Source organism: Piliocolobus tephrosceles, chromosome 3, assembly GCF_002776525.5.
Source record: "Piliocolobus tephrosceles isolate RC106 chromosome 3, ASM277652v3, whole genome shotgun sequence".
NCBI lineage: Eukaryota > Metazoa > Chordata > Mammalia > Primates > Cercopithecidae > Piliocolobus > Piliocolobus tephrosceles.
The window spans coordinates 174,422,135-174,494,223 of NC_045436.1; the positions used below are offsets into that span (position 1 = coordinate 174,422,135).

Genomic DNA, 72,089 nt, shown 5'->3' on the forward strand with positions numbered 1-72,089 from the left:
GGGGGTCATGGGGAGTACCTTACAGTCAGTCTGTATATCACACATAGAGTTTCTTGTTGGTGTGTGCTATTGATGCTGCTCTTCTGTTCTCCTTGAGAAACCAAAGACTAGAGATGAGCTACCTCTCATAGTGAAGTATAGGCTGCCAAACCTGAAAATGGAGCTCTCTAGTCATACCAGGGTTAATGAGACACAGTTGTTTCTCCTTTCTGTGGACTACCTGCTGCATTTCCTTTCCCAGAAACCAAAGCCTTCATTTCCCCAAACACTGTAGACAGAAATCACTAACTAGATTAAATGAGGGGAGTAAGCAAACAGGGAAAAGTATAAAGATCTACATTTGGGTTCCCTAAACCACCTGCACAAGTTGCAGCAGGGCTTGGCAATAAAGCCTCGTGGACAAGACAAGGGATTTGGTTGACTCAACATGTGTCAGCAGCATGATGCGACTGCCAAGACCAGTGAAGGCAACTGGAGGCTGTGTTAGACTCAGTATAATTGGTCTAGACAGAGAGAGGAGACACGCCTTCCTCACTCTGTGCTACCCTGACCACACATGGAGAATGATGCTAATGGCAGATCTCATGTGCTAAGAGAGACATGCATCAAGAGCACCTGCAAAGAGGACCCCCAGGAAACCAAGGACATTAAAACCATGGGAGATAATAAAATGGATAACGACTGGGAATACCTATTCTGCAAAGACAAAATCCTAAGCTGAATAGTAGCACGGCTGTCAGGCACTAGAGGGCTGTCATATGGATGAGATATTGGATGGTTTTATATGAGCCTAAGGGATATAACAAAAACCTATAGTGGAAATACGGGAGGATTCAATTTCTGCTCAGCGGAAGAAACATTCTCCAGTCAGCACAATTGCCATAGCAGATAATATATGCTTCTTATTGGAGGTCTTCACTGAGTCATTCACTTATTCCACAAACATTTATTAGCTCCCAGACTGCCAAGCTCCAAACTATGCAGACACCCAACAGAGAAGATGCATTTCCTGAATGCACCTTGAATAAGACAAGCAAACAATTTCAATACAAGACTAAAAATGCTAAATGCTGAAGTAACCAACAACCCCCAAACCTCAGATATTTCTTTCTTGCTCATGTCACACGTAGGAGGCCACAGCTCAGGTCCCATGGTTCTACGTGCCTTCTCATTCTGGGGACCAAACAGCAGAAAATTGGCACAGGAAAAGAGCAATGAAGCTGGTGAAAACTTATAATGCCTTTGGAAACGTCCTCTCAGAAGGGGCTAATCTGCTCACCCTCCATTGACTGAAGAATGTCACTTGGCCAAGCCTGGCACCAGTGACAGAAAAGCACAGGGGGCCACTGAAAGTCATACAGCAAGATGCAGGTATGTCTCCTCCTCTATGGAGACGCGGGAGCAGATGATCAGGAAAAAATGAACTAATCAACTATAATGCCCTTGGAGACACGCTGGGGGAGGTGAAAGAGAAAACTAGTCCTTTTACCCAGAAGAAATCAGAGATTGTGTGGAAAAGATAACACTTCAGAAGGATCTTCGAAGATGGTGGCCATTCTTCACAGGCTAGGACTATCACTGTCGCTTTCTAAAGTCACTATATTCACACATATATGCATTATACAGAGTCATACATTTTAATGTGAATGTTTATAAATGAGTTAGCACTGGTCTAAGCAGGATAGTTTTATTGGCTGGAGAGAAAGGTGAAAGAGTGAACAATCGAACTTTCCACTTGGGGAGAGAAATCTACAGAAATTTAAATGAGGCAAATGAAATTTAACAGTTGAGAAATTATAGCTATGAAGATCTAGGTTAATCTGGGAACGAAAGTGGGTGAATCAAAAGAAAAATATAAGAAGCTGAATTTAATTAAGAAACCTAGAAGGAAGATATTAAGAGCTGTTGTCCATGAGGAATAATACATCAAAGATTTTTCTGTCATTTTTGGTTTCAAAGGCCTAAATTATGGTTTTTCCATCCTCCCCACAAAATTGTATCTGTGAAAGTTCCGAAGATAGAAGAAAAACCATGCTGATTAAATATAGGAAATTTTTATTGTCTGGATACTGGGAGCAAAATAATTTTCACTAGGGTGGAAGATAAAAATTGTACCATTTTTCTTAACTGTGGCCAGTGAACCAAGGGACTTTGGATGAGACAAGAATGGGCACTTGGCCTAAAACACTTAATTGCTCACATTGTGCACCCTTTAATTTTTAATATATTTTATTTCTGCATTCAGGGAGTAGTTTTTACTTTTGTTGTTGTTGTTGTTGTTGTCGTCGTCTTCCTCTTTCTCCTGCTGCAAAGCTATTCTTTTAAAACTTTTACAATGAACACGCTGAATGCCAACTGTACCATGCAGTGCCTGTGAGAATAAGTGCTTCCCTATTCATTTTCAGCTTGAAAACTGCCTTCTTCTTCTCCAAGGAAAAATACAATTTTAAAAATTAGTGTTGGGATCATAACAAAATTATCACAGTATTTCCCACTAAGGCTAGTACTGGGGCACAATTAGGGGCCAGCATAGTGAGTTTCAGCACTTGTGGATTGGTAAAGTTGTTGTGCAAGGCAAAATATGTTGAATGGAAGTTAGAAGGCCTCTTTGGATTTCTGTGTCCACAGTTGCTAGCAACGTACTTTCGGCTAATCACAATAACGCTGAGCACTTACTCTGTGCCACATTTGGCTTGCAGCTTTTCTGGGTACTAACTCATACACTCCTCATAACAATATCCTATGTGGGGAGCATTGTTGTTTCTATTTTATACATTAAAAAATTGAGTCACAGCCACCTATCCCAAATATACAGAGACTTTTTAGAAATCAGTAATAAAAATACAAACAAGTCAATAGGAAACAATAGGCGAAAGACAAGAATAGGCACATCATGAAAGAAGAGATCTGAATAGCCATTAAACACTGTAACTAATTAAAAGTAAACTAAACTAAAAGTATAGCTAAGTAAAAGTGTTCAACTTCATTTGTCATCACAAAATCCAGTGAAAACCAAAATGACACACGACTACCCACTCAACAAAAATGGCTAATATTGCAAGGACTGATACTACCAAAACCTTTGAGAAAAAGCAGAGAAACATGACTGGTAGGGTATGAGTTGGCCTCACTTCTTTGGAAAGCAGTTCAACATTAACCACTTAAGTTGGGCATGTGAAAGTCCTGTGATGTGATAATCTTACTCTTAGGTTTACACCAAACATATGCTAGAAATCGTGTACCAAAGAGCATATATATGAGTGTATTAGTCAGGGTTCTCTGGAGGAACAGAACTAATGGTATATATGTATAGATGAAAGAGAGTTTATTAGGAAGAATTGGCTCACACGATCACAAGGTAAAGTCCATGATATGACTTCTGCAAGCTGAGGAAGAAAGAAGCCAGTAGTGGCTCAGTCTGAGTCCAAAAGCCTCAAAACCAAAGAAGTTGACAGTGCAGTTTTCAATCTGAGGCCAAAGGTCCAAAAGCCACCAGCAAAATCATTGCTGTAAGTCCAAGACTCCAGTGGCAGAAGAACTTGGAGTCTGATGTCCAAGGGCAAAAACCATCCAGCACAGGAGAAAGATGAAAGCCAGAAGACTCAGCAAGCCAGCTAATCCCACCTTCCTCCACCTACTTTGTTTTTGTCTGAGAGAGGACTGCTGGCAGTGGATTGGATTGTTCCCACCCACATTGAGGAACATGAGGTCTTCCTCTCTCAGTCCACTGACTCAAATGTCAATCTCCTCTGGCAACACCTTCATAGACATACCCAGAAACAATGACCAGCCATCTAGGCAGCCCGCAATCTAATCAAGTTGACACCTAATATTAACCATCACAAAGAATGCGCATGAAACGATGATTTGTGAAAGTCCTAACTGGAAACAGCACAAATACCCTCAACAGAAGGATGACTAAGAATATTTAGTATATTCATACAATATGACATTATTCAGCAATACAAATGAGCCTTAGCCCATGCAACAACATGGATGAACTTCATAACAACGTCAGAAAAAGGACTGAGACACAGAAGGATGCTATATGACGGTAGTGAAATAAAGTGTCAAAGATTGAAAAAGTAAGCTCTAGTTTTAAAATTCAGGATAGTGGTGACTTTGGGGAAAGAGGAGTATTATTTCTAATTTTTGTAAATTTCCCGATTAGCTATAGTGAACAGGTAGTAATATACAATAAAACAAATGCAAAAGTAAATTTTAAAAATTCAGCTTCATCCTTGAGTGCTGACATGTGGAGGTTGAAAAGCAATGCAGAGTCCTCTCGGGTATCATCTGGGCCTGCAAATGCTTCTTTCTCCCGTCGTGCTTTCAGCAAGTTCAGTGGAGAATTCTGCTATTCGAAACTTCTCCATTGAAACTAAACCTGTGCTTCCTGGATGCGTGTACAGATCCCATTTCCCTTCTGAAGCTTCCCCTTTTCTGATCAGCCAGCTAGAAGCAGAACTCCCTTAAGCCCTTCCATTAAAGCCATGTTATTTCCATAAGTATGTCAAACATTTTGAGAGTTGGTACCCATTTCTAGAACACAGTAGTATCCATTTCCTGACTGTTTAAATGATTTAATAATTGGTAAGTGCTCAAAATTTGATTTGGAGTTATTTTACTTTCTTTATTCCCTATTATAATGTATAATATAAAAGATAATATAAAAGTCACACAAAAAATGATGAGAAAATGTTCTAAAACATGACTTCAGGATGCTGTTTCAAATGTTAAAAAATAACATTTTTTCTTTACTTTAAAATGAATTTTAACATTTTAATATTCATGAAATGAAGATTATCTCAAGATTGATGGCGTTTTAGCACTGTTGTTGGTCAAGCAGTCTACATGATGTTGATGTCACTGCCTGACATTGATGGCCTTGCTCCTATTGGTAGGCAGACTCTAAGCTGGCCGCCAGTGATCCTAACCTCCTGGTATTTATGCTCTTGAGTAAACTCTTCCCTCGAGTATGAGATGAACCTAGTAACTTGGTTTTTTGTTTGTTTGTTTTTTGAGACAGAGTCTCACTCTGTCGCCCAGGCTGGAGTGCAGTGGTGCAATCTCGGCTCACGGCAACCTCTGCCACCCAGGTATAAGTGCTTCTCCTGCCTTAGCCTCTCTAGTAGCTGGGATTACAGGCCTGCGCCACCCACTCGGCTTTGTATTTTTAGTAGAGACAAACTACTAAACATGTGACATGTTGGCCAAACTGGGCTCGAACTCCTGACCTCAAGTGATCTGCCTATCTCGGCCTCCCAAAATGCTGGGATTACAGACGTGAGCCACCACACCCGGCCTTAGAAACTTGTTTCTAACAAACAGAATATAGCAAATATAACAGGCTATCACTTCTAAGATTAGATTACAAAAAGACTATGGCTTCTATCTTGGGCATTCTCTTTTGCTATCTTACCTGCTCACTTTGATGAAGCCCGTATGAACAGAGGCCACACGACGAGATGCTAAGGGAACCTCTGGAATAGCCAGCAAGAAACTCAGTCCAACAACCTGCATAGAAATACATTCTATCAAAAGCCACACTAGTTAGCTTGGAGGCAGATCCTTCCCTGGCGAGCCCAGACATGACTGTAGTCCTGGCTACTACCTTGGTTACAGCCTGGGACTCCAGGAGCCAGAGGACTCAGCTAAGCTATGGCAAGACTCCTGACCCAAAGAAGCTGTGAAAGAATGAATATGTGTTGCTTGAAGGCATGAACTTTGGAGGTAATTTGTTATTCAGAAAAAGTTAACTAACACACTCATGCTACCATTACTTCAATTGAGAAATCAGTGTTATTCGAAGTATGTATGGTGAGTATAATTGCTCTTTAAAACATCATTTAAAATGCACTATGGTTTCACCTTGGAATGAAAAGGTAGCATATATGAAAGTAAGCAAAAACCAGAAACAGAATACTGGGGTATACTTGTAGCTTTATAAAGTCAATGCCCTTATTTCCAGGAATAACCAGGAATTATATATTCTCTTGCAAAGCAACAACCAAATCTTTGTGGGACTGTATTAGTCTGCTAGGGCTACCATAAACACAGTGTCACAGATCGGATGACTTAAGCAACAGAAATACATTATCTCTCAGTTCTGGAGACTAGAAGTCCAAGAGCAAAGTGTCAGTGGGGTTGGTTCCATCTGAGGACTGTGAGGGTGAATCTGTTCCATGTCTCTCCCTGTGGCTTGTAGATGGCTGACTTCTGCCCATCTTCACATCGTCTTTCCTTTGTCCTTATCTCTGTGTCAAAAATTTTCCTTTTTATGAGAACACAAGTTATATTAAATTAGTGTCTACCCTAACAACCTCATCTTAACTTGATTACCTCTGAAAACACCTATCTCCAAAGTTAGTCACATTTTGTGGTATTTTGGGCCACAACTTCAACATATTAATTTTGGCAGCATACAGATCAATCCATAAAACCATGTAAAGTAACATTTTGTAGGTTCTGGGGATCCAGATGTGTATGTCTTTGTGGGGGCCATTATTCTGCCGACATCAAAAGTGAATGATGAAAGAGAAACCATGGGGACTTTCTACTGCTGCATTATGAATGGCATGTCACCCCTGTGAATGGGATATAGCTATCAAAAACAGAAATAAAATAATGTGCTCTGCACAAGGAACACCTCCCAGCCTTGATCATTTAAACAAAAATGGACCAATTGTTTGGTTTTCCATTGAGGGCCTCTTCCTCTTGCTCTGCTTGTTCAAGGTCACTTGCTTTGCAGGTAAATACAAGTCAACTCAGGAAACATCCATAGCTCTGGGTAATGGCACTATTTGAAACCAGTGGCAGAAGGAATATTCTCTGGATTCAGTTATTCAACATATATTGAGGTACAATGTGAATACATATTGAATAATGAATAATGAACAATATTGAATACAACATATATTGATATACAATATAATATATTGATGTACAATATGCCATATGCCATATACTATTAGTGACTTTCGACTGCACATTTAACCTAAATCTCAAAATATTCTATTATATGTAAATATCATTGTATTATTTTATTTAAAAAATGAGGTTCAGGGAGGATATGTAAGTGGATTTGAAGGAAAGAGATTCAAACATAGCAATATCTGACCCCAAAATCTTGTTCTTTGAGAACATTCTTCTTTCACTATGATTTTCAAGCATCAGTGACCTCTGGAGCAGATGTTGTTTGTTCTCAAGAACTGTTCCCTTAAAGCAGGTGTTCCCAACCCCCAGGTTGTGGACCAATACTGGTCTGTGGCCTGTCAGGATCTGGGCAGAACAGCAGGAGGTAAGGCAAGCCAGCACTGTTGTCCTGAGTTCTGTTTCCTGTCAGGTCAGCGGCGGCATTAGATTCTCATAGGAGCCAGAACCCAACTGTGAACCATGCATGCGAGAGACCTAGGTTGTGCGCTCATTTATGAGAATATAATGGTAAATGTAATCAGCTTGAATAATCCCCAAACCATCCTCCACCCCACCCAGGTCTGTGGAAAAATTGTCTTCCTCGAAACCAGTCTCTGGTGCTAACAAGGTTGGAGACTGCTGCCTTACAGAGTCTGCAATACAGAGGTCATTCATTCAGAGTACAACTTAGAGAGTTGAGGAGCTTTTTTTTTCTGTATTAATTCTTTTTTTATTTATTTTTATTATACTTTAAGTTCTAGGGTACATGTGCATAACGTGCAGGTTTGTTACATATGTATATATATGCCATGTTGGTGTGCTGCACCCATCAACTCGTCAGCACCCATCAATTCATCATTTATATCAGGTATAACTCCCCAATGCAATCCTTCCCCCCTCCCCCCCTCCCCATGATAGGCCCCATTGTGTGATGTTCCCCTTCCCGAGTCCAAGTGAGCTCATTGTTCAGTTCCCACCTATGAGTGAGAACATGCGGTGTTTGGTTTTCTCTTCTTGTGATAGTTTGCTAAGAATGATGGTTTCCAGCTGCATCCATGTCCCTACAAAGGACGCAAACTCATCCTTTTTCATGGCTGCATAGTATTCCATGTATTAATTCTCTTTCTAAGGTAGGTAGAACCATCTGTTTTAATTCCTTTTTGTAATACAGCACACATACATTCAGTGTGTACTCTGTGTCAGGAACTTGATGTGTGATAATACGAGAAGGGTATCATTATTTTCCCCATTTTCCAGAGGAAGAAACTGAGGTTAAGTAATGTGGGTGAAGTTATAGAGCTAATGTTGCAAAGCTAGAATCTGCTGGTTCCAGAACCTGCCCTCTTGGGGTTTGTGATGTTGACTGCGTGTCTATTTTTGGGGAGGTCACTTCCTGTTCTTTTTCTACTTATAAGTAGGACCTAAAAGACATAGGCTATAAACACGATAGACTCACAAAAACATCAAGAAAAAGCCATAGCCATGGTAACAATTAAAGAACAGGACAGTGCATAATGAGTGCTAATTATGGGCAAAGGATAAGTGAATTAGGAGCCAGACAAGAAAGGGATACAGAAAGCTCAACGGTTTTGCAGCTTTAAATCAGCCACAATGAATAACACCCCTCTTCCCTGCTAATGCAACAAAGACTGAGACAGATGAGAACCAAGCATCTCCTTTATTACCAATAGAGGCTGTGATGGAGGGTATAACCGTGACAGAGCCAAGATACCCACTAGCTGAACCCCAGAACTAGGCATACTGACCCAGGGAGGAAGAGGCCACCCCAGACCCAGGTAGATCTCTCTCCTACAGGGAAGCATCCCTGAGGAGCAACAGAGAAGCCTCGCAGGCTAAATGCTCCCTGATGCATCTCATTCCCAAGAGGAAGGACAGAGCTGATGGAAGCATTTATAGCCATTCTTCCCCAATTTATCAATAAATAAGTCCCGCTATCTCCTGAGGCAGACAGAGTGTTTCTGCCAACTCAAAGTGGCTTCCAGGAAGAGGTGAATCCATAAAGACAAGCAGACTCCATAGCCGGAAAGGGCATTATATACTCCAAAGAATACACCAATACTTCTCTAGTGTTTAGCTCCATGAGAATAAGGATACTGTCTCTAGCTTGCTTATGCATCTCCAGGGTCTACCCTAGTGCTGGACGGAGACTAAGAGCTAAAGAGTTAAGTGATGCTGGAATGAATGTGTGACCCTTGACAAAAAAGCTGATCTGAAGCACCACATAAAATCAAGGGCCTCAACGTGAGATCAAGTTTGCTGGAAACTGAATCTCTATAACAGCTTTTATATTTAAAGGATGATTATATGTGGGGAGAGAAAAATAATTACACTGAGAACTGAGCTTTTAAGCATAGCATTTTCCTTTGTCAATTAGTTGACTCAGGGCAATTATAACAATATCATGAATACAGGATTTAAATACCTTATGGATAGTTAAATTCCTGGAATGTAAGTACATATTGAAGGCATGAAGAACTCAGATCTCTTCTTCATTTGAAGAAATGACGTAAAATATAGTGGAGTCCTCTTTCTAGTTTTATGAAGTATATATGTGCAGGTAGAGAATGGAAGGAGAGAATTCTATCATGAGACAGGAAGAAAGCATAGAACTTGACTCTGACCTGTTTCTAAATCCAACACTGTTAGTTGCAAGCTGGAACATAAAACCTTTAAGAAGTTACTTCTCTGTACGTAAAACTAGGGGAAAGGAAAGGAGAGTATTCAAATCTCTCAGCATACAGCTACTCAATAAATGTCATGTTTTTATTTGCCTCTTCATTTCTCTTTCTTGTTTCTCATACCATCTAATAGATTTTTCTAAGATTGCACAAAATAGTTATTTTTCATTAGTTTACAGAATTACTTTACAATAATCATTATGGTGCATATATTGAAATATCCTAACTTCATTATTTTAAATATGAAAGCTTTTTTTTTAAATTTAAGAACTAACTGCTGGTACATATACACCATGGAATACTATGCAGCCATAAAAAGGAACCTGATAGTGTCCTCTGCAGAGACATGGTTGGAGCTGGAAGCCATTATCCTCAACAAACTAACACAGGAACAGAAAGCCAAACGTCACATGTTCTCCCTCATAAGCGGGAGCTGAACAATGTGTGCACATGGGCACAGGGAGGGGAACAACACACACTGCGGCCTGTCAAGGGGGTGGAGGGAGGGAGAACATCAGGAAAAATAGCTAATGCACATGGGGCTTAATATCTAGGTGATGGGTCGATCGGTGCAGCAAACCACCATGGCACATGTTTACCTATGTGACAAACTTGCACGTCACATCCTGCACATGTATCCTGGAACTTAAAAGAAAATTAATTTTTTTTTTTAAAAAAAGAACTAATTGCCTAAGCTTCAAAGCATTCTACAAAATATTTATTTCCACCACAAAGCAGGTTTATATATGTATATAAACTATATATGAACTATATATATGAACTATATATATGAACTATATATATAAACTATATACCTATATCTATATGTATATCTATATCTATATAGCCAGCTCTTATAAGTGTCATTGTAAACATTTCCAAAAGAACAGTGTTCCAAAGTCTATGGAAAGAGAACTCTGCTATTGTCTAAGAGACTTCTTGTGGCATTAGTGCTATTTTAAATCTAGAATTAAAACAAGGCTTTGAAAGGAAAAGCCAGCACCAATGGTTTTCAGGGACAATAGGGACATACTCTAGAGGACTTCAGTGGGGACTCCAAGACAGAAGGCAGCTGCTAGAAACAGCATGTGCTGACTGAAGCTGAGAGTTCAGAGTAGGAGGTAAAGGTCTGAGAGTCACAGTTCAAATGCTCCTTGGACCTTCCTATTACAAATAGAACTAGGAACTCATGAGAATGATTAGACTGAATTGTAATTTTTCTGTTCATGCACATCTGTGAGCTCCTAAGTAAGGGACTGAATTTCATTCTTCTTCATAAATCTCTACCCACGTACCTAGCACAGAGGCTGCTATTTGGGAGGTACCTAATACATATAGATTCAACTGAACTGATGGGCCTGCCAGGAGAGAAAACATTTTTTTTCTTCCTGAAGAGTGTGAGGTTCCCAGTATCCTTGAATAAGGCCTAAAAGAGCAAATCATCAAGACCTACTCATCAAAAGATCAGCCAGCTTTGGTCCTAAAACCTAAAATCAAAGAGAGTACCACAATTTGCCATTGCTCTGAAGGTATTCCAGCACTCAGCAGGGACTAGTAATTTGAACAAGGGGACCGCTTCAAGCCTGCAATACTGCAATTTTTGTAGCACTGATGTGTGTAATTTTGGCCACAGTTTAACACAGGATAACAAATAAAAGTAGTATTTTATTTGTCTATAGTTGTTTATGTAACACAATAGACTATAAGCTTTTTTCTGAAATTGTATTTACTGTGATACTTTACCTAAATTAACTAAGTAGTCCTCCTCTACAGTATCATCTGCACAGGGCCAAAGTCTCCATTAGGTCTTAGGCACATTACCCAGAGCTTATGGTGCCTTGAAGGCTTCCCAAAAATGATTTAATTTCTTTTAAAAATCAGAAAAATATAAACTTTTAGGTTAAAGAAGATATTTAAATAAAGAAGAAAATGTATTCACCTGTATGCAATCATAAAATATAATTTTAACTTGGCAAGGCAGGGAGCGGGATTCATAAAGGAAAATATCATAAAAGTCATAACCGGACCTTGTAACCACATATGCCAAGATGTGTCAAAGTTGGTGTTATAAAGTAGATAATCTTGAAAATCCTGTTTTTGGGGAAAAAAAAAAGTCAGTCCATTTGTCATAGATGGATGGACTGTTGTTACATACACAGAGACAAAATTGGGAGCTGGGATGGGGTGGTGGGGGAGGCAGGAGATGGGTGAGCTGAGTTGGAAGGAACAATGATCCTCCGTGTTTTATGACTGTGACCCTCATTTCCTCTCTCACTAGCAGACTGCTCTAGCTAATTAGCAAATCAAAAGAAATAGAAACAATTCTAGACCTCAGCACAATCAAATTAGTGGAGTTATTTGAGGATATCATTTTCACACAGTGCAATCATGCTTTCTTTGTTTTGGTCAAACGAGTGAAAATTATCTTTCAAACCCGACGCCTTTCCCTCTACCCAACTGGCTCTGTGGATAGTGGCATTTCCTATCTGCTCTCATAAGTTTTACAGATGATCTTTTTCTATTAAGACAGGAATGTACAATTAAACAATACCCAACAAGCTTCCCTTTTAAAAATACATTTGACTTTTAAGGTGATTCAGCAGTAAGAGCCATTAGTACATCATCTAAATCAGGACTTGGAAAGTTTATTAAAATTGGATTTTTAACCTGATCCCAATTTCCTTTGCAGATAAAGAATCCCACTGGAGTCTTTAATATTCATGCTATTAACCTGAAAGATTTGAAAAACCATGATGGGAAGAGAGGCTATACAGGGCTGCCCACTAGACTAAGGTTACAAATAAAACCCCATTGAGTCTGGGCAGGTAGACTACTGTGGATTCTGGGCATCTTCAAAAGGAGCAAATTTTCTCTTTTTCTCCTCTCCCCTTTACCTGACCTCCCCTCTCCTATTACATATTTTGGAGGAAAGAGAAAAACTACAAAAATAGCAAACATAGGCATATTACTCAATTACATAGAGCACTGGACTAGGAGTCTAGTTTTTACCGGAAGGGTAGTTTCCTCCTCTAGTGCTCTAATGAACTCCCTCAATTATAAAATAGGGAAGTCTGGGCTAATAATCTCTAAGATTGGTTGAGAAGATGCACTTTTGTGGGGAAAAGAAAGAGATCAGCTTGTTACCGTGTCTATATAGAAGGAAGTAGACGTAAGAGACTCCATTTAGTTCTGTATTTGAGATGCTGTTAATCTGTGACCCTACCCCCAACTTTGTCCTTGCAAGAGACATGTGCGAAGGTGATTTAAGGTTAAAAGGATATTGGGCTGTGCAGGATGTGTCTTTGTTAAACAAGTACCTGAAAGAAGCTTGATGGTTAAAAATCCTGCCCCTCCCTGAGATTGGAACATCTCCGGGTAATACCCATTGTGTGTCTTGTTTACTGAGTAAGGAGAAAACACATTTAGGAATAAGGTGGGACTTGCTGGAGCAATACTGCTAAAAGGTTTATGGAGATGTCGCATATACATCTCAAGGCACAGCATTTTCCTTTAAACTTATTCATGTTACAAGGATTTGTTCATATGTCTTACTGCCGATTTCCTCCCTACAATAATCCTATTGTCCAGCCACTCCCTTATCCTTTTAATGATAAAGATAATTCTCAATAAATACTAAGGGAACTCAGAGGCCGGTGCCAGTGTGGGTCCTCTGAAAACACAGCACTGGTCCCCTGGGTCCCGCTTTTCTTTCTCTATACTTTGTCTCTGTGTATTATTTCCTTTTCTCAAGTCTCTCGTCCCACCTAACGAGAAGCACCCACAGGTGTGGAGGGGCAGGCCACCCCTTCACACTTTGGAGTCAGGTGAGAACTATTTGAATATCAATCCTACCACTTATTAGTATGTCACCTTGAATGAATCACTAAACTCTTCTAAAGCTCCGTTTCCCCATTTATAAAATGAACAAAAGGTGCAGCTCATATGATTCATTTTGCATAGAACCTGGCACTGAAAGCCTTAGATACACGTTAGCAGGTGTTATTACTCATCATTGCCCAAGCACATAGGTCAGTTGCTTTTGTTTCTATTTCATGCCTTTTCACTCCTTGAGCCTTTATCTTCTTCAGAACAATTTACAACTGTGTTAACTGATGCCTGTGAGTTTCTGTAAAGATAGGCTATGAATGTTAGTCTTGTTTTTCCTTGAGATAAGATTTTATAGGCCGGGAGCGGTCGCTCAAGCCTGTAATCCCAGCACTTTGGGAGGCCGAGACGGGCGGATCACGAGGTCAGGAGATCGAGACCATCCTGGCTAACCCGGTGAAACCCTGTCTCTACTAAAAAATACAAAAAACTAGCCGGGCGAGGTGGCGTGCGCCTGTAGTCCCAGCTACTTGGGAGGCTGAGGCAGGAGAATGGCATGAACCCGGGAGGCGGAGCTTGCAGTGAGCTGAGATCCGGCCACTGCACTCCAGCCTGGGGGACAGAGCGAGACTCCGTCTCAAAAAAAAAAAAAGATTTTATGCTCTCTTAGGGCAATGGAGATGTCTTAATTTTTCATCTCTCCGTTGGTAACTGGCATAGTGTTATACACATACCAGGTGCTCAGTAAAGACTTGGAGATCGTAAAATATCAGCAGTACGTGATCTTCCATGAAAACTCTCTCATTTTTCAGTTGTTGGCACAGAGAAGAAGAATCTTGGGCCACACATCTATGACTGACAGCCACTTCGCCAGTCCACTACCACCGTGTCTTCCAGGAGCCTCTTTTCTCATGCCTCTGGCTTTGAAAGAGAAATGTGTTTGACTTAAACCCTGACTCCTCGAGGGAAGTTCCATTTACAAACTTTTTTTTTTTTTTTTTTTTTTGGAGAGCATAGTATATTTCAGATACCGTACAGGATTCTGGGATTCAGATACCATGCAGGATTCATCATTAAATCATGATACCCAAGCTCAAGGCATTTATAATCTATCAGGGAAGACAGATCCCTAAATAGATGTTTCAATAATGTGCTCGTGTTGTTACAGGAGAGCTAAGCTCTGGTACTATATGAACTTCTGGATAGGAAACCTAACTCATGACCAGAAGACTTCAGGAAGAGCTATTTAGGAGCAGTGGCAAATGCCTGGACTCACACATAAAGCTAAGTAAGAACAAAATAGCCAGTTGATATTTTTATTTATCTGAATGTAAGAACATTGATTATTGAACAATGAACAATTGCTCTGATTTTAAAAGAAATGAGGAAAAGTAAAATGCTAGTCCTCAAATTCCTGTCACTTCACATATGTGCCCTGCAGTCATTTCCTGCAAATGGAAACTTCTAACAAAAACTCTGGGCTGGAGACCTGGGGTTCCAGTTTCTTTCAAGGTCTTGTGGTAGGGAACTAAGTAGGTCAGTAACCTGCCTTTGGCTTCCAGGGTGCAAACAGAATCATTGCTAACCCCCTTTGTGTCTCACAATGGGTAATGAAATTCATACTATGGCACCAAAGCACTTTGAACTCTTTAGAAAAAGTAATCATGTCAACTTAGAGCATCAAAACCGCTCTGCATTTTGAAGGACTCATGATCTGCACTGTGCTTGGCTGCTGGTGGAAGCTTAAAGACACCAGTAATTGGCAGAGCTTTATCTTAGACTTCCATTTGACCCTCACAACCTCATACATAATGGGGGAGAAAAGCACTTCTTTTAAATCTAATGTTAGTTGAAATGCTAAGGCTTTCAAAGTGGGGCTTTAAAGTCACTTTTTAGAAATTGTATTTTTTTTTAACCTAAAATAGACATGCCAACATTATTCTGACTGAAAGAAGTAGACAAGGTCATTCAACTCCTAAAAGCTTATTTTCCAAAAGCACAGTTAGGTCTCAGCTTTCGGGGTGTTTCTGGCTATATCAAAAAGACAGAAAATACTGGTCACTGTGTTGTTTTCTCAGAGTGCTGAGGGTAATCTGTGTATGAGTTAAGGGGCCAATTTCCTATAGGAACCTTCTCTTAGATGGGAGAACATTTTTAAATTAAACAATGTTGGTGAAATATATTTAAAGGTAAATCACAAATTCCAAGTCTTCCAAATATTTATTTACTAATATGTAAGACACAGAAACTATAGAAATCTCATTTAAAGGAAGTTACTTTGATGTACATTTGCTTTTTGTGGGGTATGATTGTTGTTTGCCCTTGAGGGCAATTTGCTTTGGCTCAGGTAAGCAGGCAAGCCCGTTTCTCCAAGGCGATTCCAACTCCATGCCCCTCAAAACCTTAAATCTTAAATTGAGTTATTGGGTGCAGGTCGGTTCTCCCACAGAACCTCCCAGCTTCCGGAACAGAGAGGCGGGGCAGAAAGACTCTGCTTTTTATTTCAGAGCTGACGTTTGCAATCCTAGTGCACTAGCAAAAAAAAAAAAAGAAAAAAAGCTGAATTTTCCGCGCTCTCCTGGCAAATTGGCGTCCGCTCTCTGACGCGGAACCAAAGGAGGAGTGTTCAATGGCGACAGGGCGCTCTTTGAAGCCGGCTCCTCGCGCGGATTCCGGCCCAGGCCGCCGCCGCGGTCCCAGTCCGGCTGCAGAGCGAATTGGAGAGGATGGAACCTCCTGCTTCCCGCGGGGCGGAAGGAGCGCCAGCGCCTAAGGTGGGTCACCTGCCGGGAAGGGAACACTGGTGGTGCAGACGCACGTGGGAGGAACACAGGTCCCGGGTACAAGTGCCGAGCTGGCGACTTAGGGAAGACGTAGACTCGGTCTCAGACCAAGCAGGCGTGAGGGAGTAGACCGGACGTCCCAGGTTTGCAGTGACGGCGGAATCACCTACCCTAGCCGCCTCACCTTCCTGGAGCGCTGGTCCTTTCCCTTGGACTGAAACCCGAGGGGCAGCCGCACCGGGTGGGCGGGACCGACTACTCCGGGACCCGCCGCTGGAGCTGCGTGCCAGGCGGGGCTGTGCGGAGCAGCTGAGCACAGAGCGGTGCACCAAGCACCTAGCGGGCCGGACTCGGGGTGGCACCCAAGCGGGCCGGACAGCAGTGGGCGCTCGCGATCCTCCTCTGCCCAACGCGCTCTCCCTCCGGGCCCGGCCTCCTCAGTCCCCTCCTTCTGCTCCTGCTCCTCCTCCTCCTGCTCCTCCCCTCCTCGGGATTGAGCACCAAAACGCCCGCCTGCAAGGTCCTAGGCGCGCTGGCAGCCAGGAGTCGCCGCCACCACCACCGGGTCTCTGTGGGTGCCTGCGCCTTCTCCCCGCCCTCCTGCCCCGGGTCTTTCAGAAACTTGCTCCACCCGCCGCGGGTGCTCGGCAGTACTGCTCATGGCCCAGCCCAGGAGCCTATTTAGGGCGCCGGACGGGCTGGACAGAGGCGCGGCTCAGGTGAGTGCGGCGCGCGCGGGGTGGGAGAGTGGCAGGACGCAGGTGTGAGGTGCTCCGAGGTGCCCTAGTCTGGCGTTCTGGACTTCGGGCAAGTGCAGAACCCAAGAAGAATCGGGGCTGGAGCAGGTGGAGTGGATGCAGAGGGAACCAGGAAGAAGAGGCTGGGGATTTTCCCATCCTCCTCACCTCTTGCCCTAGCACCTCCGCTCTGGAAGTCCCGAGGGACCGGTTGATCTGTAAGGACAGGGATCCAGATTTCTGACTCTTACTGGGTTAGGTGTTTTTCCCCCCAGCAGAGTCGGGAGGTTCGCTCCTGCCAGCTGCTTGGCGACCGCAGGTTCAACATAGGACCCTGTGGGGCAGCGACAGCGCAGCACTAAACGGAGCCTGGGTACCACCTGGGGCCAGAAACTGGGGCGATGACACAGCCCGCAAAAGTAACTCGGTCGAGGGAGCCTTTGGGGGTGGAGAAGGCTTGGTCAGGTTTGCCTTTGCTTTTGGTTGGAGGTAGGCATCTCCCAAGGGAGAAATTGAGGCGACAGCCCTGACAATAAGTAAACCTGTCATCCCCAATGCTAATTACGTGAGGGTCTTTTTTTCTTGTTACTTTTTACTGATATTTTTCCCCCTCGTGGGTTTCTATTTCCGGGCCCTTGGGCAGCGGATGGAGGTGATGGATGGCGGGGCGCGAACCTGCGGTTGGAGCGCCTAGCCCCCAGATCCCAAGAAGCGTTTTATTTGCGGAACTTGACCTCGCGAGGTGCGCTCTACCAGCCAGGGGGCGGACGCGCGCTGCTCCTCCTTCTGGCCCCAGCCCGTCCCGGGAAGCGGAGGACAGACCCAGAACGTAGGCGGATGATGGGAAGAAGAAGCTAGAGCCAAAGCCGGGTGCCGGCGCGGGATGGGGTGTGCTGGACTCTTGCAGTTATTTGCCGGCGCTATAGGTCTTCCGTCTCTTTCCCTCCCCTGGGAGCCAGCGATTCATCGCACACTCAGGGCGCTCTCTTGGGCTGGGGGTTGCATCCTTCTCTCTTCCTCCTCCTTTGCAGAGCCAGTGGTACCCTTGCCTCGCCTTGCGCGAGTCTCGCTCCTCCCTTCCCCACAACGTTATCATGAGCTATTTTTATCTACAACTTATGCCAAGATTCTTTTGGGGGGATTCTAGGGAGGCCACTCCAAATCCACTGTCTTTGCGCTGCGCTCCGAGAAGCAGTCTCTTCCTAGCATGGAGCAGCCTCAAGGAGTGGCGGGGAGGGGTCCGAGAACGAAGGAGCCAGTCCGCCCTCTTCTCCTCCCTCAGCCCTAGCCCCAGAGGGAAACCCCGCCACCACCAGCTCGGTTGCGCCTTCCGCCACTAGCCCAGGAAGAGGGTCCCCAGACGAGTCCCCACGCTCTCGCTCTCAGGCACTGGGTGCTCGGGGACTGCTGAGGCAGCAGCCTGGCACAGGCAGGATCCTTCATTTCCACCCGTGCGTTCTCGCTTTGCAGGCAAATCTCATTTTATGTTGTTGAAGTGCTTCCACCCAAGGGTTAATTCCAGGAATTCCATCTTTAAAAAAAAAAAAGGAGGGAGAAATAACCCAACTTCTTCTGCCTCCCTGCATTTCTAAAGCAAAGCGCATCCTTTGGCGTTCGGATTTTTTTCTTGCTTTCTGCATTCCTGGTAATATTGGGTAACACTGGCTGCAATTAGAATAAGACTTACCTACTAAAATTCCAAGAAATGCGCGCTTGGCTGCAAATCCCTGCCTTACCCTTCCCTTTGTGTATCCAGCGCTTAGATTTTCCCCCACAGGATTGCAGAAATAACATGTTGAAATGGACCATTGTGTTACATAAGGTTTTCTCCAGCGTTAAGCGGAGAAAGAACAGCTTCTAAAAGAGTCTCTCCAGGTTTTGGTTAGCGCAACTAACTCTTTCAGCTGAGTTTGACAGGGATGGACACTTCATGACTAAGCACTCTTAAGTGGAAGCGGTTAATTACAACAGCAGCATAGATGAAGATTCCTTAGTGAGGTTTATTAAGCTGTGCTTCTAGACTGTGGATCCTCTGTGAAGCCACAGGGTATACAATGCTCTGTAGTTTTAAGATGGGAGATTTTTGTTCTGAGAAGCTGGTGAGAAAGTGGCACCTTGAGATGGCATGGGAAAAAGCAAAGGGTTCTTTACTTTCCTGTCATTGTGCCTAGGATGAAGCCTCAAGTCCTCCCAGGGTTCCCCCAAAAGTTGGAGCATGTACTTTTCTTATTAAAATAAGAAATTATTTTACTGGAAAAATCCGGGGGACAGTGTCTCTGAAGGGAAAAGCCACATGGAAGCTTTTCTTGCCTTGAATTGAAACTTGATGTTGACTAGGAAGGGGCTGGAAAGATGGCCTGGGTGGTGTAAATTGTGTCATCCATGCACAGTGCCTTTTGAGACCATGGCATCTACCCATGATGGCATATCCCCACCGTGGTTGCTAAATCGTGTCTGTCTATGGGAGCTAAGGTTTGGAGGAAGGAACGGTAAGATGTATTGGGTGTCCTGATGAAATTGAGCCTGTCCCCTGGATCAGTGCTCAGGCACCAGGTTTCGGGGCCTGCATCTAAGCCTGTGTCCCTGTGTTAGAGACAGTTGTTGCAGGAGGAGTGGTAGCATTTTAGCAGCTTCCAGGGAAATGCAGTAACTTTCCAGCTAGTGTTGGAAAAAATCAGGGCTAGTCCCCATTTTTTCCCCTCAATCTGACTACTTGACCTAGTGCTTTCAATTGAGGCTGCTCTTTTCTTACGGCAGAAGGCAAGAGAGTGCTAGCTGGATTTAAAGTCAACTTCTTGCCCCATGACCTTGGGCAACAATTTCTCCCTCCCCGAGCCTAAGTTTCTTCCTCTGCAAAATAGTGATGAAAAGATTATTATAAGAAAGTGAGAAAATGTATACGAAATGCATCTTGCCTATTATAGGACACTTGTGCAATTGTAAAGGGTAAAAAATACAAAAGAAAAGTTTTATCGTAGATCTATTTTAATGTTCATTTTAATTGTAGTTTGCATATGTCTGAGTAAATTACATATGCTAAACATTAAGTGGGAGAGATTTCATATAATTGGCCAGTCTCTTCTTGTGATCACTCCACCTGAATGCTACAAGCAGCGGGCCTCACTGCTTCTCAGAATGATTCCTTTCTTATTTACAGGATCACAGTCAATTTTTAGAGTTTTTTTTCCTTTTAACGCAATACACGTTACATGTCTTAAGAAAATCTATTTGAAGAGAAGGCCCTGATGTTAATTAATCAAAAAAAGGAGAAAAGTCACAAATGGGGAGTGACTCCATTGGGGAAAAGTAAAACACGACCAGTGTCACCAGATGACCTGGGCTCCCGTCGTCTGAATCTTTCATCAGTATAATGCACTGAGTCCCCATCGCATTTTAGGTGTTGTTCCAAACTGTCTCCAGAACCTAACTCAGTGCCTGCCTGGCACTTAGACATTCAATAAGTATGTTTGGAATAATTGAATGAATGATTGGACTGAATCTTCACAGCAACCCTGGAGAGCAGATGGCATCATTTCTATTTTAAGGATTTGGAATCTGCTGATCGGAAAACTTAATTAATTTTCTAAAGGTACAAAGGATTCCAGACTAGAATTCAGGCCTGTCTGTTCTTATTCCACTCTGCAGTCGTGCCTGTAGTGTCCCCTCTCTTCAGACTCACTTAAAATCCTTCTAAGCAGTGGGAACCAAACATCCCATTTAGGAGACACAACATTCCCTTCATAGAAGGATTTTTTTGGTGGGAGATGGGCCTCTTTCTCCTTGTCCACATCTCCCAGCCCTGAGCTAGGTCGTAGTTGAATGATCCCACCTGGGGCCTGGAATCTTGAAAGACGAGCTAAAGGACACAGGGACACTGGAGTGTTTGTTTACCACCTTGGGTCATGGATCAAGTGGTGTCGGCAGCAGTAGGCGTGTCCCAAGCTGTGGTCCCAGAGGTGCCTTTTCTGCAATACCATCTTGACGTGCCCCTGGTACCCGGGTTCCTTTCGTTCCTTGTCATTTTCCAATCCTGGCTTTTCAGCTTCTCGGCAATTCCTGGAGGCAACCCACAGTCTTCAACTGAATTCCCTTTCTCCCTGACTTAGCCAGAATTGCAACCTGCTGATGTACAGCTTCTCCCCATTCATCTTCAGGCCTGTCTCCAGCATGAAGCATCTTTAGCTTCCTCTACCCTTGGGGAATGAAGTCTATAGCTTTTTCGGATCGTTAGAATAATATCTACTGGGCCGTAGTTTGTCAATAGTTAAGTGCTACTACAAGAGGTCTAGAAAAATGAATACATTATTCTTCCAAGCAATAGCCTGAACATAACAGAAATAGATCCCAGTGGGCATCTTTCTTTTTCTCTAATACATGCTTTTTGGTACTTTTCCAGCAGGGGTCGCAAACTCTAATGCCTTCAGCCAGGCAAGTAACAGCTTGAGTGGAACAGGACTTGGGCCCTGTGCCTGGGTAAATGGAGGTTGTATCCCAGATCCAGCACAGGGGTTGCAGGCGGGACTTCAGGTCTGCTCTTGCCAGATCTGGTTATGTTTTTTTTTTTTTTTTTTTTTTTTCAAGAGACTGTCAATTCACAGTTTTATGTGAAATCTACTCACTTTCAAGTGCCAGCAGCTAATTCAATATTCCTCAATAACACCATGTGGGCCAAACCAAACATTTCTGTGTGTAAGCCTTGTATCTGTCACACAGGCCTCCAATGTATGGCCTCCCAGTTTCCAGGGATATAAGGGAAATTTGGAATATGAAATTCAGGAAAGTATGTTATTCAGAATATCGAGGCAAGAGTGTAGGGACGTGGAGTGCAGACGGTGCTCTGGTTAGTTACTGTTTACATTTACAGAGTGAACCTCTGTTCGGGATGTTCCTTCTTCCTATCTCTGTGACCGGTTACAGCAATCGCATTTACTCCTTTAACACATGTTTATTGAGTTCCAGCCATGTACCGCGTATTGTTCTGCTCACTGGTGACACAGTAAGGAACAAAACAGATGGAAGTCCTAGCCCTTGTGCTTATCTTCCAGCGGAGGAGACAGACAAAAAGCAAGACAGATAAGCAGAATCTCTCCTAGTTAGATAGTGATGTGCTAAGGATTAAAAAATAAATAAAAACTCGGGGAAAGTGATAGGAAATATCAGGATACTGGGGAGGAAACTTAGGCTGTTAGCCAGGGAGCTTGCAGTTCAGTTTCTGGCTCAACATAACCCAAAGTTAAGTTTCATTATTCAACATAAATATTTTCTATGTGGGAGTTTGATTGTATCCTGGGACTATCATCTGGTGCGTAGTTTTGGATATTAGGCTATACTCTCAATTTTAATAAAATTGACTATTGAGCACGTTTATTGTCTGCCATGTACCTGGCATTGCATTACGTATTAGAGTACATTGATGAACAAAACTAATCAAAGAGTACTCTGCAAGGAAATTACAAAACAGCATGAAATACATTAAACATGATCTCAAATGATTAGGCAACTAAAGTGATTGAGGACTGTGGTAAGGATGCCTTAACTGTTGAGTTTGCATACTCAGAACTCTGACGTTCAGCAACCTTTTTGTTTTTTGATGGCGTCTCACTCTTGTCGCCTAGGCTAGAGTGCAGTGGCGTGATCCCAGCTCACTGCAACCTCTGCCTCCTGGGTTCAAGGGATTCTCCTCCCTCAGCCTCCCGAGCACCTTTTTAATTGATCTTTTATTTTGTTTCAGGAACAGTTTATGTCTGTGCTTCTCAAACTTACTTTAAGCCTGCTCCTATCGTCCATGGAAATTTTTTTGAGGCTTCAATTTCTTTATCTGGCAATGATATTTTTATTATAAAATTTCATTTTGCATTATGAAAAGTATTTACTTTTTAAAATGTGTTCCAAGTGTAAAATGTGTTTGTGCCCTTTGAGACTCTGGTACACCTTCTCCCAAATCTGCCCCCACCTTTGCTATTGATTGTTGTTCATAAGGCAGTTGTGCAGGAGATTAAAAAAAAGTTCTTGTCATTGATGAATCTGCCATTGAGTATGGGAGTCGGATAAATAACCGAGTCTCTGCCTGTCTCATGAGATGGACCATCTCAAGAATATTTCCCTTTCATCACCCTATTTCTTTCTTTCATAGCGATAATTTCTTCAGTAACATAATTGGGTAGCAAGTATGTTTATCTGGAGTCACCTTGTTACTTGATTAGCTTATTTGCTTACTTTCTCACACTCTCCCACCAGAACATGTGCTCCAGGAGAGCAGGGGCCTGGAAGTATATGTTTGCTCCAGCTTCTGGAACAGTATATTGCTCAGAAAAGAAGAAACAGGCAGCATTTCTGTCTGGGGGAGTTAAGGAAACGCTTCATGGTGGAAGAAATATTTAAGAAACGAGAGAGACATGGTGAGAACAGCCAAAGACGAATGATAAAACCTAGCCAAAATTGCATAGCCCTCAAGCCTTTGTTGAAAAGTCGTTTGTCTATTTTAGGGATTCCCAATACGGTCAGTCCAGCTGAATAACTGGCATATTAATACAAGCCCTTTGCTGAATAGATCCTGGTCTACTTGTGCAAAAGCACTCTGGCATGAAAAGAATGTGGTAGATAATTCCTTACTTTCACATAATGTGACAATACCCACCGCCTACTTTATCTCTCGTACCTAGTCCTGCGAGGGCCACAGGGGAGCTCTTACCATCTTCATTTGCTATTGAAGGAAACTGAGGTCCAGGAATGAAGAAACTTTTCTTAGAGATGCCCGGAGTAAAGGGGGCAGACTCTCGATCCAGGGATAAGAGTCTCTACGTGCTATGAGCAGTTGGCTCAAGGTGGAGATTCGTTAAATCCCTGGAGAACTGAGTAGCCCACATTTTCTATAAGCAAAGAAATACATTTAGATGTGAAATATTCACATCTCCTTTCATCCCTCAAGAACTTCTATTTCAGCATTTTAGGTCTTGTTGAATTTCCCCTAGAATTCCAGCAGATGAAGTACTTGTACACCCTGCAGTAGGTTGTTTTATGTAAATGTCTTCATTCTTTGGTTTAGGAGGGTAAATCAAAGTTCTGTATCAGCAGTTAAAATACAGTGAGAGAAAGGTGATTTCAGATGCAGCTGAAATGAAAAGACATGCTTGCCTAGCTGTGCTCCACAAAACACATACTTGTATGCAGGGAATGAGAGTGGGCTGGGAGCCTCCTCTGGAAAACTGGCTTGCACTTTACTTGAATTACTTCTAAAACCAGATCTTTCCCAGTGTCCTGGGTAGGAAGGAGGGGGAGGGTGTTGGTTACAGATTTCTGAGATTAGATTTTGGAGCTATTTTTGTGGTTGAAAGAGCATGACTTTGGAAGTCATCTATGTTTGAATTTCTGGCCTTGTTCTTACTGGTTGTGTCACTCTGAGTAATAGACAATTTTTCTGGGCCTCAGTTTTTTTCCATAATCCCATGAGGATTGAGGGAGATGGCCAATATATAGTGCCTAGCACCATGCTCAATGTGTTTTGTCTTGTGTAGATTTGCCAGATTTAGCAAATACAAATACGGAACACCTAATTCAATTTGAATTTCAGACAGACAACAAATAATGTTTTAGTATAGTATGTCTCAGATACTAAAAAGTAAAAATGTGTCATGTTTATCTAAAATTTCAATTTAACTGGACATCCTGTATTTTATTAGCATCCCTATTCTCCTAGTAGAAGTTCTAAAAGATTCTTTTCTGAAAGTTCTTGTGCCATAGGAAGATAAAGAAAGCAGTGTAGTCTTCAAGGTGAAATGACTGGTCCAGGGAGTACGGTCCAAGGCAAAAGAGAAGGGCTGTTTTCCTTGGTGAGCCAAGCAACAGAACAATCAAACCAAAGCAAGCTTATTTCTTTGCTTAAAAGGACCAAAAGAAGTGTAGACCAAAACAGAACTCTGGGCATTGAAGAAGTGAGCCCAATTCTTGCCTATGTCACCAAAGCACAAGCCAGATTATTCTCAACACCCTTCAAGAAGAAGGTATTTCAACCCTGTGAGGCCACCAGGGTAGTGTTCATCCCGCTAAGATAGAACCTGATTAAATACTAACATTGCTCCAAGCTCGTTACTGTAGGGCTGGAATTAGAAACACTAGCCTCACACAGGGTTCCACTGAGTACACTGAAGGGATCCTTTGTGCTTTGAAAACTCACACCTGAAATTGCTCCTGCAATAAAAGCTAATAAAACTGTTAGAGAGCTTTTCAGACTCGCTCCCCAGAAATAGATGAACACAGATTATAAATTGAGTCTGAGATCTCTCCTGACTCCATGCTGTTCTGAGGAGGGCAGTGAAAATGTTGCACTTCCGTTTCAGGCGATAGTCTAATGGGGAACTAAAGTAACAAGAGTTTTGTTGCATGTGGACTTTCCAAAGCAGAGTTTCATGCTTTCTTTAATAGTGAGGTATTGCTTATGCGTGTAATATCAGTGACTCCTCGTTTAACCTGAACTTCTTACTAGGAGGGTGTTTACGTGAAACATGGGCCAGAAAGAAGGTAGAACAGCGTTGTGATTAGTGTGAAGGTTTAACCAGCCAGAGAGATCTGGTTAGAATCTGCTATGCTACTTTGCAGCCATGCTGTAAGAGGCGAGCTACTTTGCAGCTGAACGTCTCAGGCTCCACCTCTGCAAAATAGGCTTGATTAAAATTATAGCACAGATTTTATTTCATGTGCATTAAATTAATAAGTTATGTCATGCACTTATACAATGTCTCGTTCACAGTCAGAATATGTTTTTTTAACGATGCCATTAATGATGAGGGAAAGCAAGGAAGGCCTCTGGATTGCAAACTCAATGTTCTATCACAAAGACCACAGACTAATCTGTTTTTTCAAATTATATTTTTAATGGGTTAAACGTGCCCCTACCATATATGTTTTCTTACTAGAAGGCCCCTACTTTTTCTTTTTTAAAAATTTGATTGTATTTTATTTTACTTTAAGTTCCAGGATACAAGTGCAGAACATGTAGGTTTGTTACATAGGTAAATGCGTGCCATGGTGTTTTGCTCCACCCATCAACCCCTCATCTAGGTTTCAAGCCCTGCATGCGTTAGCTATTTGTCCTAATGCTCTTCCCCCCATCTCCTGCACCCCAACTGGCCCCAGTGTGTGTTGTTCCCCTCCCTACGTCCGTGTGTTCCCCTTGTTCAACTCCCACTTACGAGTGAGAACATGCGGCGTCACAAACTAAATTTTATGCGTCATATTCATGGGAGAGCGTCTCAGTCTTTTGCCCCCCTTTATTTCTTTAGTCTTAATTTATATCATGCAAGTAAGCACTATTATTCATTTTCTAGGCCAACACATGAGATGCAGCAATGTAGCAAAATATGGAAGCAACAGTGAGAGGAAGATGCAGGAAAAGTACAGGGAGAGGAAGAGAATTGGGGAGATGAGATGGACGGAGGGTCAGAGAAAGGAAGAGATACAAGACAAGAGAACAGAAAAATCGTGAAAAGCAGAAAAAAGGATTTGAAGAGCATAGAAGTCCAATGACGTTTTGTGACAGGGTGGTCTTCAGCAGCCCCTGAGTAAACCCCAGTGCAGCCAGGCCACTGAGAGTGGCACATGCCACTCCCTCTCCCTGCCTCAGCAGAGCTGCTCAGAGCCCCAACACAATGCCTCATGACCTTGAGGAAAAGACATAGAAACTGTAGGGTTCCAACCAGAAAGCATATGGAGCGTGATAGGAACAGTGAGCCATGTACCTTCTACCCAGTCTGTTTCTGTGACAGCCGAGCATCACAGATGAAAACTGAAGACAAGGGACCTGAGTGCCATCTTGTGGAGGGACAAGCCATGGTGCCCCTGTTGGTCCTCTCACTGTGTGTGGGTTTGGTTTGGTTTTAATGGTTTGCATGGTGTATCCTGGCCTTCCTCCTGTCCCTAAGTCCCACCTCCTGCATCGTGGGAACTGAGCCTTTCTGGGGTGATGAGTACATTGACACCAGTCATTCTGTGATGCAGGATCATTCTTGGGGCCACAGCTCCATCCGCAGTTTGAAATTCATGGTGGCTCTGGGCACAAGGGACTCTTCCCTGATCCAGAAGGTAGTATTTGAAGCATTTGACGATGGGGAAGTGACTTGGCATCATTGAACTTTGGTCGCCTTATCTGTCAAATGGAATTATATTTCCTTATGGACTTTTGTTGTGGGAACTACATTTCATGATGTATGCAAAGCATTAGAGAGCTTGATATGTAGTTAAGTGTCTATAATGTGGCACTTAATAGTAATGATTATTTTTCTTGCTGGTAAGCCTGATTTTGATTGAAAAGCAGATTACAAATGTCATCATAGATCTAGCTGCTTATTGCCTTCCAGTCCACCTCTGCCTTCTGGCCGATCCTCCCCTCCAGGTGGCTAAAGTGCCACAGTGTCCCAAAGCAGCCGATCTCATCACTCTGCTCTAAAGTAGGAGGAGAGCAAGGTGCAGGGGGGCTGTGAGGAGGGGGGGGCTCTCTTTTAATCACAGAGGAAAATCTTTCTCAAATGACAGAATATTTTCCCCTTGTGTCCTCTTGACCAAAAGCTAAGTCACAGGCTCATAGGTAAAATAATTACAGCATAGGAAACTGAGGCAGGAAGACATTTGAAGCAATGAAAAAGGAAAATGAATCGACTATGGTAACTCTGAATTGATCCTTCTTGCCTTCGGGCAACAATGACACTTCTGTTCGTATATTACAATTGGAGATTGATCTGGCTTAGCTTCATCACTTCTCTTTTACTGCGGTCTTCAGCTGAAACACAAATCTTATATCTTTCTGGCTTCTGTTTTGTTTTTCCTTCCCAGCTGTGTCATTTTTACAGCCATTTGCAATCTGCAATATTTCTCTATGTTAATCTCTCTCACTAACCTGAGAAATCTTTGTAAAACACAAATATAATCAGGTTATTGCCCAGTCCTGTAATTCAGAAAGTTCCATGGATTTCCATTATTCATAATATTAACGTTTAACTGCAGGACTTTTAGATGCAAGAAGAGGTCAAGTCCCAGCCACATCGCTTCATCACAATATCATCTTGGGCAGGTGAATAATCTCTAAACTTCAGGTATTCTTCCATGATTATTATGAATTTTTCATACACTCATTATTAACATTTAATTTGTTCTAATAGATAAAATTGTAGGAGGATGGGGACTTTGTCTAGAGCTCCCCACTCCAAAAATCTGTCTCTAATCTGAACCAATGCCTGGCAGACAGTGGTCACCCAGGAAATAATTGTGGAGCGAAAAACCATGCAACCTAATGCCCTCCATTTCGTAGAATAGCCAGGATTAAATACGATAATGCATTTACTTATTATTTTCATTATAATGCATTTGATTAACTTAGAATATTTAATACACATAGTGGGTGCTTGAAAGCTAGCTCTCCTTTTAGGTTTCTTTTTTTTTTTTTTAAGTAATAAAAGTATTGCTGAAATTCCAGTTCTGCAGGATGGTTCTCACATTCTATTTTATTAAGCCTCATCCTTAGCCACTCTCTGTTCTGTACACATACCTCATCATCTGACCTCAGGACCACCCTTTGTTCCCAGATACATCAGGAATGGGAGCATTCACAGCCCTGCACATGCTGTTTCCTATGCCTGGAACTTCTGTACGTTCTCCCTTTTCGTACCAGGTTCAGACTGTATCATTCTTTACGGGCTGTCTAGCTCTGTCCCAATCCACTGCTCCTTCTCCATGGTAAATCACGGCCTGTGTGCCTTTTGCCTTGGATCTCTCCCTTCCAGGTACCTGATGGAACGTGCTTTCCTTCCTAGTTGGAGTTCAACAGGGCCATGCAAAAGCAAGGGGAACTGATATGTGGTCACCTGGCCTGAAGCTTTAAAAGCCAGCCCATGCTTTGTGCCAGATCTCCTCCCCGCCGGCCTGGTGACTGGCACTACTCCAGAGAGTACCTGCTCCGTCTTTCTGCCTCCCTGAGAGACAGAGCGGTGTCCTGCCACCAACCCTTGTGGGACAAACAGCCAAAGGGAGGAGGGACAGAGATGCAAGTGCTGATCTCAGGCTAACCTGGCATACATACCCTGAACGAGGCACCACCTCTCCAGTCCTGGAGCTCTCCGACTTGTGCAGGTGGCATTGTTGTCATTGCTGATTGACTTGGCTGCATCTCTCAGGAGACAGCTCCCAGACAGCAGGACAGAACTCCGGTCATGCCCCTTCATGCCCCTTCACACCTCTTGTCCAGAGTATAAGTCCTCGATCCCTGAGTGAAATATGGATTTATGTATAGATTTACGTGGTGACAGGGGATGAAAGGAGAGGTCTTTGGTCATGGTTGTTAGGAAGTGAAAGCACCATTATGATAAACAGAGTTATCAGTCTTTGAGGGGAGGCAGATCTTTTCGCTCAGATTGCCTGAGTTCAGATTGGCAGCTGTCTTTTGTCATCTCATGAAGGGTTTAAAGTGACCTGAAAAAATGTCACCTGGGTAAGGTCAATGCTACCTGCACTGTGCCCTTCCCTGGACTCTCTCATAGGAGTTCTTATGTGCATCAGCCCTTCCCCAACCAGGAAAGCACCTGTTCTAGGAATGTTTTACACTTTCAGTCGTACTGGAGCAGCCTGCTCCTGCTGGCTTCTCACCCCCAGACAAGTCTCCTTAGCTGCACATATTTCCGCAGAAGCACTCTCTCTGCAGTGTCATTGGGTCATTTGGTGACATAGACCACAGGCCCTATTCATTTAGCCAAACCCGTGTTTGGTTTAAGATTGTCATCACCTGCTACTTTTTCTTACTTTAATTCTTAAGGTTCTCTGCTAAAGGTAGTGCAAAGGCTAATTACCTTATAATAGTTGTCCTTTAAAAACACTAGATTAAGAGCCACTTTATGCTTTTTATTCTGCTTTTCCTTTGTCATCTGTCTCTGCATAGCTATCAATAGAGCAGAGTTTTTGTGCTTTCACTGGAGAATGTTTCTTTCTTACTCATCAATTTTCAGAATGTTGTTTCTTTCTTTACTTATGACAATTATTTAAGCAGACAAAAATAATTGTCGTTAAACCTAAATTATTACTAATATTTTTCTTTCTCTTTTCTCTTCAAGTTAGTATCATTGAACTATTATTGATTGAGTGAATACTATTAAGCAATTATTTACTGTGAGTCTATCACGTGTCAGGTGGGCTAAAATGTTTTTTCTGTAATATTTTACTTAATTCCACCTAAGAAAACAGGCAAGACAGGGAAATTAGGCCCAGAGTGAAAAATAGCTTCTTCAAGGGCATGTAACTAACCCAGAATGTAAACCCAAGATAATTTAAACATGATTGCTTTGATCTTTCTGCCCCATCCATTTGTTTCTCTATTTCCCTATTTACATACTTTAGCATGGATATTAGTTCAAAGTGTTGAACTTTGTTTTTGTCCTCACCAGATGCCTGAGCTTTCCTCAGGTGCCTTCTCCCAATATGCTCCGAATATTAGCATATTCCAAATTTCCTAATCCCAACCTCCTTAACGTTGATGAAATAGTGTCTATTCCACAGTTTCCTTCATCTCCTTGGAATGGTAGTGTTTGCTTCCATATCCATCTTTCCCCCTTACACAGTGGGTTCCCTGGGATGGGACCTAATTTCCTTCCTGTATTTCTGGGCTTGGTTACCTATGACCCGAGCCAATAATATCGAACCCTCGGCAGCGTCTGAATGTGCTAATCTTACATTGTGAGAGTGAAGAAAGGGGATAATAACAGTAGAAAGAAATCCTGGATCCTAACTTAGTGACTCACAGTATTAAAATTCTCTCTCTCTATGAATCTAAGCATTGGAAGAAAAACTGTGAAAAACCAATCCAGAGATTTCAACACAATTTCCAAGACTTTATTTAACATGAACTACTGTTCTTTGGCCAAGCCTACTCATCTTCCTTGGCAGGTTGGACACTAATGAATCTGTTGGTTTAGATTTGATATCAATCTGCAATACAAAGCCAGGCCTGAGTGTTCACACTAGCTAGTGGGGGAAGTAAATATGGTTGTTAAAGTAGAAAAGCAATGGGACTGATTTGACCAAGGCAGCCGCAATCAGTTTTATTCTTTAGATGCCTCTGAAAACTCATCTTTATGGTAGCATGCTATGGGCTAGAACATTTCAGGACCTCTAGGCATTGCTTCCCTCATTAATGTACTGATGACCTTGAGAAGGTTGTGAGAAGCAGGAAGTCTTGAAAACTTAGTTCATCATTGGCACAATCACACACAGAGAAAGACACAGCAATTATATGCCACAGGCCCCTCTTGAAAGGAGATGGAACCAGGACTTGATGAGTGAACCTTGCTGAGGTCCCGTCAAATGTAATGAACATGACAGAATAAAGATCCACATAGCCAAGGCTCTCTTGCCTGCAGCTATACCGCTCTGCAAGTGCCTGACTGCAGAAGCTAAGCATGGTCAGGCCTGGTTAGTACTTGGGATGGGAGACGGCTCAGGAAGATCCATGGTTTTATGCTTTAAAAAAAAAGAAAGGAAAGAAGCCTATCTCATGCAGCCTCCTGCTTGTCCTTCATTTCTCCTCCCAATATCTTTGCTTTTCCTTCTTTCTCATTAAGAGTTAGAGGAAGAAATGCAGTTATTAACAGATGATAACTCATGTTCACGTGGTTTTTGTTTTTATTTTGAAACACAAAGCAATCTGTTTCTAATTGTAGCTCTGCTATCATTCTTATCTCATAACACATGAATAAGACCAAAATGGTTTTCATGTATATCTCTCAGTCCATTGTCTATGAGTCTCTGTGTTCTTCCCACAAGCATCCTGTCCTTAGCTGTCTCACAGCCCTAACCCTAATGTGATCATGGCTGTTTGTGTTTTGTTTTGTACCTTCTCTCTCTATTGTTCCCTCTCCACACCCTATACCCTGCATGGTCCCAAGCTGTTTGAGGGAAGAGACAGGGTGGGTGTCAACTGTGTCTCTAATTTCTTAGTGCCTGATGCACCGTACACTTATTTAGGCCTTGACTCTGAATTGCGGACACTCTCACACCCTGATACTTTACAAAGTTTGCTTCTCCATTTGCTGAGGAAGAGGCTGAGTGTCATATGTGGCACAAACCAGGGAACTAGACCCCTGTGGCAGCTCTCAGTCCTCGGCTCTTGTCCTAAGCAATTCTACTTACTCCCAATCGTCCATACCTCATTTAAGCCAGCAGAAGCCTTAGGGCAAACTGCCTCCCTCCAGCCTAAAAGGTGATTAAGCTGCCTGTTTGGTGTGGGGATAAGGGAAATCTTATCCCACCACATGCCCCAGGTTGGAAGGATCCACTTCTAATGGTTATTGTCACTGATAAACTTTTTATAGAATACTTATCTTAGTTAATTAGGGCTACTATGACCAAGCACCATAGGCTGGATGGCTTATGAACAACAGAAACAGACTTCTTACGGTACTGCAGGCTGGAAGTCTGAGGCCAGGATGTCAGCATGCTTGGGTTCTGGTGAGAGCCCTCTTCTGGGTCGCAGCCCCTGCTGAATTCTCCTTGTATCCCCACATGGCTGAAAGAAAATGAGCCCGATTTCTGGCCTCTTATAAGGGCGCTAATCCCATTCATGAAGTCTTCACCCTCATGACCAAATTACCTCCCAAGGGCCTCACCTCCAATACCATCACGATGGGGATTTGATTTTAACATATTAATTTTGTAAGGACACAAACATTCAGTCCACATGAGTACAATGCTTTCTTATTTGCCTTGTTTCATTCTAGTAATGGTTAAGCATTCTTCATAGATTATTTCTCAGTCTAACTGATCCACCTCTCAATCAGGTCCTAGGTTCAATGAATATTCATCGAATGAGTGCTAAGTATGATCTGAGTAGAATCAGAGCAGCAAGTGCATTTCAAGAGGACTTACCCGAGGAAACAGCCTCTTTTCCACTAAAGGCTGTATTCTTCCCCCTCCCCATCAAAAAGACCTCAGCAGCTTAGAAGTTTGATATATGGTGCTACCTTTAACCTATAAAATGTTAGACTGATGCCCACACTGGTGACAAAACTTTGTGGTTAGCTTTTAACAATAATCACTGTGGCTAGGAATTTTGGATTCCATAGCCCTTGGAAAATTCTCTTGAAATTTTGGATTCCAAGAGAAATAAGCTCTCTTGGGGTGATCAACCCATATGTTTCTCAGTCCTCTAAAGCATTCATGTTTTAGATTGATCTTATATGATCTTAGAATTTACGACCCAATCGTTTTACTCTGTAAACAAGGCTTAGAGTATCCTTGTGTCTTGCTCACCGTCACATGGAAGTCAAGACAGAACCAGGGACTAGACCCCAGCTCCTATTTGCCAGTTCAGCACCCTCTTTACCCTGGTGCTTTGGCCCTTTCAAGCAAAGAAGACTTCATGGATATGCATATTATGTGTCTGAATTATTGATGACCTGAATTGAAGCTTTAGCATCTACTGGGATATGGAAGTCTGACAGTGACAAAAACGGAAATTTGGTGGGAGTTTTCTACACCAGTCCTGCTCTTTAACAGTTTACACAGTCATATCTCCTTTGATCCCCATGACAATCCCACGAGGTTGGTGCTGTGACTATCCCCACATTTCAGATGGGAAGAGGCATATAGAGGTCCCATGGCTTGATCATGGTCATATGGAGTCAGTATGGGTGCAGCCAGGACTCCAACCCAGGCCCTTAATCACCAGCCTCCCCACTCTGAACTCCTGTGATTCATCTTGATGATTCCTGAACTTCTCCTTCTGGCATTACTTTATTTAAGTAACCATAAATAACATTTTAAAAGTATAAAATGTAAATCATTTTGCATCAACATTCAGAAAGAACGAATAACCAGGCCACTGATGGTTTAACTTGACATACACCATGGCATTTAATCTGAAGATAGTGTAATTATAATACGAGATAACAAGAAATTACAGAGAGGGCTGTGTGGAGTACACGATCTAGGTGTTGTTTCTCTGGATAGATTACATGGCGTTTAAATATTTCAAGATTAGCAAGATGATAAAACAGGCGTCTCCTGTTTAAAGTAAAGCTTGAGTCAGAAGCAAATGAGATACTAATTTATTTGTAGAACCTGAAGCATCAATATAATGAAATATTCAACTTGAATGACACTTTAAAAAAATTTCAAGCAAGGGACAATGGAAATCACAGTGGTGTGTATATGTAGGTGGGCCAGAGGAAATAACCATGTACTATTGCTTTATTCAGTGCTATCATATGAACTGCAACAGTTTTTTCAGAAAAGGAAAAATGTGGCCAATATAAAATCAAAACCCACTAGGGAATACTACTTGTATTATTTCTATGCCAGTTTTTCCTTTGAGCTCTTTCAGGCATGGATGCCGCTTTGTCATTGCTCTACCCCTGGTGTTTTTCATGTTGCCTGGCAATACGAAGCACTCTCTTAAATGTTTTGTTTTTAAATGATCATGATAAACCAAGACCACACATATCTAAAAAGAAAGATAATAAAAAGCTCCTGGGCCAAAACTGACCAAAAGTTTCCAAGTTACGCCATTAACTTTTCTCAAGTCAGAGCCTGTACATAGTGAAGTGACATTGCTGAGATTTAAGTTCAGGACTGTATGCTTCGTCCTAATGCCAGGGCTATTTTTCCTCTCCTCTTTTTTTATTTTTTATTTTTCATTTTATTTTTTTCTGGAGATGGAGTCTCACTCTGTCGCCCAGACTGGAGTGCAATGGCGTGATCTTGGCTCACTGCAACCTCTGCCTCCCTGGTTCAAGCAATTCTCCTGCCTCAGCCTCCTGAGTAGCTGGGATTACAGGTGTGCACCACCACGCCTGGCTAATTTTTGTATTTTTAGTAGAGACGGGGTTTCACCATGTTGGTCAGGCTGACCTTAAACTCCTGACCTCATGATCCACCCGCCTCAGCCTCCCAAAAGTGCTGGGATTACAAGCATGAGACACCACTCGCGGCCTCCACTACCCTCTTTCTAAATTTCTAGGTAGAGGACTGAAGCTTCTCAAGCTGTGGGTCCTGTAGCCTCATCCACACCAGCACCTGCCATGGCCCATGCTCCCCATAGCAAATCTTAGCATAGGCTAAGGTTTTCCTTGTACCCCATTTAGCTTTGTCTCCTACTGCCCTGAATGAATGCTCCCATGGGACTTTCTTCTGAGCATGGCCAAGTTTTCTCCAAGATTGTGTTCGAACATGGCCTTTGCTGTGAGGTCCTTCCAGGCCCTCCCTGACCCTCTGCCAGCTCCCATCTCTCTTCTCTGGGCTCTTGAGTTTCCACGGATGGATCTATATCTACTCTGAAGTCTAGTCATTCATTCTTTCCACGTGCATCTTCCACATTATAAGGTGCTCCTTGAAGACAGGGACAGGATTATTTTGGTGTCCTCAGGAACTCAGTACAGTTTTAGAAACATCGTAGATGCCTTGTAAGAGTTTGAGTGATCACCTATGGGCAAAGCATAGACTTTAGGCATTGCTCTCTGCAGACTTGCCATTCAGTCTTTTTTATTTTTATTTTTTTCCTTTTCTTCACTTTACTTGGCAAGTTATATCCATTTATGAGATTCCTAAAAATCAGCACTTTTCACATAAACATCCATAGTTGAGTTTTGAAAAATGTGAAGATCAGACCACTCTGGTCCCTGGTCTCTGACAATATCTGCCAGAGTTGGCAGCACCTGCTTCTTTAGCCAAACCACACACACAGCTGCTTGCCACCATCTCCCACCAGCCAGCTGGCTTCACACATAGATGTCACCTGCCTAAACCTGGAAGCATTTGAGTGCCGCCCCTGGAAGGACACACAGTGGAGGAAGTCCCAGCCAAACTGTTTTGCTTTACTAATTCTTCTGAGGACCATGTACTAATCAGCTAGGGCTGCTATCATCAAATATCATGCAATGGATGGTCTAAACAATAGACATTTATTTCCCACAGCTTTGGAAGCTGGAAGCTCAAGATCAAGGTGTCAGCAGAAGTGGTTCTTCATGAAACCCCGTTCCTGGCTTGCAGAGGGCCACATTTTGGCTGTGCCTTCACATGGTGGAGAGAATGAGAGAGAGAGTGAGCTCTGTTTTATCTTCCTCTTCTTATCAGGACATCAATCTTGTCAGGATCGAACCCTGCCCTTACAACCTTATCTAAACCTAATCATCCAAACCCCCCACCTCCAAATACCATCACACTGAGGGTTAGGGTCTCAACCTATGGATTTGGGGAGGACAAAAACATTCAATCCATAACAACCTGGCTCAAGGAATGAGACAAATCATCTCTCCCTATTTGCCCATTTCAGGGGAAACAATTTACTTCGGTTTGTATAAATGTATTTTCAGCTGTGAATGATTCCAATCTTCCTTGCCCCCCCCAAAAAAGGACAGATTTTGGAGGGCACATAACCTCCATGTGTATGGAGGTTAGTAAGATGCAAATTGGGAGACCCATGTTTCTGAGTCAGTTCAGTCCCTGCAGGCCTGACCTTGGGGTTCTTGTTCTCTGCTTACCTCTGTTTCTCTATCTGCAAAATCATGCGACAGAACAAGATGATGGCACGTGGCTGTTTTGCCTCTGATGCTTTGTGTGTCTTTCCTGATCATTTCTGGGTTAACACAAAAGATTTGTGGGTACTCACCATCTGCAGGGTGATCAGTGACCATCCACCCAATCCAGGGGAGCTTCTTTAGCTAAGATGGCACCTCTCAGAGGCTCAGTCACCCCTGGAGCAGGGGCTGAAGCCATGCACCCCAGCGTGGGCCCAAGGCAGCCCAGTTCCTGTCTGCTGTCTGTTATGGGGCCCCTCTTCCACTCAGTTGCACTGAGTAATAGGAGAAGCCCTGTCTGTCCGCCCTCCTGTCACAGAGCTCTGCTGTGCAGCGCCTGAGCCGGTGTGTTTCTGCTTCTAATGAAGGATTTATTTAGGTCACTGCTGCCTTCTGCGCACAGCAATGCAGATTAAACATGTTGAGAAGTAACTCCTCCTCTTCCTTCACTGTGGGCCTGCCTCACCACTGCACACACCTGGCTGCTCATCATTCATTCAGGAGCCCTTTAGGAAGGACCCACGGCCACTGCGTGCGCTTCCGCAGAGAACTGAATTATTTCTATGTGTCACTGTCCTTTCTTCTTTGAGCCTTTGTGTGGTTGAGTCACTGCAGTACTTTGCATCATGAACAAATGTGTTTGACTAATTATCATCCCAGGATCCCATTTATAACACCCAGCATTTTTCTTTTTAACGGACAAAAATAACTACCATGATTTGAGAGCTTACCGCAGGCCAGACAGTATGGCAGTACCCTAAGCATGCCACATGTACTATTTTATTTAATCCTCACAGTAAATATGTAGGGCCAGTGCATTCAATCTCAAGCTCCGAGTTTCAGGGCTGTCTTGCAGATTTCAAGTTACATAGCTAAGATTTGAGACTGGATTTTTGGCTGTAAATCCTGTTAATTCCCAGCGTCTTCCCTCCATCTCCTGCCTCCCAAAATACAAACTTGGCAGCCAAAATAATCGCTGTCTATTTTGTCTACCACAATTGTTTTCAATCCTGGAATTAAAAATATACTACCCCAGCAACAGCAGGAAACAAACAAATAGAAAACAAAAGACCTTGCCCATCTCTGCCCCGGGCCAAGAGTATCAGAATCTGAATTGGCACCCACATTCTAAGCTCACAGGGTCCTAGCCATTCCAAAGACTATCGAGGGTTAGATCAGCTCCTCTGGAAATTTATGAGGAATACAGAATACCGGGCCTCTGCTCAGACCTCTTGCATTAGAATCTGCATTCGTAACTGGCTTTCCAAGTGACATGCGTGCATATGCATGTTTGGAAAGCACTTTGCCTGATGACTGTAACTTGCAGCCACAAGTCTCTCCCAGGAGGAAATCTTTAGTTACCTCTCATGCGAACTTTTTATCCAGATCCTTGGGCCCTAATCCTTCACCTGATCTGGGGAATAATGTTGTGTGCGTTGACTTCAGACTACCTATGGGACAGGTTGCGTTTATCATTCTCATTTTATCAAGAAGCACTGAGAGGTTCACAAATAATACTGAGATGGGAATCCTTCTCCTGGTGAGCACACTATGCTACCTTCCTTGGCTTGCCAAGGCATCTCCTTCCTTCGATTTCAGAGAATTCAATTTATTGTCCAGTTAAACTTTTGTAAATATGGCACCTCTCAGACATGCAGAGAATTCAAGGATGCATAGAAGTCTAGAGGAGGAGATATTCAAATAGTCCTCCTCTTTTTTAAGGAAACAATGGGGCCAATTACTCTAACTTATCCCCCACTGCATAGTAAATTGGTCCAAGAAAGCTTATTAACATTATGTGGCCTGACTTATGATCCTTTCTACCCTAAACTCTTTTCACCCCATCCCACCTCACAGCAATTACCATAAGGAAATCCAAACAAAAGTGAATGTCAACATTCGTTGAAGATTGACATGTATAGGCAATTTCAAGAAAATAAATATTTATGTAGGTCATCACTGTCCTCTCATAGACTGACAGGCACAAACTGAATCTATTTCCAATGTCACTGTTTCCAAAATGACCTGCCAAGGATGAAAATCTGACACCACTGCGAGGTGCTCTTCAGTAGCTGTGCAAAGATGAAAGTGAAGACATTTTTCGTTCTTAACAATGAAAAAATAATATTACACTTTTGATTGCCTAGAAGTTTGGTAGATTAAAAAAAAAATGACAGTTCTGTTGTTCAACCTGTCTTTCTCATGTTTCAGTGCGTTCCAGAAAATTAAATCACTCAACACCATGGGATTCTTGGAAAGAAGCAGTTCTTGCATAACAGTATAATAAATCTCACACTTCTTCTATCTCATTGTGGTTTTAAGTAAGCTCTCCCTCGCCTGGAATGCACTCCCCACTGCCCAAGGGAAAGCATCACCATTCAGAGGGGACAAAGGCACACCATGGACTTTGAGGATGGCCAGTGGAATATTTTAGTTTGATATTACCAGGTTCTGTGACCTTGAGGAGGTCATTTAACCTTAACAGCATGTTTCCATTTCTGTCATGGCAGATATGAATATGAAAGGCAGGCCATTAACATTTGTTGAATGACTGTGTGCCAGACACTGTGCCATGTATTTGGCATTGGTCATCGTATTTAATTATGATGACACCCCTATCAAGAAGATTTAAGCTCATACTTACAGAGGGGAACGTGGAGCCTCGGAGAGGTTAGACATTGACTGAGGTCAGTTAGCAATAAGAATTCTAGCCTGGATCTACCTGATTGCAAAATCTTCTTTGTTCATCTACTACTCTCCACCACATTTTTATTGCTTAAAAATATAAAATAAAATGAGAACAACCACCTCTTGTATTGTTGCAAGTATTGGAAGAAATAATTTATACTCAAGTGCTTACCACCTGGCACCCAGTGAGTGCTCAGCAGGTAATCTCTTCCCTTCTAACCCTTTTGTTAAATCCTATAAGTGACTTGTGGTTGTATGTTTTGATCATCCCTGCTACCCTAAAGGAGATTCCTGCCTGTGACAGTGTGTCATCATCTCTTGTTGAGGGGCTGTGAAGGTGTCCTGCAGACCGACAGATGGCAGGCATCCCTGTTCCAGATTCATTAAGTGTACCTCTTGTGAAATATCCTAGTTATTTCATTTCATCTATGAATATGTTCCAGTAGTGGGACTGCGAGAATATATTATAGTTAATTACATTTGAAATCTAGGTCATGATGTGAATTATGTAATAAGGAGACATAAGGAGAAAATGAAAATATTTTTGAAGGGTTGTTTCATAGTTTCCCCTCCTTTTTTAATCCAAATACTTTCTAGGCTCTCAGGTGATGTCGCCCAATCACGATTAGAAATGCTGAGTCCCCCTTTCAACTTCTGGTTTCTGCTTGACTCTCTAGAGACAGAAGTTTCAAACCCTTAAAGTTTCTCTTGCTACTGTGTTAAAATATGTTCCCAGTACCTTCCAGCTATTTGCCTGTCTACTGCATTTGACAAGTTCATTCGTCAAACAAAATGTCTAGAACGTGCTATAGACCAGAAATCATGCCAGGCCCTAGAGGATAGAGTAGAGCAAGGCAAGACCTCCATTTGTAGGAAAGGCCTCCTTGGAAAGGAGTTTGGATTTAATTCCAAGTGCAAGGGAAGCCTCCATCTGGAAGATTCTGTGGACTCTCCGTTGGGTTTCCCATGCCTGGCATGTGGCTACTGTCTTCACAGTGGGACTCGAGGAAGTTCACTGTTGCTGATAGGAAGGACTTTAATCTTCTCAGTTCATGAAACTCAGGCCTTGGGTTTTCACCGTAGTACCCAGAAAACAGCTTCCCTGATAGAGGGAAGTAAACAGAGAGGTAGCTGGATCTCCCTTTGGGACCTATTAACCCATCTATAAAAGGAAGGCGGAGGTTCATCGTGCCCATCTTAGCAAGTCTCAGGTTTCATAGAAATTCCATCCTTCATCAAAGAATTGGTACAAGGCACAAATATTCAACAGGATCAAAGAAGTCGAGCCAAGTTCATTAACAACTTGCTCACTAACTCCAGACATTGCCAAGAAAAGTGAAAGGGACAGTGAAGTACCTGGCTTTGTCTGTTTAGACTGACTTTGAATCCTTTCACCTCCTCTAACTTTCTAGACACACGAGTTCATTTCTCTGAACCTCACTTTTTAAAATAATAACATGACTTACCTTGAGGACTTGCAGTGAGGATTACAGCAAGCCCTGCATGGAAAGCTGCCAGCCTAGTGCCTGCTGAGTAGCAATTGCTGCAGATGGGAGCTGCGATCATTGCTTTTGCCAAGGTTGTGGCCTCTGCTCCAGGTGCTATGGAGAATTCTGTATCCATGCCCATGTCAGCCAAGGGCTTCAACTCTCAAAAGTTCCCATTTGTTTACTTTTATCTGGTTTGTTTCTTGAGAGAGAAGATCGAATTTGCCTTTGTGCTGCCTGCAGGTTCAAACCTGTCTTCCTGGTTCTTCTCCTGTTCAGGAAGCTCCTAATCTGTGAATGGGTAGGGGATCTTGCTTTCAGGAGAGTGTGTTCCACACTTAAAGAGTTCTCAGATTAAGAATTGCAAATGTGCCCAGTACTCTCTGTCTCTGTGCTCTCTAACTCAATTGCCACCAGTCATATGTGTCCTTGATATGTGCTACACGGGTAAATATATACACACTTGGATTTCGAAGACTGGGTAGAAAAAATGCAAAATCCCTCATTAATTTTATATAGTGATTAGGCCAGGTATGGTGGCTCATGCCTGTCCAAGCACTTTGAGAGACCGAGACAGGTGGATCACTTGAGGTCAGGAGTTCGAGACCAGTCAAACCCCATCTCTACTAAAATTATAGTACAAAAATTAACCAGGTGTGGTGGCACACACCTGTGGTCCCAGCTACTTGGGAGGCTGAGGCACAAGAACCACTTGAACCCAGTATGCAGAGGTTACAGTGAGCTGAAATCATGCCACTGCACTCCAGCTTGGGCAACAGAGGAAGACTCTGTCTCAAAAAAGAGAAATTATATAGGTGATCATATGTTACAGTGATAACATTTTAGATATATTAAGCTATGTGAAATATATGTTTTAAAATGTGACCCTTGGAAAATGTCTGAATGCATATGATGATACAAAATATATTTATATTGGACAGTCCTGACACACATTGTTTCATTTCAGTCTCAAAGTAATCATTTGAAGCAGGTGGAATTATTACCATTTTACAGATGAGGCAACTGAAGCTAAGGGAGGTTAAGTCACTTTGACCAGGGTCCAAACTGGAGACAAGAATCGTGACTCCAGAGTGTGTGCAATTCATTTGGACACTTCTACTGACCAGAACAAATCAGCAAGTTTGACCCTGTGCTGCACGTATCCTGTGTGTCAGCTGACACTGGAAGTTGGTGGTCAGGGAGTTGTCATTGCTGGGTAGATTTTGTTGGGTTTTTCTTCTTTGGATTCCCCAAAACATTGTCATTATTTTACATTACAAGCACTTACTCGAAAGACAGTAATAACAGCAACTAGACTACAGAACTGGAATTCAGGAGCCAGAAGTCCTAGGAACAGATTTACTATGTGACACTGGGCAAGCCATCTTGGGTTGTGAAAGGCAGGGACTAAGTGACCCCCTTCTTCCCTGATGTTTATAATTTCACTGTCAAGATCAAGGTGGCCCACAGGAATGGCTTATAGGTTCACCTGAGCTTGGGAATCTTTTTGTTTCTGAGAGTATTACAAAAAGGACCAAAAATCCTTTCTGTGCCCCTAGGAAGCCCAAATTACAAAAGCACAAGAGGAAGTTGGCTCCTAATGCCCATGGTGTGCATGTAATATAAAACAGGTTATACTATGTTTAGATATTAATATATGTGTACATACATTTACATACACACATATATACTTATACACATGTTTACATATATACATAAAAGATACACATGGGGTATATTTCTAAATATGATATATATGCTATATATAGTATGCGTGTATGTATATGTGTGTGTATATACTTGCATATGTGTATATAAGATGTTAGCTAATTTCTTTCTCTATAAGCCTCAAATATTTTTGAATGAAAAAGGTCTAGACATAAGTAAATACATTTTTAGAAAGGATTAAAGTACAAACAAGTAGCTTTTAAGCTACTTAACTTCCCAATATGTTGTTGTTTTCTTTCATGAAGGACAAACTATATTTAGTTTCTTCTCTACTGTCTGCTGGTAATTCCCCTTCAGGAAAGAAACCTCAGATATACACTACACTAACCAGGATGCCGCAGGTTAGAGTGGAAGGAGCATAAACAGTCAGATAATATGAATTTCAGATCTGGCCTCTGCCTCTACACTTAGGTATCAAATCATATGGATGTGTTGTTCCCTGAGTCTGAACATGGAACTATAAGATGAGGATAGCAGGCCGGGCTGGTGGCTCATGCCTGTAATCCCAGCACTTTGGGAGGCTGAGGCAGGTGGATCACGAGGTCAGGAGATCGAGACCATCCTGGCTAACACAATGAAACCCCATCTCTACTAAAAATACAAAAAAAAAAAAAATTAGCCGGGCGTGGTGGCGGGCGCCTGTAGTCCCAGCTACTCGGGAGGCCGAGGCAGGAGAATGGCATGAACCCAGGAGGCGGAGCTTGCAGTGAGCCGAGATCGCGCCACTGCACTCTAGCCTGGGTGACAGAGTGAGACTCTGTCTCAAAAAAAAAAAAAAAAAAAAAGATGGCAGTGACCAACACACAGTATAGCTCTCTAAAGGGTAGTAGTTAGTCTGTCTCTCACGTGACCAACCTGTTATACCTGCACACACACACACACACATGCATACACACACATACAGACACACCCAAACATGCACATACAATTGCATACATTCTCACATCTCAAATATGTAAGAGCCAAGCACAACTGGTACATTTGGTCGAACAACATGGATGACTTGAGAAGGAAATGAAATTCAACCGAAACACCCTGAAATCGTCAGCTGACTAAAGCAATTGGACCGTTAAATTGAGCTCACCAATCAGTAGAACCAACCTGAAACATCATCGTTCGTGGCTATCCTTTCTAAAGCATTCTTGATTTTTTCTTAGAGTTACATCACTGATCCCTCAGGTCCCTTCTCCAGTGCACTGTGGTTCTCTAAAGACTTCCATCTGTTTGATTACTTGCTCTTTAATATGTTTTTCTAAACAGATAACACAGTATCTGAGAAAGGTAGATCAGCTGGTCGATCATAAAAATGGATATCCTGGAATTTGTTCTTCCTTTATTCATTCTGGACAAGTTTTAAACTAATGAAGTAAATTTTGAAACTACTGTACAAAAGATGATGGGTCCTCTTGATGGAGAACATTTTTACTAGCTTTGTAAATCCCGCAGTCCCCAAGCCAGGCCTGTCTCTTATCCTTCCCTTAATGTGTTTTAACAGAGATGACTCAAGTGAGAGCATCCAGTCTCCTCTTTAGAGGACAATGTGACACACAGACTGAGTATCAGCTCCTTGAAAACATAAACCATGAACTGGTCTGTCCTGTGGAACCCCACAACATCTAGGCCAGCAGTTCCTGTGTCCTTTACTGCCTAAATGTTATAAATCTTTTTTTTTTTTTTTTTTTTGAGGCGGAGTCTCGCTCTGTCGCCCCAGCTGGAATGCAGTGGCCGGATCTCAGCTCACTGCAAGCTCCGCCTCCCGGATTTACGCCATTCTCCTGCCTCAGCCTCCCGAGTAGCTGGGACTACAGGCGCCCGCCACCTCGCCCGGCTAGTTTTTTTGTATTTTTAGTAGAGAGGAGGTTTCACCGTGTTAGCCAGGATGGTCTCGATCTCCTGACCTCGTGATCCGCCCGTCTCGGCCTCCCAAAGTGCTGGGATTACAGGCTTGAGCCACTGCACCCGGCCATGTTATAAATCTTAAACAGGTAAAGAGGAGAAGTTTTGTGGAAAAGAGGTGGTTTGTGGCTAAAGAACCCTGAGTTTAGAGTTTTCAATTTGGGCTCTGACTTTTGAAATACACTAATAGAATTGTGTCCTTAGACAAGGCTACCCTCTATAAAATGGTGGTGACAGGCCAGGCACGGTGGCTCACGCCTGTAATCCCAGCACTTTGGGAGGCCAAGGCGGGCAGATCACCAGAGGTTGGGAGTTCAAGACCAGGCTGACCAGCATGGAGAAACCCGATCTCTACTAAATACACAAAATTGGCCAGACGTGATGGCACATGCCTGTAATCTCAGCTACTCAGGAGGCTGAGGCAGGAGAATCACTTGAACCCCAGAGGCGGAGGTTGCAGTGAACTGAGATCGCACCATTGCACTCCAGCCTGAGCAACAAGAGCAAAACTCCATCTAAAAAAAAAAAAGAAAAAGAAAGAAAAAAAAAATGGTGGTGACATCTGCCCTGCCTTCCTACCTTACAATGTAGGATTGTAGAGACAATAGCTGAGCATAGTATGAGACCACATTATCAATAGCAAAACTTTGGACACATGAAGGCTTTTTTGTACATTGTAGTAATTTCACTTGTTTATCCCTCCAGGCCTACTTCAAATGTTTCCACCACTGTGAAATCATCCCCAATTATTTTAGGCAAAATGAATGAACATGTGTCTTCGTAGTACCCTACCTAAATTACAATCATAACATATATCACCCTGATGCCTATAATCAGGCTGCATCAATTAACTTTTGCCAATTTCCTGCTGCAATACAAACCACTCCAAAACTCAGTGGCTTAAAACCACAATCATGCATCTTTGCTCGTGAGATGGGATGGCTGTGTGTGTCTCTCATCCTTCCCCTGGGACCATGGGCTAGCCAGGGCATATTCTTCTCATGGCAAAGGCAAGAGTGAAAGAGGGTGAGCCAAAACACACAAGGCCTCTTGCAGCCAGACTGGAGACTGATATGTTGTCACATCTGCTCATATGCTAGTGGCAAGGCCAATTCAAGGGTTGGACACAGGGTGAAGAATTGGGACTAATCATGAAGTCTTTCATAGTAATTTACATGCTTTGTTAGATTACAGCCCCTGGCTGGAAGAGTAGGGGGCAGGAACGAAGCCTGCTTCTATATCACCTACCCCTCTGCCAGGGACTGGTGAGTAGTAGATATTTTATTGATTTTTGCTGAGTTCCAAAGGGTCTTCCCAACCCTTTCCTTTATAGTAAGGGTTAGCAGGCTCTGTCTGGGGGGCCAAACCTGGCCAGGCTGTATGCAGCCTAACAGCTAAACATATAAATGATTGCAAAAAATAATAATAGTAAAAAGGAAAATAATATTTAATGACACGTGAAAATTACATGAAATTCAGTGCCCATAAATAGAGTGTTCTTGGAACACAACCACACCCATTCCCTTGTGTGTTGTCTATGGCCGTATTCCATCTATAATAGCACGGTTGAAGTTGGAGTTGGCATAAAGTATGTCCCTTAAAGCCTAAAATACTTACTCTCTGGCCTTTTGCGGAAAATGTTCGCCATCTGCTCCCGTATAGGATAAGAAACTGAGAGTCCCGGCGGGGTGAATATAGCCCTCACTGCAGAGTGGCTACAGAGTTGTTAGTTGAATTATCCCTGTATTTGTTATATGTTAATATCTTACCTTTTTGTTCCCTAGTAATTGAAGGCCTGAAACTCCCATGCGCCACTGACTAGGAGGCTTCCGTGCTGCGGCGCTTCATGACCCAGCGGCGCGCGGCCCAGTGAAGCCACCGTGGTGTCCAGCATGGCCGCGCTGCTCCTGGGCGCGGTGCTGCTGGTGGCCCAGCCACAGCTAGTGCCTTCCCGCCCCGCCGAGCTGGGCCAGCAGGAGCTTCTGCGGAAAGCGGGGACCCTCCAGGATGAGGTCCGCGATGGTGCGGCCCCTAACGGCTCTGCCCAGCAGCTGCCGCAGACCATCATCATCGGCGTGCGCAAGGGCGGCACGCGCGCGCTGCTGGAGATGCTCAGCCTGCACCCCGATGTGGCGGCCGCGGAGAACGAGGTCCACTTCTTCGACTGGGAGGAGCACTACAGCCACGGCCTGGGCTGGTACCTCAGCCAGATGCCCTTCTCCTGGCCACACCAGCTCACGGTGGAAAAGACCCCCGCGTACTTCACGTCGCCCAAAGTGCCTGAGCGAGTCCACAGCATGAACCCGTCCATCCGGCTGCTGCTCATCCTGCGAGACCCGTCGGAGCGCGTGCTATCTGACTACACCCAAGTGTTCTACAACCACATGCAGAAGCGCAAGCCCTACCCGTCCATCGAGGAGTTCCTGGTGCGCGACGGCCGGCTCAACGTGGACTACAAGGCCCTCAACCGCAGCCTCTACCACGTGCACATGCAGAACTGGCTGCGTTTCTTCCCGCTGCGCCACATCCACATTGTGGACGGCGACCGCCTCATCAGGGACCCTTTCCCCGAGATCCAAAAGGTCGAGAGGTTCCTGAAGCTGTCGCCGCAGATCAATGCCTCGAACTTCTACTTTAACAAAACCAAGGGCTTTTACTGCCTGCGGGACAGCGGCCGGGACCGCTGCTTACATGAGTCCAAAGGCCGGGCGCACCCCCAAGTAGATCCCAAACTACTCAATAAACTGCACGAATATTTTCATGAGCCAAATAAGAAATTCTTCGAGCTTGTTGGCAGAACATTTGACTGGCACTGATTTGCAATAAGCTAAGCTCAGAAACTTTCCTACTGTAAGTTCTGGTGTACATCTGGGGTGGGGGGGAAGAATTTTAAAAAAGCATTTAAGGTATAATTTATTTGTAAAATCCATAAAGTACTTCTGTACAGTATTAGATTCACAATTGCCATATATACTAGTTATATTTTTCTACTTGTTAAATGGAGGGCATTTTGTATTGTTTTTCATGGTTGTTAACATTGTGTAATATGTCTCTATATGAAGGAACTAAACTATTTCACTGAAAAAAAAAAAGATTTTTCTGGAGACGCTATCTTTTTTTGAATATAATTAACTTGCCCCCAACTCAAAATAGCTGTCTGTGTTGCACTCATTGCAAAATCTAAATTCTTTTGTTACTTTAAAAAAAACCATGTTTTTCATGGGTATTATAATCCTCTCCCTCCCCTTTCCTTTCTGCATTGCTCTTTTTAATTTTTAATGTCTCATTGTGATCATCAGATTTATTTTTACTTGGATTGTAAGATTTATCTCCTTGATGATTCCTTGCCATTTTTGGAGGTCACAGTTTTACCCATTCCCACGTGTAAACTTCAAGTAAATGAAGCAATATTCAGGATGGAGAAGCAGTTAGTGACTGACTAGAGGTCCCTTGGGATCCATCTTGACCTCAAAGAATATTTGCATACGCTTCTGATCTTAGCAGTGATTGAAACCTACAATAAAGAGGATTAAACCCTTGGCCTTCAGAATGATCTTGGGCCTGGGTACTTTGCCCCAGGTGGCAGTTGGCCTCCAGAAAGCCAATTAGAATAGAAAAGAGAAACTGCAAAATCTATGTGTGTCTTCATCCTGTAGGTTCTGTGAAAGGCTGACTAAAAGGGTAGTAGCCTTTGCTTGTCTGAAAGTGCTTACTTCCTGAAAGATACATTGGCATTATAGACATATATTCCATATGCACTGAGACATAAATATGTGTATGTTTCAAAATCAACTCTAAATTTGGAGTCCTGAATGTGAAAGAAAATGTAAACTCCCAAGGGTTGAAGTTAAAAAGAGAAAAGGGCAGAGTTGAGGGTAGCACCTAAGAGAGCCACTGTACCTGCCCCAGAAGAGAGGCTGGGGTTCAGTTTTACTTCTGCCCCTGAGCAGCCAGGTTGTTGGAGATGGTCACATAAACCCGTCTTATCCTCAGTTTTTTCATGCATCCTCATGCAGTCAGCCTTTTACAAAATTAAACACATTGGATTTTAATAAAAATAAAACATTCATTACAATAAAAGAGAAAATACAAACAAGCAAAATAAACCGGTTTCCTGACATAGTTTATACCGAAGGAATATGACAGAAATGGATGTTATTAATCATCTCCTACACTTAAGAACTCATTGAAATTTCTCCAAGCAACCGCAGGATGCAGATATTATTATGGAAATTTCAAATAGGAGGAAATAGGCCCAGAGAACATGAGAAACTTGCCCAAGGTCACATTGACTATAAACTCAGGCTTAGACGCTACTCAGAGTCAAAGCACAGGTTATTTGTGTATTTACTTTTTACCCAACTCTTTCTGAGCTCAAAAGGAAAAGCCCAGACTCAGAGCCAGTTCTTCCTGACCTGACTTGACATTTCTTCCCAGGTGCCAAGTATCTTCCATCCTAAGAGGTGTGTCCCAGCTACAGGAAGGGCAAGAAGAAGCCTGCATTTTTCTCAGCAGTGTTATCAGGGAAGTGAGTCACCTTGGTATATTTCAGCAGCTCCAGCCTGACCTGACCTCAGCGTGGCTTATGCCCCACCCCGTATCATGCGCAGGCAGCAGAGAGGATGCCTTCCTCTTTATAATCCATTAAAGTTGTTATCAAACCATCATCTCCCCCGGAGGAAGTAGCGGAAATATTTACAGCAGGCCCCTGGTGGACAGGGTACTTCTCAATAGGCAGACAGCCTCCCTCTGCAACGCATCGTTGGACCTTGCTTTTACCATACTCGTTGAAGAGCTGAAGAAATAAGAGGGCTCAGAAAGGTTAAGTCAAGTTTCCAAGCCCGTTCGGGAATATGGTGACTGAAAGGAAACTGCAATGAGAGTCTCTGACTCTGAAGAAGATGCTCTTTGCAAATGGCCTGCAAATTCCTGTGCCCTGACAGGGATGGTCTGGTTGAAGCGTGAACTGTTGTTGCAAAAGGCAGCGGGGAGGAGTGGAGGAAGACAGGACTGGCACATGGAACATAATCTGGCTGCTGGGACTGGCATAGTCAATGGAGGGGATGGTCCAGTGTAAAATGATTAGTGAATGTAAACCCAACGTTTTCATTTGAGGGTGCAGAGCTGTGGCTAAAGGAATGTTCAAATGAGTCTACCATGAGCAAGGGGTCAGAGGTCCTAGTGGCACTGTATGTTCATTCATGTTTGGTACAACCCCAGCCAGTCACTGAGAAGGTACACGGGGTAAGAAACCTTCACTCCAGATTTACCCAAGGTATTTCTTAATAGATATCACCGAGCATTGTCAAATTCAAAGAAGGCCCTGTAGTAGACCCTGGCCTGTCCTGATAGGGCCAAAATGCAGTGACTCGGGAGACTAATAGGCACCCAGTCCCTCCCAAACATGCCTCCTACCAATTCCATTAACAGAGACAGATGTCAATGGAAGGGGTGGGGCTCCTGTCCAGACCACTCCAGCCCAGGGGCAGCCTGGGGGATCTAGGTGGGTCCTTCCAGAGAGGCAGCTGAGAGCAACTGAACCAAGCCTCAGCTATTAGAATTGGAATATTTACACACTTGACACTCCAGAGTCAGAACCGTTTCCCTTTCCCTTCCTCCTGGAATCAGATAGGGTTGAAATCTTTTTAACATCATTTGGTTATCAGCTCACAGCCTGAAGGTTTGTGAATTTAAGAAAAGTGACATGCCTCTGAGCACAGGGTGCTTTACTCCTTCTGTGCTGGGAGGCTTACCCAACTGGAAGGAGATGCAGGGTAGGGGAGGCCGATGCCTAGTGCGCCTGCTGCTTACAGGGGTGGAGTCACAGGTCACCATTATTCTTTAAAATTTTACTTTTTTGAGCCCCTACCATATGCTCAATATGGTATTAAGTCCTCAAGAATATGAAAAGAAAATACAACAGGAACTAGTAGACATTAACTGTTTGTTCTGCACTTTAATGAAAATCCAGAGGGTCTTGGAGTACAAGGGGAAAGACATTTAGCTGTGTATAGACTGGGTGGGGCGATGTGTTCCATGGTTTGACATTCAGTTCAGCAACATTGCTGAGAGAAATCAACTAGCCCCCGTAGAGAGAAGAGGAAACTGAGGTTTAAAAAGTAGTCCTGGCCGGGCACAGTGGCTCACGCCTGTAATCCCAGCACTTTGGGAGGCTGAGGTGGGTGAATCACGGGGTCAAGAGTTCAAGGCCAGCCTGACCAACATGGTGAAACCCCCATCTCTACTAAAAATACAAAAATTAGCCAAGCTTGTTGGTGCGTGCCTGTAATCCGAGCTACTCAGGAGGCTGAGGCAGGAGAATCACTTGAACCTAGAAGGAGGAGGTTGCAGTGAGCCAAGATGACACCACTGCACTCCAGCCTGGGTGACAGAGCAAGACTCCATCTCAACAAAATAAAATAAAATAAAATAATAATAAAAAAATAAAAAGTGATCCTGACCTCATGTCACTTTTTTCAGAAGAAAGGATTCTTGCTCACTCCAGGCAAATAGTCCAGAAATGGGAAATGTTGACATCACGTATCACAAAAGAAGTTGAAAAATATCAGAGACCCTCTCCGGAATGTCATTTGTCAGAAATGTTAAGAAATAGAGAATCTTCCCAGAGGTCGCATGGCAGGGCAGGTCACTTAACTTGTGGGCCACAGAAACCCTGACTTTCCCATGGGAAGGTTTCATGGAGGAATCGCCATAAAACTGGGGCATGAATGGCAGTGGTGTCAGCAGAGCAGGGCACTCTGAACAAGGGAAACTTGAGACATGAAGACAGTGGTCACTGGGAGAGACCGGGGGTAGAGGGTAGACGTAGGCAAGAGATTTGTCTAAGTGGCATTTCAAATGTGTTAAACTCAGTGAGAAGCTACTGGTTTCCAAGTCTGGAGCGCTGGAAGCTTACTTAGCAGGCACCCTTGTGATTTTGGCTCCTGTGCAGGTGTATCTGTTGCATAAAAATAACTATCATTTGTTGCACACCTGCCAGGTGCTTGATATTTTAAATATATTGCTTCTAACCTATGTAACAACTCTAAGAAGTAGAACATGGGCTACTAAGTTTACAGAAAAATAAACTCAGAAATTAAAGGGCTTGCCCATGTTGATAGAGCCATTGTTTCTTACAAATGAAATTTTGTCTTCTGTGTCTCTGCTCCTTTTCAGTCCATCTGTTTGTGGGTAAGTGGAGGAAGACATAAAGCATATGTATCTGTCTGTTAGGCAGAGCTGTGAGGGAAATTATGGGCATCTAGGATTTGGAGTTGGACAGTTAGGGTGATGCCAAGATCACCTTCAAGCAAAGCAGTGGCTGGGATTTGATGCAACAAGGATGTGACAAAACATGCTTCTAACTGACAGCAGCTCATTTTGGAAGACGGAGCCTGAGTTAATGGCCAGAGCAACGTAACAGAGTTCTCCAAACAGCACACAATGAGGGAAGGCCAAAGCTAAAGAGGACATCATCAGATTTAGCTGCTTCACTAAAGTGTTTTGATGTAGAAAATGACCTTGGTGCTTTAGCTTTCCCTGATGTCAAGACCTTTATTCCATTTTGCCCAAATTTCCCAGTTAGATAACAGTAAAGAGAGAGAGCCGGAAGACCTGGGTGTGCATCCCAGCTGTACCAATCATTGGCCATGGGATCTCAGATTCAGATTCTGAGAACCTCCATTTCCTTCTCCATAAAAATGGGCAGATATATACTGTACTCTGTTTTGGGGAAAACTCAAATTCAATTAGATAAAGTAGGTAAAAACTATAAACTCAGTGCATATGTTATTTAGTGGTTAAAAACATTTGGGACTTCAGGAGACAGACCAAAACTGGTTTTGAACCAGTCGGCAGAAATGCACTGCCTTTTCTCCTCCTCTGCTTCCCAGCTATGTGACTGTAGCTATTGCTGTTAATGCTTCATCCAGACCTCATTTACCATGGAAGTGCTCTCAACTGCGGCTGCCACAAAGATTGTCTTCTGGTGACTCACCCTGACTATTTTCTGAAGGATTTCTCTTAGTTGGCAGGAGTTTCCTTACCTGAAGATGCCTGGGAAGTGTTGCCCACCCCACTCTCCTGCTTTCCTAGGGTTAAGGCATGACTAATGATTGACTGATCGATGTGGGATGGGGCATGGGGGGTAGTAGGGTAACAGTTCACCCTCATTGCCTCTGGGAAGGACAACCTCTGGTGCGACTCATGCTCAGAGCTCCTTGTGAGATCAGGCTGAGGCTAGACTTCTTCTGAAATCCTACTTTTACTTATTTCTTCTCAAACTTCGTCCTTTTCCCATATTACCTTACCAATTTCTTCTGCTACCCTATTCAGAGTAAATGTGTTTCCCAAGAATACAGGAATCCCCCCTCAGGCTTTGCTTCTAGAGCATCCACTCTAAGGTTTTAACCTTGCATGCATGTTTTCTTCTCTCTGTATTTTAAATGCATAATATGATCAACCCACAGAGTTATCAGAATTCTTCCAATTAAATGAGATACAGCAGAGAATGAGTCTATTTTATTGGCTAGCAAATAGCAAAGTGTTAAATACAATAATGGATGAAATTGTTACCAAGTAGTAGGCTCTTTAATTAGCTTATCAGACTACCAAAATAGTATAATGCATCAATATCAAACTTAAATTCCAACTTCATAAAACAATTCTGGGCCCAACAAAGATGAAGGTATTACTCCATCTTATGTAGCAACATCTTGTGTTTCTATTGTTTGATAGATATTCCACTTAGAACTAACACATGGATGTCTCTTCCTTTTGATTGCAACCCTCTGGCACTTAACACTGTGCCTGGCACATGGTAAGTAAGGAATATTAATGCTTGTTTGTGGATTGAAGGGTAACTCTAGACCAGCTGTCAGTTTTATGTGAAAGCCCCTTCTACCACATCCCAACTTCATGATCTGGCCGGCCTTCTGGAAGTACCCTTTCTGGCCCAAACACTGGTAGGTACTTTATAATATGCTGTTTTATGTAATCTTCACAAACCTCAGGGGAAATAATCAATTCAAGCTTCCTGTGTTTGCTTACCATTAGATCCCCAATAAATAGTAACAATACTTGACATAGGAGCTATAGATATTTATTAATCAAAAAAATCACATTAATACCCAAGCTCTTTTCACTATGCCTTACTATATGACCTCTTCGTGAATACTGAAACAATGGATAGTTCTCCAAGGTAACCCGTGATATCTCCAAACTGGCTATTGAAATTTATACTTACCGTACCTTGACCTACATTCTCTCATGAATCTGAGTTCTACCACACAGTGCCATAATGAACAAGTCTAATACCACTGTCTCACGTTGGCCTACTGAAAAGAGCTCTGACCTTGGATTCTGAAGACCTGAATTTAGAAGTTTATCTCCCAGCCTTTTATACAGCTATGTGACCTTGACAATTCTTTAACTGCTCTGAACTTCCAGTACCTTTCTGTAAAATAGTGATAATGATACCTTCTTCACAGAGATTCTATGAACATTTTATGGAAAATGGACAATGGACATATAAGAGATCACAATTTCATCAACTCTGCAAATATGTAAAAGTAAGTCTTTCTAATTCCTAGTTAGCTCTCATGACTGGTATCATCTTTGACAGAAAGTAAAGGAATAATACTCACGTGTTTATTAAAACCTAGGTATTATCTCATTTAACCTTCATATCGACCTATGAGATAAATGCTACTATTTCACTTATTTTATATATGGATGGGGAACCAATGCACAGAGACATTAAGTAATTTGCCCAAGGTTACATGTCTAGTAAATGGTAGAGCCAGATTTGTCTCCTGCGTATTCTCTTCATAACTAAAATGCTTTACCTCTAGGCTATAATGCCTGTCAATGCAAAAGAGAATCTCTTCTCCAACATGTCTGTTCATAGAAAGAGCTAGAAAACAAAGAAGGCAAAGATAGAGATCAGAAACTTAATATAAATATCAGAAAAAAGGCTGTGGCAGGCAGAATTCTACAATGGCTCCCTTGGTTTCTACCTACCTATATACAAACCCTGCATAGAACCCTCGCCTTGAATATGAGCAGAAATTATAAATAAGATGAGGCATTTACTCTCTTGGTTAGAGTACTTTATATGGCAAAGGTGAAGGGCTATAAAGACATTGTGTTATGTAAGACTTCTCACACTGGGAAGATTCTTCTACTGGTTTTGAAGGCATCACCTGCCATGTTGCGAGAGTAGCAAGGGACTGCAGTGGCCAGTAGTAGCTGAGAGTGTCCCCAGCCAATGTCAAACAAGAAAGCAAAGATCTCAATACTCCAGTTTCAAAGACTAAATTTTTCCAACAACAAGTGAGCTTGGAAGATGGCCTCAAGCTCCGCATAAGAAAGTCATCTGTCTGAAATCTTGATTGCTGCTTGGAAAGGCTACAGTAGAGGTAGGATGTGCTTGAACTCCTGTCACAGGGAAATTGAGATAATAGGTGTATATTGGTTTAAGCTGCTAAGTTTGTAGTAATTTGTTAGGTAATAGGTAATTAATTCAAAGTGTAAGTCTATTATCTGATCTATTCATCTTGCCTCATGCTCACTTTTCTATATGCTCCCTTGAAAACAAACAAAATGTATGGATTTTTGTTGCCCAAGGCATGCATTCCCATTGTATATTAACCAGAGCTTTATAGCAAGGTTATTCAGAGATGACAACTGTCAAATTTTTATTTATATTCTTTGAGATAAAACACACACACACACACACACATACACACAACTGCGGCTTCATCAGTTGATAGAGTTGAAAGGGAACTTACAGGTCATTTTAGCCAAACATCTCTTTTTATAGAAGGATTTGAGATCTGGAGGAGTAAAGTAATGTAGGTAGCAGCAGAATCCAAGGGAGAACTCAGAACTACTTTGTAATATCTATCACACTGTGTATCTGTTGTCTAATCCCTTGCTCTCCAAGTGAAGTTCTGTTGCTTCCTGTGGAAACCAATGCACCACACAGTTCTCTGCATAAAGCGGATACCCAGCTGAGAGTTGATTGAAATTATGCTCCTCATTTAGTTGTGTTTTTGGTGCAGCAGGAAAAACAATAATGGCTAAACAGACCGGGTGTTCCAGTTACCTAAGGCTATGTAACAAACCACTCCAAATTTTAGTGTATAAAGTAACAATCTATTACCTCTTATGGCTCTATGGGTAAATTGGAAACATCTGGGAAAGTCTTGCTTGGGGGTTTACCTGGTTGTAGTCAGGTGGTGGCTAGGACTGTAGTCATCTGAAGACTAACCTCATCTGGATGGCCAAGATGGCTTCGTTAATCACATGTTGGGATGACTGCAACACCTCCATGTGGCCAACTTGGGATTCCTCACAGCACGGCCAACTTAGAGTTATTGGTGGAACTTTTTATATGGTAGCTGGCTTTCCCTAGAATGTTCCAAGAAACCAAGGCAAAAGTTGCAAATGTTACTTAGTGAAACTATTGCCACATTTAATGTTTCAACAAGGCCAGCCCAAATTCAGTGTGGGAAAAGACCACATAAGAGGCAGAATAATAGGAGGAGTGGTTCACAGGGGGCCCCTCTGTGGAGACTAGCTTCCATACCTGGTTGTTCCTCGACAATAAAATGGACAGAACACCTGCTTAATGGTTATGTGGTCATACTTAAAAAGGGAGATTAATATAAGTGTAAGCTTTCAGGATATTAGTGTCCATTACACAAATGTAAGTTATCATTATTATAAGTCCTTGGGCTTGCTATGTAATTTCAACTATTTTGACCTAAGGAATGTGGCCAGTTCACTCCTCTTTTGATCCTGTGTGATGGTGATTAAGTGATTTTGCATAGATCAATTTATTCTACAAGTAGAATCAGGCATGCACAGTATGTTGCTTCCCCTGAATTTTTTTATGGCTCAACCAAACCACGTGAAGAAAAGATACACTTAGAACAAATTACAGGCTGGAGTCAGCTTGGAAAACTGTGTTATACGAAAGCACAAACCCTGACAGACCTGCAAAACCTCTTAGACAATTTGTCAGACATAAAAGACTATTGCTGAGACATTTAACACTGGATATCAAAAGCTGTGCACAGCATTCAAAAGACAATATATGGCAGACTCTATTTCTACTTTCTTTAATTTGGAAGTTCTATCTTTAGTAGCAATTTACATTTTCCACACAATTAAAGACTGTACCTAGTTCTGATTTGCACTTCAAGTATCCAATTTGACTGTGATTTACATTTTCTTCTCTGTTTATCTGTTTATTTTCCTCTCAGTCAGAAAACGAGGTTTTAAATTTTGGCATCATCACTTAAAATCTGGGTAATGATGGGCAAATTTGATTAACCATTTCAGAGGGTCAGCTGGCTGATATGTTAGATGGGAATATGATTTTGTTTCAGGAATTGTGGCTCTTGAAGGCTATGAGCACAGCCAGGCGTGCAGTAGATATTGAACACATACATATTCACTGATCTTTTAATACACTTTTTGTTGGTGGATTCAAAGGGTCTGTAAATAGGAATCCACTTGTGACAATAGAACAGCCCTTCAGATATCATTATACCACCATGAATGTCAAGGCCAATACATCTAAAAATCAATGAAATTTTATTGTGCCTCTAATGGTAACCATTTACATAAGTCCAATCCATGGGCAAATGTGATATAGTGGTATAGTAAGAATTATGTACAAATGTTCCTTGACTTACAATGGAGTTATATCCCAATAAATCTGATTTATTGAAATATCTTGATAAGTTGAAAATATTGTAAATCAAAAATGCATTTAATATCCTAATCTATTGAACATCATAGATAAGCCTAGCCTACCTTAAACATGCATAGAACACTTACATTCACTTAAAGTTGGGCAAAATAATCTACCACAAAGCGTATTTTAGAATGAAATGTTGAATATCTCATGTCATTTATTGAATATTGTACTGAAAGTGAAAAACAGATTGGTTGTACAAGTAGCCACCACTAGCACATACAGCTGAAAGCACAATGGGCCTGAAATATGTTTGATGCATTGAACTAAAATTAATTTTTGAATGATGGGGATGCTACAGCACCAGGGTCATCAATTTCTCTCTCTTCCAGTGAGGCTTAAGAAGAGCTGATAGAAGGCACTGGAACATGGATGCTTGTTTATGGGTCAGCAGCAATAGGATTTTTCAGGACTATACCAAATGTCAGTTTACCCCAGTGAGCATGTGGCTGAATGGGAACTACTACTCACTGCCACTGCTCAGCCTTGCTAGAGAGTATCTTACTGAATATCACTAGACCAGGAAGATACCAAAATTCAAAATTTGGAAATATGGTTTCTACTGAATTTGCATGGCTTCTGCTACTATCACAAAGTCAAAAAATAATAAGCCAAATCATTGTAAGCTGAGAACCATCTGTATGTTGGTCTTCAACTTGTTCTTGACATAGAGCTTCTAAAACCCTTGGAACTTCCTAAGGGATAAAAAGCAATAAAGTACAGAAAGGAGCCTTTTGTTACTCAGAACAGGCCCCTTTCAACCACACCTGAGTTAACATTGATGAGATGACTTTTGTAAAACTCCTGGATACCCACAGGATGGGAGGTGGTTGCCAGGGGACCCAACCACGTGATTAAAAGTTCTGAACTTTCAGCCCTAGCTCCCACACTCCCCCACTTCCGATCTCCATGAAGGAAGCGGGTGAAGAGGGACTGAATGAGTTGATCACCAATGGTCAGTGATTTAGTCAGCCATACCTACTTAATGATGTGACCATAAAAACCCAAAAGGACAGAGTTCAGAGTTTCCAAGTTGATGAACATTTGGGGGTGCTGGGAGGATAGCAAGGGCAGAGAGGCCATGGACACTCTGCACTTCTTCATTCTGCATCTTCCCATGGCAGAAGGTGGAAGGGCAAGGGACGGTGAGAGCAAGAGAGCAAAATATGCTGAACTCGCTTTTAAAAGAAACCCACTCTTGTAACAGCTATTTCGCTCCCTAGATAATGACATTAATCCATTCCTTCAGGCTGAGTTCTCACAACATGATCACCTCTTATGAGGCCCCACCTTCCAACAGTGTTGCATTGGAGATTAAGTTTTCAACACATACATTTTAGGGACATATTCAAGCCATAGCATTCCGTTCTTGGTCCCCCAAATGTATGTTCTTACAGTACAAAATATATTCATTCTATCCCAATAGTCTCAAAAGTCTTAACTTGTTCCAGTCATCAACTGAAAAGTTCAAAGTCCAGAGTCTCATCTAAATCAAATATAAGTGACACTAAAGGCACAATTCATTGGAGGCAAATAATTTTTCAGTTGTGAGCCTGTGAAATTAACAAGGTACATGGTTCCAAAATACAATGGTGAAACAGGCACAGAATAGACACTCCCACTTCAAAAGGGAGAAATAGACAAGAAGAAAGGAGTAACTGGGCCCAAGTAAATCCAAAACCCAACAGGGAAAACAACATTCAGTCTGGATCTGGAGAATAATTTATTTTGACTCCATGTCCTGAATCCGGAGCACACAGTGGATTAGGAACTGGGTCCTCAAAGTCTCAGGCAGCCCCATGCCTATGGCTTTGCCGAGCACAATCCATCCAGAAGCTACCATGGGTTAAAATCTTGTACCTGCAACTGCACGGCTCCTGGAGCTACACTCCGGTGGCTTTACAGTTCTGGGGTCTCAGGGGCTGTTCCACTCTCATAGCACCATTAGGCTTTGCACTAGTGGGTGCTGTCTGTGGTGTCTACTCCTGTGACAGGTCTATGTCCCCAGACTGTCCAAGACATCCTTTGAAATTTAGACGGACGTCATCTTGGCCACACAGCTCTTGCATTTTGTTTGTCTGCAGAATTAGAATCGCATGAGTTCTCCCAAAGTTTATGGCTTGTAACTTTGGGAACAGCGGGTAAAGCCACACCTGGACTCACCTGAGACACAGCTGGGGTGGCCGAGGGATGCTGCACCAGAATTCAGGGATCTCTGAATTTTAGATGTCACAGGGCAGCAGATTCTGAGGTTCCATGGGCATTTCTTTGAAAACCTTGCCCTCAAGTTTCTGGCTCACCTGGGATAGCTCTGAAATGCTTCCAAGAGCATTCTCTCATTGTCTGGTTAGATGGAAGCTGGCTTCCTTCTATCCATATTAATCACTTTAGCAAATGGTCACTTGGTCACACTCTTAGTGTTCTCTCCCAAGCATGTTTTTTTTTTTTGTTTTGTTTTTTTGTTTGTTTCTTTCTTTTTGTCTTCCTGACATGGCAGGCTAAGCTTTTCCAAGTCTTTTCATTCTGCTTCCCTTTTAATTATAAATTTCCTCTTTACATCACTTCTGACTTCTATCACTTCACTGTAAGCAGTTACAAGTAGCCAGGCAAGTCTTTCAATATCTTGCTTAGTAATTTCTTCTACCAAATATCCTATGAGGTTGGTGCAGATGTAATTGCAGTTTTGCCGTTACATCCAATGGCAAAAACCAGCCTAATAGTTTATCACTCTTACTTAAATTGCACCTTCCATAAAGCCCTTGAAAATGGACACAGTTCAACCAAATCCTTTGTCAATTTATAACAAAGATAGGCTTTATTTCGGTTTCCAATAAATTATTCCTTGTTTCTCTCTCAGTCCTCATCAGAATGGCTTTTACTGCTCATATTTCTACCAACATTCTGATCATGACCACTTAAATAAACTTTAAGAAGATTCAGACTTTTCTTACAGCTATTCTCTTCTTCTGAGTCCTCCCCACAACAGCCCTTAATGCTCTGTTTATGGCAATCTAGGCTTTTCCTAGCCTGCTTTCCTAAATTCTTCTAACCTGTGCACATTCCCCAGTTCCAAAGCTACTTTCACATTTTCAGGTATTTGTTATAGCAACATCATCACTTGTTCAGTACCAATTTTCTGTCTGAGTCGATTTTATTTTGCTATAGCAGAATACCACATACTGGGTAATTTATAATAAACAGAAATGTATTTGGCTTATGGTTCTGAGGACTGGGGAGTCCAAGAGCACTTGAGAGCCTTAGTGCCATGTCTTCCCACGGAACAAGGCGTATAGGTGAGGGTGGGAGTGAGAGAACATGAGGGGGGCAAACTCACTTTTCTAATAAATTTAGTCTTTGGTAACTAACCCACTCCCTTGATAATGACATTCATCCATTCATTAGGGCAAAGCCTTCATGACCTAATTACCTCTTGTTAGACTCCAACCCCAATCATTGGAGATTGAGTTTCCAACATATGAAGTTTTGAGATACGTTCAAACTATAACACATATCTCCCATTTGTCAGCTTCTGAGTTGTATCTCTTATAATAAACTTGTAATCATATGTAAAGCGCTTTTCTGAGTTCTATACGCTATTGTAGAAAATTATTAACCCTGAGAAAGGGGGTTACTGGAACCTCTGAATTTGTACTTGCCAAGTCAGAAGCAATGATGATACCCTAGATCTTGTTACTGACTTTTGAAGTGGGGGCAGTGTTGTGGGACTGAACCTTAGCCTATGGGGTCTGATACGATCCTGAGATCATATGAGTTAAATGATTGAGTTAAATCATAGGACACCCAGCTGTTGTCTGCCAAGAATTTAAAAATTGTTTGGTGTGAGGGAGAAAGAAAGCAAACATTTGATGAACAGAAGTGAAATAGTGGTGTGGAAGTTGAGTAAGTATAAAGAAAAATGTTTTGTTTTATCCTGTGTAACAAACAAATGCCATTTTTGAGATAATTATCAGGATTATAAAGATCATTTTGTTTTTCTGAAATATTCCAATGATGAAGCAGAAAAGGCTGATGATTTTCCTGTTCTTTCTTCTTACACACAGACAGATGCCGATTAAAGGTAATTTTCTTAAAAAACTTCTTCTACTAACTAGTTGAGAAATGTACTTCTTTTTCTAAAGATGATGGTTAACTGTTTTTTAAGGATGTAAAATGGCTATTTTCAATTATCTATCAAATTTTTTTCATTTTTACCAAGGTGATTCCTTTAAAATTAAGTTTTTTCCCTCTCCAAAGGAAATAGCCCTACTTATTATTACTATTTTTTCTAGAGAGGTGGAGGATGGCAAGTTTGCAAAGGACAAAAAGAATTCTACAGGTCAAGGAATATCTCAACTTTGCTCATCTATTTATTAAAATCCAATCTTACCCTTATTCACAATTGTCGAAATGTAGAAACAACCTATGTCCATCAACTGATGCATGAATAAACTAAATGTGACGTATTTATACAGTAGAATATTATTTAGGCAAGAAAATGTATGAAGTTCTGATAATGCCCTGCAGCAAGGATGAGCCTTGAAAATGTTATGTGAAGTGAAATAAAACAGACAAAAGAATAAATCTTGTATGATTCCACTTATATGAAATATCTATAATGGGAAAATCCATAGACATGGAAAGTAGATTAGCAGATACCAGGGGCTGGCGGGTGGGCGATGAAGTGTTATTGCTTAACAGGTCTACAGTTTCTGTTTGGGTGTTGAAAACTTTTAAGAAATAATGGTGACAAATGCACAACATTTTGAAAGCAATTAATGGCTCTGAATCATATATACTATCATACACGTGAGATTAAAATGGCAAATGTATGTTATGTAAATTTTACCATTATGTGAGTGTGTGTGTGTTTCTGTGTGTGTGTCCCAAAAGAGGGGAAAACATTCATCTTAGGTTCTATGTCAACTTTGAATTTAATTGCAAGCAAGTCAACTATGTTCTCGACTCATTTGTAGGATATGCATAAAATCTTCTATAAAAATGCTAAATCTATGCATCACTGTTGCATGACAATTTCAGTTTCCAATGGCTGCATTATTTATCAGTTTATAGATGGGAAATAAATATCGTACTTAACGTGAAACAGGCCTAATTACACCCACATTTCATGTGCCTAACTTGTGACTTAGCTTCAAGCCAAATAAGTCATCTACACTTATAAGTTAAACTACTGTACAAGCAGTTTTCAATTTCTCCTCTCCTGAGAAGTATGTTATTGCTTCTCTAAATCACGTTGTTCCCAATCTACCTGTGAAATGTTCAGCAACACAACCTCAGTGTGAATGCATCATCAGTCAGCAATTTCCAGGGTGGAAATTAACCCCTTGCCCTCTCAGTTCTGTTAAACAAAAATTCCTGATCACGGGTTGAGCATAGCTGCCCAAAGTGGAATAAGAACTAAATAGATGAGTTCCTTAATAGTCGAAAGCAGATAGTATACTTGAGCTGTAATAAAATTAACCAAAAGAATACATTAACACGAGGTGGGTGGACCTTAAAATTCTTTTTGTTTTGTTTATCTCCATCAGGCACACAGGCTAATTGAGCAGGTATCACTTTGTCTTGTATGCCAACTTCCTGCTAGATAGTAAGTGAAAAATGTTATATAATTGGAAACAAGACTGACTATATATTTAACGTTACATAGAGTTAAGTGTATATATATGCAGTCTTACATGGAGAAAATTTGACGACTTAGAATCTGATTTGATTCCTTAAATAATAGTTCAGTTGTTTAAGGTAAGTCCTGGGCAACTCTGGGCATTCTCCTACTAGAGGCCAGTAAATAGGAAGTTCAAGGGATTTGGAGGCTGATCAAGAAATAGGATATGATCCTGAAAGGCTGTAACACACAGCAAGCCTTATGGGGCAGTACTTGGACAGGGCTGCATAACAGGGAAGTCCTTACAGCACGAGACCATCCAGTGGTTTGTGTGCCCAGGTGATGTTGCTGAACAGTAAGGCTGGGTCAGAAAGCTCCCAAGGGTAGCAGCTGCTTCTTCTGAATTTGTAATTACAAGGCCCTATCTTATCAATGGGTAACGACTGTCTGGTGAGGTTTCCCGGAGTATGCAAAACAAACAGGCTACAAATGACTTGTTTGGGTTATATTTTAAATAACTGGATATGCAACACATTTGACTTTGGAGCGAGTGGAGTTTTGAGCTCAGGGGTCTCAGCTTTCTGCGAAGAAATAAACAACCCAGTAGCCAATACGTAGAGGCCATCTTTGGCTCACTTATATAGCCACAAGAAACTAGAGTGTCTACCTTACATAGGAATGGATTGTTCATCTTCGAGTGGACTTCTGTCAACTCAGCAGATACATCATATGGCTCGTATTAGTTTTCTATTACCACGGAAACACATTACCACAACTTAGTGGCTTACACAAGACCAATGTATTATCTTACAGTTCTGAAATTTGGATGTGCAAACTCGATCTTGGTGAGCTAAAATCAAAGTGTTGTCAGGAATCTGTTCCTTCTGGAGGCGATGGGGAGACGGTTTCACACAGTCTTTTCTAGGTTTTAGAGTCCATCCTCATTTCTTGGCTAGCGGTCTCACATCAAATCACCTTCCTTCAGACTCTGAACTACCTCTGCTGCCCTCAAGATTCTTGGGACCACATTGAGTTCACGACATAAGTTATCTCCCCATTTCAAGATTCTTACCTTTGTCATACCTGCAAAGTCCCTCTGCCATGTAAGGTAACATATTCACAGGTTCCAGGGATTAGGATGTGGACATCTGTGGTGACATTATTCAGCCCCCGCAAGGGGTGCTGGGGAAGACACAGACTTCAGGTCTGTGAGGAGCCTCAGGTTCAGGACACAGAAAAAAGGAAGATCAGTGGACTCCCTTCAAGGCAGCCTGTAAACGGAACTGAGTGACATCTGGAAGGGGGTATAGCTATTTTAAAACATACAGGTAGTGAGGATGAAATTTATGGTTTTAACAACTCAAGTTCTTCTAGCCTATGGAAGCATTCTGACTCCCAGCTCTGGAGCAGTTTAAGAAATGGAGCCAATCAAGTCAGGCTTGTCTTCCTCAGGTTTCTTTCTCTTTGGACCATACTGTTTTGTGTTCCCTTTTCAAAGTTTGGGCCTCTCTGTACCCTAAAATCCCAGTGACTGGCAGGTGGATCAGATGCAGTTCTTGTCCTGGTGGAGCCTATGGCCCAGTGGGAAAGACATAAATATAAATGGAGACTCCATTTCCTTCCAGGACCCTGAGCATCTTGCCAAACTGTTGGTTCTGCAGCTTATGCACTGACGCATAATTGCATGTCTAGCCATTTCTTCTTCCAAGTAAAGTGCACAACCAGGTGCACTGCCCAATGTTCTGTTCACTGGGAGGTTTTCCCTTTGCTACTGTCCTTCATGGATGTTCTGGAAAGAAGCTGTGGTGCTGCAGCTGTCCACATTTGGAGTTGTCCGCATATTATGCAAAACCATCTGAAGCCAGATTCAACTGTTCTGTTCCTCTGTCAACTGATCGTAGGGTACTATCCATGAAGCCACAGGTGCAGGTTAGAAGAGAGAAGGCAGGGTAGCCAGAGTACGGACCATGGGCATTTGGGTCACTTCTTCATGTAATTTACTTATGTCTTCAGGACCTTCTTGGGCCTGAACCAGTATACAGAATTTCCTTTGGTGATGAAGTATTGTACTGCATGCCTAACCTTATGGCTTGGTAGGTCAGGTAACACCCAGTTCATGATAGGTAGCTCAGATACTTAGTGGCCCATAGTCAAGCATTCAGTTTCTACTAAGGCCTAATAGCTGGCAGAGAGCTGTCTCTCAAAAGGAGAGGAGTTTTCTGTGGATGATGGCAGAGCTTGCTCCAAAATCCTAAAGGCTATACTATTTGCCTATGGGGGCAACAACATTTCCATCTGCTACTAACACTTTGAGCATAGGTTATTGTGAAACACACAATATGATTGAACCATTATTCTATAATTTGGATCTGAGGGGTCCAAGGCTTGAGAATGTCGCCTAACCTGATGGAAGTAAGCCAGTGCCACAAGAAGGCTGAACACACAAACCTAGAGTCAGGGTTATGGGTTCAAATCTCAACTTCTCTTCTGTCTATCTAGAGTGGAAATGCCACTAGACAGATAGAAGAGAGTTTGACCCTGGACAAGTTCTTTGACTCCCAGTGCTTCGTTCCATCAGTGTTAGAATGGCGATGATAATGGCAATCTCTCACTGGATTATGGAGAGTTTAATAATTGAATGTATGGAAAACTCAAGACCTCTTCTTGTATGATTAGGTGATGAATAAATATTCATTATGATTGCTGCCTCATTTTAACTTAGCTCTCTACTCAAATACCTCCTCCCTATAAAGGTTTCCCTCACCACCTTATAACTCTTGATAACTTTTGATTTTCACTGTACTTGATTTTTCCTCATAGAACTGATCATTACTAGATATAGTAATAACATATACTTATAGATTAAATAATATTTTAAATGTTGCTTCTTATGTTTATTTTTTTAACCAAATGTAATTCATTTAAATCATTCTACAGATATTAACTGACCATCTACTATGTGCCAGGAACCATTCATGGAACTAGAAATTTAACAGTAACTAAAAGGTAAAATTTTGTTCACTTTCTTTTCTGGTGTTGACTTACTGACCTTCACTACCAGGAGCCTGTCTCCATGAGGGTAGGCACGTTGTGTCTTCGGGTCATTCCTGAAAACTCAGAACCTAGAACAGTTGACTATTGCATGAAGTCAACACTTACTGAATAAACAAATGAGTGAATGAAAAATATTTTTATCTGGCACATGGAAATTGTCACCAGGGAAGAAAAGAGGAGCAAACCTTGAAGCTCTTTAACACACAGAGAGCTGGGTAGTGGGATGCATCTGAGATTTACTCCTTATGATTCTGCAGGGTCTGCACTTTATGTCTATTCTTAGTGTGGAAAGTGAGAATCAGAGACAGCAAACAACTTCTTCAAGGACACACAGTTAGATGCAGAGTCAGAATTCTAATCCAGGTCTATTTGACCACCAGCTCTGCACTTTACTTACTATATCTGTGCAGAAGAGCATTGAGTTACAGACCAGTAATGAGAAGAAATAGTGAAGGGTTGGTAAACACCTCAGTTACATAAGGAGCTTCTCTAGGCTGTGTGCATCACCCCACACTCCATCTAAAATAGATGTTGGAGATTTTAAAAATCTAGGGTTTAGATACCTGAAAAAAATAAATCATTTTAGTGGTTTATGAAAAAAGGAAGGAAGAAGAAAGAAGCAGCAGCAGGAGGAGGTGGAGGAGGAGGAGAAGCCGCAGGAAGGGGAAGAGGAGGGAGGAAGGGAGTTGAAAAGAAGAAGAGAAAAAAATGAGTAACCAGGCGGACATTTAATTGGCCTTTTGCTCACATCAGTATTTCATCCTTGGCCACCAATTGCACACTTGAAGTTGTTTACCTTCCTGGAGGGATTTCTCAATCGTTCATTGTGAAGGATTCCTAGCCTCTCCTCAGTGGACAGCCAAGAGCCTCCTCTCAGCTGGGAGCCTTCCTCCCATTCACTGCAGTCTCCCTGAACTGCTTCCAGAGCCCAGCTTCTCTGGCCAATGGCCAAGGACTCTAACAGGCACTGCTCTTTCAGCGCAGAAACACAGAAACCAAGTGCCTTGGTACAAACAGAAGGCTGCATTCTTTGGCTGGGATCTGGGAGAGATAATTACCCCGCAAGATCTTCCTCTCATCTAAGCTGTTGTTTAGCTAAACAGCACAACAGGGTCTGTGGAAAGTCCTCACAAAAGTTCAGTTCATTCATTTGTTGAGCCTGTGATTAGTGACGGTGAGTCTCACCTCCCTGAGCTACAGAATTCCTTCTCTGAAAAGAGTCATAGAACTAGATTATCTTTAAATTTCTGGAAAATTCCAAAACATGATAATTTATCCTAGGTATGAAAGAGGAAAATGTAAGAAAAAGGGAAATTTTGTTCCTCCCTCCCTGCCCCCTTCCCTTCCCTTCCCTTCCCTTCCCTTCCCTTCCCTTCCCTTGTCTTCTCTTCCCTCCCTCCCTCCCTCCCTCCTTTCTTTCTTCTTTTTCCTCTCTCTCTCTCTAATGTATCAAGATTTTAAGTAAATAATTTCTGGATGAAATTAGTACCTTGAAATTTTGAAGTTGTCTTGGGTAGAAACCAGAAAGATATCCTTTAAAAAGCTGTAGACATTTTATTATGCTCTTTACATGGCGAAGCTTGAGGACTCCTTTGAGGTCACCTTTTTCTGTGTTCATTATTTACAAATCTCATTTCTTGAGACATCATAGAGGAATTCAGCGATGGGTTTGGTCATGGAAACCTATTTTCCGTTTTCCATTTTTCCATGCTATACTTGTTAGTCGTTTTGGTGGTAGGAGTTGCTAAGTCAGTGAGTTAACCTTGTCTTGGCCTAGAGTTGGAGCCTGGTAAAATCTGGTGAAACTGATTTAGAATGTGTTCTGTGGTCTATACCTTATCATTGTAGAAATGGATAATCTTTTTTTTTTTTTTTGAGACAGAGTTTAGCTCTGTCACCCAGGCTATAGTATAGTGGTATGATTTCAGTTCACTGCAGCCTCAAACTCCTGGGCTCAAACCATCCTCCTGCTTCAGCCTCCTGAGCAGCTGGAACCACAGGCACACACTACCACACCCAGCTGGAGATGGTTTTTGAAAGTTCGTTTACTGATATTTACATACAGGAGAAAACACAAATGAAAGAGAAGTTGAAGACTCTGATTTCATTAGAGATATTGTGAAGTTCTGGGTAGAGAAAGACTTCTCTGGGGTCCAGTGAAAAAGTAGCTCGACTTCTCTGGGGTCCAGTGAAAAAGTAGCTCCAAATGGGGCAGAGCCAGGGTCCACATCCCAGCCCCCTTCCTCCTCAGACTTGGAGACGGTGGGGGCAAGTGGCATGAGGGATAATTGTGCCAACGTCACCTGGATTCTCTGTTGATTTTGTGTGAGCTGGAAGTGTAAACCCTTTGGTATTTAGGGGTGCTGCTGTTGTAACACAGCCAAAGCTTTACCCGATTAACATAACCCATAGGACAAGGGCAATGAGTGGACTAATCGTAGGCACATGGTATTCTCTTTTTGCAAATGGAAGAAAGAATCAGAAGATGCTGATGAGAGGAAGGACACCCTGCAATCAAGCGAGAAGGGCTCAATGTCACTATCCGTTTGGATTAAATGTCAGTGTGACCCTGCTTGGACAGAATTCATGTCTTTGGTGTATTCTGTCTCCTTGAAGCTTAGCAATGATTCCTTAGAAGGAAATGGAGGCTGGGGTTTGAGCCCAGGACTGTCTCACACTAAAGCCAGTGTTCTTTGGAGCACACAACACTGACTCTTTTTTTCCCATTTTGCTCTGTTCTGGACTCTGTGCTTGCATATGCATCATTTTAATATATGTATAATTATATCATGTTATGTATTTTATTATCATTGCACTAGAGATAATGGACTTTCCCTACTAAAGACTTTGACACGTTCACAGCTTAAAAAACAACACAACAATAACTAGTGTTTGAAATACTTCACAGTTGGTCCTTCTATAAAAATATTCTTTGGAGTTTGAAAATCCTTAAGCTCTTTTCCCATAGCTGTGGGAGCTGGTAGGACTGAAAGGATTTCAAATGTAGAGGAATTTTTATTTCCTTGGCAATGTCATAATTCAAACAACTTTAAGTTTTAAATGTCACTCTTGTGATGTACTATAGGTAGTCATTAATAAACATGAATGGGTTTTTGAGGTTCAGAAAAGTGGCAGTAAATAAAGGGATGGAAACATTGACGCAGAGAGCAGGTGCATGCTACAGGGAGCTCCACTTTCCTTGCTGGCTGACATTTGCCCAGAGTTAAGGTCAGCCATGTTGGCTGTGATCTTCACAGCCAGCAAGGGAGTTTTCTAAAAGTAAAGGCTTCTGGTGTCATTCCCCACTTACACACCTTCATGGCTACCCATTGATAGAAGATCATTTTGCTTTATTTGTTTCTTGGGTTTTATTTTCAATGTAGCATTCAAGGCCTGCTGTATGCCTGGCCAAACTTAACCTTTACTGTCCTCTTTCCCTGCTCTTCTATATGTTGGGCTGCAGTTCAAGCCACAGGAGTACTAGACACACTAGCCTGCATTTCCAAACAGGGCATCCCTTTTCACATCTCTGTGCCTCACTCAAAACATTTTCCTCCTCTTGCTTCCCGGCAATGTCTTGAGTGACTTTCAGAGCCCACCTAACACATCACCTCTTGGGATTGACTTCCCCTGGTATTCCACAACAGAAGAACTCAGCACATCTGTGACATCCACCAAGCACTTGACTCTCATCTGTAGGGAAGACTTTGCCATTCAGTGTCATTGTCCCTCCTGGGCCTGGGTCTACAACCAGGCACAGAGCCCAGCAGCTATGCCTTCACAATCTTGTTTTATTGCATTTTACACAGCACTGGCTCATAGATGGTACTCAACAAATGTTTGTTGAAAGAATATTTAGATAGTTGATAGACAGATCATAGATATTGAGGTTCCTCTGCATTCCTTAATTTAATATTTTCTTTCTCCGCATTGAACAGAAGACTTGCTTGTAAGTCCAGTGGTGTACTGCAGGGCAATGGGAACAGTCTTCCTGGGGTGCAGGCAATGAAGGGTGCAGTGTTTGTGTAGATTTAAAAACAGTAATAAAAACAATTAAAAGTGGGTCTACTTTTTGTTATTACCATGCACTCGTAATGCTAATCAATGTCACTGATAAAATATCCCCCTCTTTAGGCCATTCCTGCCCTCTACCCCTCCTGGTTAGGCCAGGGTCAGGATCTCTCATTATTTCCTCCCCTGTGCAGAATCCTTCTATCCTGTAACATGATTCTCTAGGGCTTCTCCTAGAGATCATTCATCCATTCATTCATTTAACACATGCTTATACAGTTTTTAATATAGAGCAGCATTGCTAGACAAAAATGAGCACAAAAGTGGTACTCTTCCTGTACCACTTTGGGGGTAGACAGGAAATAAAATGCATTTGGGGGAGACAGAAAATAAAACAAGTATGTATCACACGCACACAAATACACACACATACACATGTTTTGGGGTGGTAATTGTTTGAGAACAGTAGCCCAAGATGATGTGATCCTGATGCAGGAGGGGTGCCTTCAGAAGGGTTTTCAGTGGCAGCCATTGTGTCTGGGGTGGAGCAGAGTAAGCTGAGGTATGAGTGAAGAGAAGGGGCCAGAGATGTGAAGAGCCGGAATAATATTCGCAGCAGAGAGAAGAGCAAGTGTGAGGACATGGGGTGGGACACAAGTATTATAGAATAACACCTGCCAAATACTCACATGGACAACAGGTATGTTTCTGCTGTCTTTTAAATCCCATACTTAGACCTGTCTTTTCAGTTCAACTGTTGATATGGTTTGGCTGTGACCCCATCCAAATGTCATCTTGAACTGTAGCTCCCATAATTCCCACATGTTGTGGGAGGGACCCGGTGGGAGATAATTGAATCATGCAGGTGGTTTCCCCCATGCTATTCTCATGGTAGTGAATGAGTCTTACAAGATCTGATAGTTTTGTAACGGGAAACCCTTTTCGCTTGACTCTCATTCTCTCTTCCCTGCTGCCATGTAAGATTTGCCTTTCACCTTCTGCCATGATTGTGAGGCCTCCCCAGTCACATGGAACTGTGAGTCTATTAAACCTCTTTTTCTTTATTAATTACCCAGTCTCAGGTATGTCTTTATCAGCAGCGTGAAAATGAACTGATAACACTTGTGCTTTCTGTAAGCTCTCCTGATTTTTTACCTGGAGACAGGGTGAAGCCCAGCAAAAAGATGGAATGTGTTTTATCCCAGTGCCTGCTTTGATGTGGCTGACTCTTGTCAGTGGTAATGCTGGGCATTTGGACACAGACAGAGGGTTCTCTGTCTCTCTTCTCAATTGTCATCCCTGGTTCTCCATCACATGGTCCAGATGTGCAAATGATAGGACTCCCATAGCTCTCCATCCCCTCTCATCAGTATTTCATTATTAGAGTGTGGTTCATGTCATCTGGTGCCTTAATTCAACAGATAAAGCAACTGAAGCTCAGAGAAGCTGAGTTGCTGACATGGTGTCACACAGCTATGTAGTAGTAGTGCTTGAGTGAATAATATGTGTCACCCTTCTCTAATCACAAAGCATATGCTGAACATTGTGAAAGTCACTTTACACAGACCATCACTTCTCAACAGTCTTGGATGTTAGAGAAAAAAAAGTGTGGTGAGGGAGCCTAATTAAGTGGCTTTTTATCAGACATTTCAATAAGATCTCCTTCTCCTTTCTGTGTCTCATGTTATCTCCAGATACATACTCTTTTCAAAATATGTAGGTCCATTTTTATAGGTGCTTTTGAAGACAATGCTATGGAGATGTTAGATTTTTTTTGCTTCAATATTTTGCAAGCATCAGACCCATCTACGTAACATCTGGCACAGCAGGCTACACTTTGTAACCATTAATACCCCAAGCCTGTGGGTCAGTAATCATTTGTGTAACTGATTCAGCATTAGCCAAGACCACAGACAGTGCCAGAGAGGGTGGAACTGGAACCTTAGTGAGATATGCTTTGATAACCATTAACTAGCTGCAAGCTGAAAATTCTCCTTCTGCACCTGCTATGCTGTTTGTTCTCTTCAGTTTGAAAAGTGATAAATGAAAGGGCTGTATGGACAACCTTAAGAAATGTATGACTAGAGTAAAAAGACTTTCACTGAGGCCCATTGTGCTAGAAGCAGGTGGGAAAAGTTTACACTCTCAAAACTGAAATAATTGCTAAGTAAAGGTATGGATAATTACTCAGACACTCTAGGAATATTTTATAGGTAATTGTGATATTCACCTATCAAATTTATTTATATATATGTATATGTATATGTATATTTCATAAATATGTAGGGTTTAACACTGATGAGGATCTATCAATTAGCACATAAACTTGAATCTCA

General features: G+C 42.3%; 1 protein-coding gene across 5 annotated transcripts; it reads left to right on the plus strand.

The window, feature by feature from the left end:
- The first annotated feature begins 15,886 nt into the window (after positions 1 to 15,886).
- On the plus strand, positions 15,887 to 50,430 carry HS3ST1 (heparan sulfate-glucosamine 3-sulfotransferase 1). Of its 5 annotated transcripts, XM_023206915.1 has the most exons (3): positions 16,692 to 16,941; positions 46,087 to 47,152; positions 48,740 to 50,430. In XM_023206915.1, exon 2 carries the CDS (start codon positions 46,195 to 46,197, stop codon positions 47,116 to 47,118), a length of 924 nt encoding a protein of 307 aa, XP_023062683.1. In that variant the 5' UTR covers positions 16,692 to 16,941; positions 46,087 to 46,194; the 3' UTR covers positions 47,119 to 47,152; positions 48,740 to 50,430. The 5 variants fall into 5 exon arrangements, with proteins under 5 accessions (XP_023062682.1, XP_023062684.1, XP_023062683.1 ...); XM_023206914.1 differs by lacking the exon at positions 48,740 to 50,430 and having other exon boundaries at positions 15,887 to 16,941; positions 46,087 to 47,404; XM_023206916.1 differs by lacking the exons at positions 16,692 to 16,941; positions 48,740 to 50,430 and adding an exon at positions 16,021 to 16,213 and having other exon boundaries at positions 46,087 to 47,459.
- Positions 50,431 to 72,089: the final 21,659 nt, after the last annotated feature.

Bases quoted from the DNA above. Each gene is read 5' to 3' on its own strand.
- HS3ST1 (XM_023206914.1), top strand. From the start codon at position 46,195: ATGGCCGCGCTGCTCCTGGGCGCGGTGCTGCTGGTGGCCCAGCCACAG.